Source organism: Thermobia domestica, chromosome 4 (assembly GCF_964235325.1).
Source record: "Thermobia domestica chromosome 4, izTheDome1.hap1.1, whole genome shotgun sequence".
NCBI lineage: Eukaryota > Metazoa > Arthropoda > Insecta > Zygentoma > Lepismatidae > Thermobia > Thermobia domestica.
The window spans coordinates 54,718,755-54,790,843 of NC_137457.1; the positions used below are offsets into that span (position 1 = coordinate 54,718,755).

The 72,089-nt window shown below is 36.6% G+C and overlaps 1 long non-coding RNA gene across 1 annotated transcript; it reads left to right on the plus strand.

Annotated features, from left to right (window-relative positions):
- Positions 1 to 3,070: 3,070 nt before the first annotated feature.
- On the plus strand, positions 3,071 to 32,668 carry LOC145683309 (uncharacterized). Its single transcript, XR_014131009.1, has 4 exons — positions 3,071 to 3,333; positions 31,217 to 31,280; positions 31,751 to 31,834; positions 32,593 to 32,668. It is a non-coding gene; the product is annotated as an uncharacterized LOC145683309 (long non-coding RNA).
- The last annotated feature ends 39,421 nt before the right edge of the window (positions 32,669 to 72,089 follow it).

Genomic DNA, 72,089 nt, shown 5'->3' on the forward strand with positions numbered 1-72,089 from the left:
GGCTCAGTGGTAGAGCGTACACCTCTGGTGCTAGGGGTCTCGAGTTCAAACCCTGCTCCCGCCAAGTGAACTTTGTGGTGGACAAACACCGTGTGCGTGGGATTTCTCGGGGTTCTCCCGTTTCTTCCCACTTTCTTCATTCCACCATTTCATTCATTATTCATCATCACCGTCTCCTTTAGCCTAACCGGCATAATCGTGGGACGTAAAATTAAAGATTTCATTTCATTTTCATTACTGGTGGGAGTCCGCCATGATTTTCATTGCAGTGCTACGCATCTTTTCTGCTGTCTGTCGACTGGTCGGAAAGGCAACTTTCCACCGGCGGCTCCGGCGCATTTTATGCGCCTTTCCGGTTGTTTGCCGACTGCTCGAAAGGACCTCTTTTCGATGTCAGCTTCTCAATTCTCCCACATGCGGCATCCGACCTCTTGCCGCAGTCGAAAAGTAGCCCTTTGCCGACTGGATATCAACCCTTCAGGAAGGCAAATTTTCACCACTTTTTACAGTAGCTTTGCCTAAGTTTGCCTCCGTGCTATGATTTCTCATGAAGGGCACAATTGCTAGTTCTGAAAGTATATAATACTTCCATGTCCTATTCAATTTCTTGCTTTTTTTTGGCTGAAAGTGCTGCAAAAAAGCAAAAAGGAACGAATTTTATACTGGGACACTACAAAAAAATGCAAGTATTATACTTCAAGAACTTCCAAGGGTGCTCCTTGTCGAGAAATCATAGCATGGATTAAGACTTAGGCAAGACTAATGTAAAAGCTGATGAAAATTTTGCCTTCCTGAAGCGTTGATTTCCAGTCGGCAAAGGGCCACTTTTCGACGGCGGCAAGAAATCGGATGCCGCCTGTGGGAGAATCGGGAAGCCGACGTCGAAAAGAGGTCCTTTCCAGCAGTCGGCAGACAGCCGGAAAGGCGCATAAAATGCGCCGGCGCCGCCGTCGAACAGTTGCCTTGCCAAGCAGACGGCAAACAGCCGGAAATGAGCATTAAATGCGCCGAACTTTAGTTTTTGCTGGCGCCATTACCGTCACGAATTTTTCTGCCCGCCTATATCCGCCGACCGGCACTTGCCTTGTACCAATCGTTAGCTTTGCGCTGGCGCCATTACTGTTGCATACTTTGCGTCACTGCCACTACGGTTAGCTTTAAGAATTACACGTTACACGTATGTTATTTGGAACTATGTATTGGTTTACATTGACTTAGTATTGAACTAACTGACTGTTATTATTATTATTATTATTATTGGTAACGATCCTAGCATTAAATTATATAAAAATAGTTTTCGTTGACATGGACACGTTCTGAACTCACAATCCTTGCATTACTGATCCATCATCTTACCGTTTAGCTACGGGAACATATGGTTAATATAACTGTTTCTTTGGCACTAGTGAAAAGGACCTGTAACGCTAAGTATTTGCTATGTCTGAAAATTCATTACTATCACAGATCCATCTAGCGGTAAAAGCTTGAACTACGTGGTTATTTGTTAAGTTCTAATAAACGAAATTTACTTTTAATGACCATATATGATTCGTTGTTATGAACTACGGAAAATACATTTGCATTGTTGATTGATGCCCCTTTGTTAAAAATTGAAGAGACTTTACATTTTTATTTAGAGACAGCTAAGTTGAAATTTATAAATTAACATTCTCTCATATGATTTTTGTGTATTACGTCAAGAAAATGCACATGGATAGTTATAATTATTTCTAGATTATATGACACTGGACGTACTTTTAAATTGATTACGTGATAACACTACGTATTAATGAATACTATTTGAGGTACAATACTAATATTGTGGAAGGCATATGGCATTTAGTATTGTCATGTATTGGAATGTTTTATGATAATACTAGTTAAGATTTAGATTTGGCTTTATGGACCATTATGTATAACATTTCTTGGCAAACACACTATTACGGGAAGGGAAAAAGTAAGAGGTATATAACTTAGGTACTATACAGACATTTGTTTGGCCTAAGAAAAAAATATTTAGGACATAAAAGTATTTTACATTTTGATCGAGTGCCACACCGGAATCGAATTTGGATCTTTTCGCACCGAAGGCAAGAACGTTAGCGAGTATCCTTCACAGTGATTAAATTATACCTCCCACTATAAAATATTTGAGCAGTTGTCCATTTCGAAAATTGAACATTACTTTTAAATAAATTAGATTACTTGAAACCCCACGGACTGGACTTGAGCTGTGCTTATTTGAGTTTAAACAAAGATGTTATATAAGACATAGACCTATTAACGGCTATTGGAAACTTTGAGACTAAAGATGCGTAGGCTAATGGTTAAGTTTGAATTGGTTTTGAGTTTAGCGTCCAGTTGACCACCAATTCTATATGAGACGCGGACCTACTAATTAACATAGAATATGAATTATAGGAGCTCCCGCATGGAACTGAATTCGGGTTTCCACATCAACAATTCATATGATTGTGAATTAACGCTTCTTTTAGCACCGAGGCTATTTGAGACATAAACCTACAGCTTAATGTAGGCCCGGAAGTACATGAGCCGCACCGGCAATTGAAGCAGAATCTCCTACGCCAAAGGGGTGTACGCTATTTGCTTACCAATGGAGAAGTTTGAATTGTGTTGATTGATTTTGAATTTTAACAGTGTGACTTATAGATTAAGGAGAACCATATGTGTTTTACAAGGTGTATGTTTTTTTATTGAAACAGATCAAATATATTTAAATGATTGACCCATATTAACAATATTGAAAATCGGATTATAAACTTGGGTTTTTAAAAAAGAAAATATTGTTTTATTTATTGAAAACAATGTTTCAAGATAAAAAGCACTCGATGTCTCCGTGGACAACAGATGAAATCCTATAGATTAAGAGTCACGAGTTAAACGAAAGGAAATAAAACCATGTCTATCTTATCTATGTAAACTATACTTTAGCTCCGCTCAGGCACGGAGGAAATTTTCCATTGTATATGGAAAACAAGTGCATGGCCTAAGTGCATTGCCAATTTGTCATTTAATTGTTTGGTTTTAATGAGTGAAGACCGTAGCTTACTTAGGATATGTAAGAAGATGAGAGGTCAGTAATATAATTCATTTCGGCAAGGCTTGCATATGTGACAATGAAAAAGCATGACTGCATCATCTTCTCCCCACCTCTTTGAGGGAGGGCATAATATGTATAAACTATAGTACAACGATATTCAACCCTCCTTTCTATTTAGATCGTGGAGAGTAAGCATCGGAAGATTTTAACTGGTGATTGTGTTACTCTGTGTAGTGGTTGTTAAATTGTTTATTGGCTGTTTAAGTTCTTCGGTAAGTTTAATTGAAATTTTATTTTATATTTAAAACAATTTGTGATTTTGAACGAACACTAAAAATTAAAAAAAATGACGCGCATAATATTTTTGTTTTGTTAAGTGTATTGTTGAGGGTATTGTGTTTAATAGACAGAACCAGATGTTACTATTTCATACAGAGTTGAGTTGAATTTTAGTTTAATGTACTGTTTAACATCGAGGCTCCTGATCCTTTTGCTTCATATTGAATGTGGAAATATAAAAGTTCGCGTTGGAAATGGAACTAGGGTCAGTAAAGATGACTATAATATAATTGATTGTAAATTTAGAGCTTTTTTTCCACCACCAAGGGTATTTGAGAAGTGAATCTACATATTAATGTAGGCCACGAACCACATAAATTTATACCATGGGGGAATTGACCGGGGTTTTTCACACCACAACTTAACCACGGAAGAGCTTTAACTAATAAGAAAATAAAATCTGTAATGGTAGCTTAATGGTTATGGATTTAGATTTTAGGCTTTCCTTTAACGATTCGAAGAAAGCGGCCTGAGCCTTGACATTTCTTTGTTGTAAAAACGATGAAAAGTTGGTTAAAGACATACACTTTTTCCGACCGGGAATTGAACTGTACGTGTACGTATTTTAGGCAGAGATATTTGAGTGGGGAAATATACTTACTTTTGGGCACTTTTATGAAATAGTATTACATATGTTTCTTTGAGTATTAAGAGAAGAAAGCTTATTAATTAATTAATGAGGGGCTCGCAACACGAATTGAACCACTAGTCCTAATTAAAAACGAATTTGCTTGATGACAATGAACAAATGTTTTACTGTAGATTGATTTAATACAGATAGCTTGAGAAGGCAGAATTAGAGAAAATCCGATTTTGTGATGCTACCTTATTTAAAAATGTGAATGTATTAAATTATTGTAGTACACTAGGATTTATACAGAAATTATAAGAGCTCCACACTCTGCCACACCACCACTTGATAATTTTAGGCGTCATAAAATATATACGGCGAGTCGAAACTTTAGGACGCATTTTCTAGGCAATTTCTGGTTATTGCGTTCTCCCAGTTTGTAATATTAACACTTTAAATATGCACTACTACCTCGCAAAAAATCATTTAACAAAGTCTGCTTTTTCCTTGTAAGATATAGTCATCTCAGGTAAGTAAATTGAAACAAATGCCAAAAAAGAAAAAAAATAGAGACCCTAAAATTAAATTTTGACATATTCACCACTGTTCAGGTTATGCTATATACAATTGCACTAAGCAGAGTGTGTCCGTGGGTCGTAGTGAGTCTGTAGGTTATGGTGGATCGCTGGCTTATGGTGGGTAACGGTGGGTGGTGGATTGCAGTGGGTCACATCCTGTTGACCCACAACCCACTAACCGACTTACACATCTGGACCCACATGTCTCACTTGACACAAGAACCACTTCAATTCTGGTGAGAGGTTTCCAATTCAGCATGGCAGAGACAATATAGGCTTTGTTAAATCCGAGACGAGACGAGACATGTCCTTGTCTGGACTCATCGCGTTTTAAAAGTCTCGAAAGCATTCCATAGCCCTCTCTTGTCCGATTATCAATTGTGACCTGTAAACTTCTTTACATTTCGAATTTGCATGGCTTCCAATTTTACTTCTATTGTTAAGAGGTTTACGAAAGAAAATTAGAGGAAAGGAGACGAGATAACAAATTGTCTTATTTCGGAAACACGAGATGACACTGGGTTAGCCACGAGACGAGACACAGGCTTCGTGTCGCATCGCTAAAATGAAAGAATTTAACATGAGGAGAAGAAACAGGCAATCATGTTGTGTCTAGTGCATCATAATAATTTCTTTTCTAAAGTTCTGTTTTCATTTCATTATCAAATTATTTCTCGACGTCCGACATCGGATCATGTTTCACTAACCGTCACAGTTCCGGAACTTTAGGTGATAATGCTTGCAATTATCACTTTGATGTTTTATAGATGTTTGTTGTTTGTATTCCGCATTCTCATTATGTATGCGTCTATTTGTCAACTACTTGATTTGAATGGAAGCACCTCACTCTCAGTTCCGGGAACATCTCTCACTTTCTCTCTCTCTCTCTGTCTTTCCGTTTTTCTGGCTAGATGGTCTCTGCGATAGGCACATTTCTGAAGATACATACCCCTGATTAAATATACTTGCTTCCTCGTTTTCATTGTTTTACTTCTCTAATAAATTTCACCGAAATTTTTAACTCTTTTTCACTTAAAGTATTAAACGGATAATATGTTCTCTTTCACTACCGCTCATGTCCTTTTTGCGTTATTTTAAAACCTAAAAAATATACTCCTTGGAGCAATTCGAACCGCCGTCCTTTGGATTTGTAATCTAGCGCCTTAACCACTATAGGAAGATCGTTGCTTGGTAAACGTTTAGTTGTTGGAATATATGTTAGTATTTGTATTTTATGTTCCCATTTCCACAATTTCTACTTTCTTTTTCTCCGCTTTCTCTCTACTGAATTAATTCTCATATTCTAGATGTTTAGAACGCAGGAATGTAGTGGCTAAGACGCTAGATTGAAAATACAAAGGACGTAAGTTCGAATCCAGTACAAATAGAATGATTTTTTAATAATGCATACAGCACGTGAGAGGTGGTAAAACAGAGCGTATTACCCGTTTGAGTTGTTAAGTGAAAACTTGGTAAAAATTCCACTGATATTTATTAGAGAAGTGATACAATGAAAATGAGGAAGCAAGTATATCTAATCAGGTATATGAATCACAGGACGGTTATCGATAAAACGAAATTGTTCCGAATTTCACACATATGAGTCTCTGTGCAAAGGCAAACTTTTTCAAAAACGTGCCCGTTACAGAGACCTTCATATTCCACCCATTGCACTAGCCAAAGTTAGTTTAACAATAACAAATGGTGTAGTGTATTTTCCTTAAAACGATAACTTAAATAGTGCATACTGCAGATGTACGAAGTGTTTCGAATGTCCAAGTAATTCCCTTGCCCTTTCCCAATTAACATGCGTAAATCGTCTCTATCATGATATAAGTGTTTGCGTCCACTTTCCTAAGGATTGCTCGTTTAGTATGAGAAGTCACTCTTTGATTCTTCACGATTGCTTTGAAAATGAAATAACTTGAATAGGATTTGAAGCTATACTGATTACTCACAAGTCCATCACTTCACCCCTACATTATCTTCTCATGCAACATCATAAGCTAAATATTGCTAAGTTCAGCTCTGATGTTTGGAATGAACCGGAAAGCTCGTGTAATTATATTTCCACCAAAGTGCATGCCGAAGTTAATTTAAGCGGTGATCTGGAGACAATTTAATGCCCATTACTAAACTAAATAATATACAATGGAGTAAAATTACAGCAATTTCCTGTTATACAATAATTTCGCCGTGCAACTTCAATAGTATAATAATAATAATAATAATAATAATAATAATAATAATAATAATAATAATAATAATAATAATAATAATAATAATAATAATAATAATAATAATAATAATAATTTTACATCGGTCCGGCGCGGAAAGTGAGAATTGTAATCAAAGTAAGGAGAAAAGCCTAAACTGAATAAGACATTGAAGCGGGTCACAAGCTGGGAATAAGAATAGTGCATGGTGTAAATAAAGGACGACACCGACAGAGAAATCTAGAAACAATAGGTAAACGGAGAAAAAAACAGTAGAAATTGTTGAAGTCTAAACAAAATACTAATACGAATACGGGTGAGCAGGGTCGAGCCGAAGTTCAATCCGAGTCGAGTCAAAGGTATTTTTTCTTGAGTTGAGTTCCGAGCCAAGGCGTTGTTTTCGAGGTCGAATTTCGAGTTGATTCGAGTTTGATAACGGCTCGCTCGCTCGTTCAGCTCGTTTTAACTCGTTTTGAAATAATGGCCTGATTAGACTGGGAAGCGAAAGCCATGAGAAATGTATGCAATAATGTGGAATACTTTTAGTGTTGCTCACGACAGGGGTGTATCTCGTCTCGTAATTTTAGTGCATCTCGTGGGGCAATTTTAGTGTATCTCGTCTCGTCTAGATAACGAGAGGACAAGAGTTTTTCCTATTATTACGAGACAGCCTCAAATGCCGTAACCATCAATATACTGTAGTTCTTAAAATCAAGGCTGAGACCTTCACGGTCGAATTCTTGAGCCCAAGCAGAATACCAAGCCGGGTAGTGATATCAACCGGCTCGGCTAGTATCAACTGAGCGAACAGCTCGAGCCGGCTCGGTTGGGATGAGCCGTCGGCTCAGCCCAATTAAACCGATGATCTGAGCCGGCTAGTTGGCACGATCCATAGACTCGGCTCAATTGATAGGTTGGGATAGGTCACCTACTCGGCTCACGTGAACCGCTTCTAGCGAGCTAAGTTGAAACTAGTTGATCGGCACGGTTCGACTCAGCTCAACTAAGCTCAACTCAGTGAAATCGGCTCGTTTGGGTGAGCTGTTGGCTCGGCTTACTTCTCGGTTCGGTTCGGTAGTTAATGAGCTTTAAGCCGAGCCGCTCGAGCCGTTGAGAAGCCTATACCCGGTCCCAGCTGTTTTGAACATGTTTGGCTGAAGCCTATAACTTTTAATAATTTTTGCTCGAGCCCGAATACTTGTCCCTTCGTAACTCTAACCCAGAACGTGACCTATGCCTTTGCCTCCTGAAGACTTCTCGACGACCGAGATCGACAGTCAATTAGCTTTTACTATTCAGATACAAACCGCTAATATTTTAAAGATTATACACGGCGTTGATATAATAATAATAATAATAATAATAATAATAATAATAATAATAATAATAATAATAATAACATTAAAAATTTTAAACTTGTCGTAAAATTTAGCAAAACTTTTTTAAATTAGAGATTTCGGGGAAAGGGTTCTGTACCTTGAAGACACACCTCTGCAACTACCAAAATTTTAAACTAGAGCATTCTACTGAAGTTTCATGTAGAAAGTATTCTACTGTATGTTTTAAGGAAAATTACTCTAATTAAAATAACTGAATATCACGCAACAGTAAGGCATATAATAAACTAATTTTTTGGATATGCAGAGGTAAATATAAAAGCTTTGCTACAAAATACCTATACAGAACATAAGTCAATGAGTTCTGGAATACAATGTAACGAAATAGCCTATGAGATTCAGTCTACAAAGCAATTGTTACTTAAACAATGGTCTTGCACTATTTCGAGAATCGAGACAAGACGAGAAATGTTTACGATACTTTTAGTGTCGTATCGATTCTCATCTCCAAAGAGAGACGAAAATTTTGAGTTAGCCTTGACCCGTCTCCAATGTAAAATTTTAATTTTCATGTTATTTTACTTGTTTAGAAAAGAGATGAGGCACTCCTCTTCTCGTGGGCAACATTAAACCAAACCGAAATATTCTTTCCAAATGTCACGTTTCTGCTTGTAATGGGATGTCCTGAGCAATAATTAACTCCTAGCTTTTAATCTTCTACGAGATAATAATAATTATTATTAATTTATAATTATTACTACCATTATTCCTGAAGATTTGATAGTTCAAGTATTGAAAAATACGAGTATTCAAATATCTGAATATAATACAACGTATGTCATCGCCGATCAATCGCCATCAAAAATCCTAAAGTAAAAAAAAATGGGACGTGGATCCGCACAAGCACCTTCACCACTGAAACACGATCGCTACGCGGTAAACGATTCGTCTTTAGTCTTGTTACGTTAGGTGTCTTTGTCTTTGCTTGCAAAGACAATAATTTTAAAAATTAAAAATTGAGTAGATTATGTTAGGAGTTTGTAAATGTTTTTTTTTCACGGAAGACATGAGAAAACTTATAACATAAGTAAATCACAGAGAATGTCGGAAGAAAGTTTGCAAGATTCATAAAGTAAATTGAGAATGGAATAAGATACTAAACGAACACTGTGCTTGTGAGAGCGGGATTGTAGGTTATGAACGTTGAAAAAAAACATGAGTGAGTGTGCTGTATGTTTTTGGAGCCTATAGGTATATTTGTCAAAATTAAGAGAGTAGGGACTGTTTATAGGACAGTGCTGCTAATAACAGAAAGCAATTTACTATTGTATACACAACTTCAAAAGTGCATTAATACCTGCAAATCTTATTTTCCTGCAATAGTAGGCAACCCAAAAAGCTCGGCGTTTGGGTTGGTTGCAAATTCGAAAGGCGTTGGACTAAATCTCAATTTTGTCTCGAATATATCAGTGTGGCAAACTGCAAATAAGAGAATAAAACAAATTGTTAAGAATGACAATTTTATTATTGTGACGGAGTTGGATGACATCAAAAGGTACAAAATGACTTACTTAAGCAGTTGAAAACGATGAATGGTGAGAAACAGATACAAGAAGAAAGCACCATCTCCAAAAAAGGAAACTAATAAAAAGAAAAAGTTATATAACACAAGGGTTTCATATAAAAGTCTAACAGCACAAAAACAAATAGATAAACGAAACGAAAAAGAGACAAACACAGAATAGGGGACACCAGTGGCGTAGCAGACTTGCGACCCTCCCATGCAAAATAAAGAAATAAGACCCTAGTTGTAAACCCCACTTTTATAATAATAATAATAATAATAATAATAATAATAATAATAATAATAATTATTATTATTATTATTATTATTATTATTATTATTATTATTATTATTATTATTATTATTATTATTATTATTATTATTATTATTATTATTAAAAAGTCGTTTCCTTTTCAAAATCTCTGACTCTGTCTAAGATAATGAATGTCTATAGCGATCATGTGTAGACGTTTTTTCAATGAGCGGTCCCAAAGGCCAAAATGGGTGTAAATCTAAAAGAGAGAAAAATAAGAATCTTTCTTATGGTAAATTCTAGTTCAAAGTTCGAAGCACTTGCTTTTGCACGTGATTTTTTATTTATTTTTTCAGGAAACAGAAAAGTTCTGGCGCTTAAGAAATTATACCATAGAATATTGCAAATTTGCAAGTGGATGTATTTGCAATGCAATTTGTGGTAATAAAGGTATTATGATAAAAAAACAATTTGTAAAAAGTAAGTTTAATTTCTTCATCCATCGCAAGTCTTAAGGGCCCCTTATACCTCGCCACCCCCAGAATATTGATATCGAAAATTTAGAATGATATATTCATGTCCATATATTCGCGATATCAAATGTTGATATAATATAGATATCGACGATAGCGGTATATCGACATATTACAAGCCCAGGTCCTAGAAGTGATGCTTGAAATATACTGGAATCAACAATCAAATTCTAAATAAGTTCTCCATTTACGTACTCAATGTTTAGGGGGAAGGGTGTGAACCCGAATAGAAATTTTAAGAAAAACAAATGTTAAGATAAAAGTAGGTTTTCCGTTTCCCCTTGAATATAAAAATTAGCAGAAAACTATTACTGTAATTTACCTTTTACCTGTGTTTCTGATTGTTATCACAAATCAGCGACAGTACACATACTTTACATAGTATACCAATACACTCTATAACTTTTCACAACCAAGCAAGCCGGAAGATGAATTTCCTCTGATATTAAATTTTAATATTCTACAAAATAGTCATAATAAATTGACCATATTTCTGCCAGTACTTTGGTACGGACTAAGAGCTACAAGACTAACAGAACTAGAAATGAGAGATTTCATTCCTTTTTCCTCTCAGACCAAAAGACTTCTGCATTTTCCTAAGATTTTCATTTTCTTAACAAAAGTCACCTATCCTGGACTAGTTCTGGCTACTGTGGTTTCGAGGTAATCGGTAAACGAAAGAGCAAAGTTTGTCGACTCTCAACTCTCGACAGTTTGTGGGAAGATATTTCACAGTTCGTGTTGTTATTTCTTCTTTACAAAAACACTTCTAGTTTACTCTATTCATGGTAAATTACTGAACTTATAAACATTTACAATTATTGAAAATTAATAATTAATTTTAAACATAAAAAGTCGTTACAGTTCAGTAGAATGCAGTAGTAGAATAAAGAAGTGAAATAAAATATTGTTTATTTGTTGAGATGTGCAGACTGAATGTGAATAATGTTTCCCATTCTCTTCTCCAGAGGCGGATCTACGATGGACTTCTGGTTGCACGGTGGTTGGTAATACTCATATTTAGAGCTACTTTTAAGGACTCCAAACTCTGGAATGAGTTTTATTTATATATATAAAATAAGAAATATCCCCTTTCTGGGGGAAATCGCCATGATCACCCCCTGGATCCGCACCCGCTCTTGTGTAGCAGACTTTGAAGATATTTAGCACGTCTATGCTCCTGACGATGCTGATTAGTGATTGCCACATATGGATATTTTTTATACTGAAATCGGATAGAAACTTACCCGGATTTGCAATATCCCTTTTACAGATAACTAAACGGATAACGGGTAACGGATAATAACAGGATAACGATGACGGATAATATCTGAATAACCAATGACGAATAATATCCAGATAACGGATACTATCCACATGATGGATAACGGATAATATCCGGATAACGGGTGACAGATAAGATCTCTATAACGGATGATATCCGGATGAGGGATAGTATCCGGATATCGGATAATATCCGGATAATGGATTTATCCAGATAATTTATAAAATTAAGATAACGGATAATATCTGGATAATAGAACATTCGGATAACTGATTACGTCCCGATGACGAATAAAGGATAATATCCGGATAACATATATAGTTTGAAAAATACCATATAGGAGAGGGACATATCAGTCCTTTTTGCTCATGGAATTATTAAAAGACGATCGTCGGGCAGTGGTCTTTACCATTGGACGCGGTGACATAGGGGTAGAGCGCTTCTTCTCGTGCATGAGGTCCTTACTGTTTCGATACCCGGCCTAGTAAGTTTGTCGTGGACAAGATCGTATCTGTGGGCTTTGCCAGGGTACTCCCACTTCCTCCCACATTTCATTCCATCTTTTCTCTATTATTATTGACTCGCTTCAATCATTGGGCCCAGTGGCCCAGTGTGAGAGCGCTTCCTCTGGTGGGGCCAATTAAGTTTTTGGTGGACAATGTCTCACGTGGCTTCCCTCAGTGTACTCTCGCTTCTTTCCAGTTTTCATTACACGAATTCATCTATAATAATTGAATTACTTTAATGATTGGACGTGGTGGCTCAGTGGTAGAAAGCATCATCTGGTGTGCCAAGTACGTTTGTAATGGACAAGGTCGAATTCCTGGGTTTTCTCAGGGTATTCCCGCTATCTCAAAAATTTCATTCCACCAATTCTTCTATTCTCAATGACTTGCTTTAATCATTGAGCGCAGTGGCTCAGTGGTAGACCGCTTCCTCTGGTGGGCCAAGTAAGTTTGTGGTGTACAAGATCGTATCTGTGGGTTTTCCCAAGGTACTTCTGCTTCTTCCCACTTTCCATCCACCAATTCCTCTATTATCATTGACTTACCTTAATCATTGGGCACAGTAGCGTACTGGTAGAGCACTTCTTCTGGTGCGTGGTGTCCTTAACCTTTTGGTGATTCTATGTAACAATATGTACCATACGGGTGTTTCTTGATACATTGCATTGAACTCTTGTATTTGAGCTTTCTCGTCCGGTTTTTTTTGTTTTCCAAGTCCAGAGGCATTGTAGAAGACATTACGTTTTGTTTCATACCTTCATGCGTACAGGCATGTTAGTTGATGACGTCATAAGTCTAAAATATATTTTGTTTCATTTATTAAGCCTATATTCAATATTTTTGGTGAGCTTATTTTTGCACTAGAAGATTGAAATGTTGCACAAACATTCCGTCCAACGAGTAGTATTCGCCAGCTTTTTTTCAGATTTGTGAGTTAAAACAAGGGGGAACCACATGGTCAAAGCTTTGAGGAAAGTGATATTTTTACCCCCAAAACCCATTTCTTCGGGATTGTATACATGATGGAGACACGAGAGTCATACTGCCTGAAAGGCAATTTTATTCTGAAGACAATGATGTGCAAAACATGACCCTAGGGTAATTAGGGATCTCTCATGGAAATTTTAAGACAATCCCTCTATATACGGGAATATTGTACATTGACGGTATAAATATTTTTTGGCTGGCTACTTTTGTACCTTGAAGATTGACATTGTGCACAGACATTCAGCCTACTTAGTAGTATTTATCAGATTATTTCAGATTTCTGCGTTAAAACAGGAGGGTCCAGAGGGGCCATAACTTGAAAAACGGCATATTTAAACCAAAAAGTCCCTTTCTTCGGGATTTTCCCGCCTTATATACATGATGGAGACACGCGAGTCATACCGTCTGCAAGCCAGCTTTATTCCGAAGAGAATGATGTACATAACATGACCCTATGGTAATTAGGGATCTGTGAGGATTTTTTTTAAATGTACTTCTGTATAAGAGAATATGGGGCAATGTCGGCATATATATTTTATCTCGGGCGTATTTTTGCACCTAGAAGATTGCAATTGTACACAAACATTCAGTCTACAGAGTACTATTCAACAGATTTTTTTTCAGATTTATGCGTTAAAACAGGTGGTCCAGAGGGGCTAAAATTTGAAAAAATAGGAATATTTAGACCAAAAAAATAATTTTTTTCGGTAATTTTTCGCATTAGATACATGATGGAGACATGTGAATGATACCGCCTCAAAGGCAGTTCTATTCTGAAAAGAATAATGGGCGAAACATGACCCTAGTATACTTCGTGATGTCTCAGGAAAGTTTTTCCCTGAGATCATAGTTTTGTGGTAATTTGGGTCATTGTGGGAAATCTTGATAAAACTTCTCCCGCCCTTACTATTCAATATAGAAACTTGAAATTTGGCAAACACATTTAGTATACCAAGTGATATTTACCAAATATTTTTCAGATGGCTATGATCACACAGGGCCGCTCCAGGGGGGGGGCAAGTTGCGAGAAAAAAATTCCCTCCAAATATTCATTTGACATCATTTCTCCCGCACCTGGTATACGTTTTGAGCATGCAAATGGAACCATTTGAAAGCCACTTCCATTTGGAAGAGAATGAGGTATGAACCATGATCTTAGGATAAATAGTAACGATGCAGTAGCTGCTTGACTGAAAGTCTAAAAAATATCCCAAAAAGTCGGAATCTGGAAAGGGTTAATGTTTCTATCCCCATCCTAATAAGTTTGTGGTGGACAAGATCCTATCCGAAGGTTAATTCAGGGTATTCCCGCTTCCTCATACATTTCTTTCCACCAATTCTTCTATTATCGTTGATTTGCTTGAATCATTGGGCGCAGTGGCTCTTTGGTAGAGCGCTTCCACTCGTGGGTCAAGAAAGTTTGTGGTGGACAAGATCGTACCCGCGGGTTTTCTCAGGGTTCTCCCGCTTCTTCCCACTTTTCATTCCACTAATTCCTCTTTTATCATTGACTTGATTTAATCATTGGGCACGGTGGCGCAATGATAGAACACTTCCTCTGTTGCATGGAGTCCTCACTGTTTCGGTCCCCTGCCTGATAAATTTGTGGTGGACAAGATCGTATCCGATGTTTTTCTCAGGGTATTTCCGCTTCCTCCTACATTTTTCCCACCAATTCTTCTATTATCACTGATTTAAATTAATCATTGAGCACGGTGTCTCAATGGAAGAGCACTTCCTCTAGTGGGCCAACCACGTGGGTTTTCTCAATGTACTCCCGCTTCCTCCCTCATTTTATGCCACCAATTCTTCTATTATCATTGACTTACCTTAATCATTAGGGACGGTGTCTCAAAGGAGGAGCGCTTCCTCTGGTGGGCCAACTACGTTTTGTGGTGGACAAGATCGTATCCATGGTTTTTCACAGGGTACTCCCGCTTTCTCCCACATTTCATGCCACCAATTCTTCTATTATAATTGACTATCTTCAATCATTGGGCGCAGTAGCTCAATGGGAAAGCGTTTCCTCTCGTGTGCCAAGTAAGTCTGTGGTGGACAAGATTGAATCCGTGGGTTTTGTCAGGATACTCCCGCTTCCTCCCACATTTCGTTCCACCAATTCTTCTATTATCATTGACTTGCTTCAATCATTGGGCGCAATGGCTCAGTGGTAGAGCGTTTCTTCTGGTGGACCAACGTCGTTTGTAGTGGACAGGATCGCATCCGTAGGTTTCCTTAGGGTACTCCTGCTTCTTCCGACTTTTCATTCCAGCAACTCTTCTATTATCATTGAATAAGTTTAATCATTGGGCGCGGTGACTCAGTGGTAGCGCGTTTCTTCTGCTGGGCCAAGTAAATTCTTGGTGGACAAGATCGTATCCGTGGGTTTTGTTAGGTTACTCCCTCTTCCGCCCACATTTCATTCCACCGATTCTTCTATTATCATTAACTTCCTTCAATCATTGGGCGCAGTGGCTCAGTGGTTGAGTGCTTCAATCAGTGGGCCAACTAGGTTTGTGGTGGACAAGATGGTATCCATTGGTTTTCTCACTGTACTCCCGCTTCTTCACACTTTTCATTCAACCAATCCCTCCATTATCGTAGACTTGTTTCACTCATTGTGCACGGTGGCTCAGTAGTAGAAAGGTTAATCTGGTGCGTGGGGTCCTTACTTTTTCGACCAAGGCTTAGTTAGTTTGTTTTGGACAAGATCGTATCCGTGGGTTTTGTCAGGGTACACCCGCTTCCTCCCACATTTCTTTCCACCAAGTCTTTTATTATCATTGACTGGGTTCAATCATTGGGCGCAGTGGTTCAGTGGTAGAGCGCTTCCTCTTGTGGGCCAACTATGTTTCTGGTGGACAAGATCGTATTCGTGCGTTTTTTCAGGGTACACCCGTTTCTTCCAACTTTTTATTCCACCAATTCTTCCATTATCATTGACTTGCTTTAATCATTGGGCACGGGGACTCAGATGTAGAGTGTTTCTTCTGGTGGGCCAGGTAAGTTTGTAGGGGACAAGATCGTATCCGTGTGTTTTGTCAGGGTACTCCCACATTTCATTCAATCGATTCCTTTATTATCAATCATTGGGCGCAGTGGCTCAGTGGTAGAGCGCTTCCTCTAGTGGGCAAGGTAAGTTTGTTGTGCACAAGATCGTATACGTGGGATTTTTCCGGGAACTCCCGCTTCCTCCCAAATTTCATTTCACCAATTTCTCCATTATCATTGACTTGCTTTAATCATTGGAGGCGGTGGTTCTGTGGTAGAGCGCTTTTTCTGGTTGGCCAAGTATGTTTGTGGTGGACAAGATCGTATCCGTCGGTTTTTACAGTGTTCTCCCGGTTCCTTCGATATTTCTTTTAATCGATTCTTCTATTATCGTTGATTTGCTTCAATCATTGGGCGAATTGGCTCAGTGGTACAGCGCTTCCTCTAGTGGGCAAGGTAAGTTTGTTCTGCACAAGATCGTATACGTGGGATTTTTCAGGGTTCTCTCGCTTCCTCCCACATTTCATTCAACCAATTCTTCTATCATCATTAACTTGCTTTAATCTTTGGAGCGGTCTTGGTCCCTTGAGCATCGAAGTGATGTCAGAAAACAGATTCGGTCCCAAGCATTTGGGTTCTGATGTAAACTTTTGCTGTTGTTCAATCTCAGTATTTTAACGCGAGATAAAACCATCCATACAGCTATAAATTTTGTTCTATCTTGCGCAACCAGTTATTAATATTGAGCCAGTTCGAAACCTCATTTCTGGCGTTTTGAGGCCAGGAAACGATTTCGGATATTACGCTCACCTCAAACGACTAGGATCTTTCCAATTTTACCATCCGCGTACAACAACCCCATGTTTAAAAGGGGAATAGATAGGAGTCGTGTCTAAAACTTCCGGACCGAGCCTCTTGAGGTTCAAGTCTAGGGATCGATTGCTGACATCACAATTGTGCTGAACGGATCAAAACCTTTCAAAGGCCGCCAATGCCGTCCAACCATTTCATCTTTAATAGGTGAATAGAAGGGACCCGAATCCATAACGTCAGGACCCCATTCCTTCAGCTTCGTTACCTGGGGCAGACTTTTGACATTACTACAGCACTCAGGGGACCCGGACCATGTCAGCGCTACCACTCGCGTTCAGCAACTCCATATCTAACATGGTCGTCCTGACGTAGGAGAATCGACTCCATGCTTTTTTCATAATTATTCTCCAAATGGATTTGTATACAAGCTAGTTTAGCAAGTTTAGCAGCAGGTCTAAAATAAGCCTATGGAGAGTGGCTCTTATTTGTTAAAGAATACATAACGTTCGCTTTTGGCTGTTGCAATGGTCTGTCCAAGCGGCTTTGTAAAAAAAAAGAAACAGCGTTGCATAACAACAAAAAGGTGTTTCTCTTATATGTTAAAAAAAGCACAGAAAGGAAAAGTCAAAGTTTGGTAAGGTCAGTGTCGGGGGACGCCAAAATCTACTTCGCCTCGGGCAGTGGTCTTTACCATTGGACGCGGTGACATAGGGGTAGAGCGCTTCTTCTCGTGCATGAGGTCCTTACTGTTTCGATACCCGGTCTAGTAAGTTTGTCGTGGACAAGATCGTATCTGTGGGCTTTGCCAGGGTACTCCCACTTCCTCCCACATTTCATTCCATCATTATTTCTATTATTATTGACTCGTTTCAATCATTGGGTCCAGTGGCCCAGTGTGAGAGCGCTTCCTCTGGTGGGTCAATTAACTTTTTGGTGGACAATATCTCACGTGGGTTTCCTCAGTGTACTCTCGCTTCTTTCCAGTTTTCATTACACGAATTCATCTATAATAATTGAATTACTTTAATGATTGGACGTGGTGGCTCAGTGGTAGAAAGCATCATCTGGTGTGCCAAGTACGTTTGTAATGGACAAGGTCGAATTCCTGGGTTTTCTCAGGGTATTCCCGCTATCTCAAAAATTTCATTCCACCAATTCTTCTATTCTCAATGACTTGCTTTAATCATTGAGCGCAGTGGCTCAGTGGTAGACCGTTTCCTCTGGTGGGCCAAGTAAGTTTGTGGTGGACAAGATCGTATCTGTGGGTTTTCCCAAGGTACTTCTGCTTCTTCCCACTTTCCATCCACCAATTCCTCTATTATCATTGACTTACCTTAATCATTGGGCACAGTAGCGTACTGGTAGAGCACTTCTTCTGGTGCGTGGTGTCCTTAACCTTTTGGTGATTCTATGTAACAATATGTACCATACGGGTGTTTCTTGATACATTGCATTGAACTCTTGTATTTGAGCTTTCTCGTCCGGTTTTTTTTTGTTTTCCAAGTCCAGAGGCATTGTAGAAGACATTGCGTATTGTTTCATACCTTCATGCGTACAGGCGTGTTAGTTGATGACGTCATAAGTCTAAAATATATTTTGTTTCATTTATTAAGCCTATATTCAATATTTTTGGTGGGCTTATTTTTGCACTAGAAGATTGAAATGTTGCACAAACATTCCGTCCAACGAGTAGTATTCGCCAGCTTTTTTTCAGATTTGTGAGTTAAAAACAAGTAGGAACCACATGGTCAAAGCTTTGAGGAAAGTGATATTTTTACCCCCAAAACCCATTTCTTCGGGATTGTATACATGATGGAGACACGAGAGTCATACTGCCTGAAAGGCAATTTTATTCTGAAGACAATGATGTGCAAAACATGACCCTAGGGTAATTAGGGATCTCTCATGGAAATTTTAAGATAATCCCTCTATATACGGGAATATTCTACATTGACGGTATATATATTTTTTGGCTGGCTACTTTTGTACCTTGAAGATTGACATTGTGCACAAACATTCAGCCTACTTAGTAGTATTTATCAGATTATTTCAGATTTCTGCGTTAAAACAGGAGGGTCCAGAGGGGCCATAACTTGAAAAACGGCATATTTAAACCAAAAAAGTCCCTTTCTTCGGGATTTTCCCGCCTTATATACATGATGGAGACACGCGAGTCATACCGTCTGCAAGCCAGCTTTATTCCGAAGAGAATGATGTACATAACATGACCCTATGGTAATTAGGGATCTGTGAGGATTTTTTTTAAATGTACTTCTGTATAAGAGAATATGGGGCAATGTCGGCATATATATTTTATCTCGGGCGTATTTTTGCACCTAGAAGATTGCAATTGTACACAAACATTCAGTCTACAGAGTACTATTCAACAGATTTTTTTTCAGATTTATGCGTTAAAACAGGTGGTCCAGAGGGGCTAAAATTTGAAAAAAATAGGAATATTTTGACCAAAAAATAATTTTTTCGGGAATTTTTCGCATTAGATACATGATGGAGACATGTGAATGGTACCGCCTGAAAGACAGTTCTATTCTGAAAAGAATAATGGGCGAAACATGACCCTAGTATACTTCGTGATGTCTCAGGAAAGTTTTTCCCTGAGATCATAGTTTTGTGGTAATTTGGGTCATTGTGGGAAATCTTGATAAAACTTCTCCCGCCCTTACTATTCTATATCGAAAATTGAAATTTGGCAAACACATTCAGTATACCAAGTGATATTTATCAAATATTTCTCAGATGGCTATGATCACACAGGGCCGCTCCAGGGGGGGGCAAGTTGCGAGAAAAAAATTCCCTCCAAATATTCATTTGACATCATTTCTCCCGCACCTGGTATACGTTTTGAGCATGCAAGTGGAACCATTTGAAAGCCACTTCCATTTGGAAGAGAATGAGTTATGAACTATGATCTTAGGATAAATAGTAACGATGCAGTAGCTGCTTGACTGAAAGTCTAAAAAATATCCCTAAAAGTCGGAATCTGGAAAGGGTTAATGTTTCTATCCCCATCCTAAGAAGTTTGTGGTGGACAAGATCCTATCCGAAGGTTAATTCAGAGTATTCCCGCTTCCTCATACATTTCTTTCCACCAATTCTTCTATTATCGTTGATTTGCTTGAATCATTGGGCGCAGTGGCTCTTTGGTAGAGCGCTTCCACTCGTGGGTCAAGAAAGTTTGTGGTGGACAAGATCGTACCCGCGGGTTTTCTCAGGGTTCTCCCGCTTCTTCCCACTTTTCATTCCACTAATTCCTCTTTTATCATTGACTTGATTTAATCATTGGGCACGGTGGCGCAATGATAGAACACTTCCTCTGTTGCATGGAGTCCTTACTGTTTCGATCCCCTGCCTGATAAATTTGTGGTGCACAAGATCGTATGCGATGTTTTTCTCAGGGTATTTCCGCTTCCTCCTACATTTTTCCCACCAATTCTTCTATTATCACTGACTTAAATTAATCATTGAGCACGGTGTCTCAATGGAAGAGCACTCCCTCTAGTGGGCCAACCACGTGGGTTTTCTCAATGTACTCCCGGCTCCTCCCTCATTTTATGCCACCAATTCTTCTATTATCATTGATTTACCTTAATCATTAGGGACGGTGTCTCAAAGGAGGAGCGCTTCCTCTGGTGGGCCAACTACGTTTTGTGGTGGACAAGATCGTATCCATGGTTTTTCACAGGGTACTCCCGCTTCCTCCCACATTTCATGCCACCAATTCTTCTATTATAATTGACTTGCTTCAATCATTGGGCGCAGTAGCTCAATGGGAAAGCGTTTCCTCTCGTGTGCCAAGTAAGTCTGTGGTGGACAGGATCGAATCCGTGGGTTTTGTCAGGGTACTCCCGCTTCCTCCCACATTTCGTTCCACCAATTTTTCTATTATCATTGACTTGCTTCAATCATTGGGCGCAATGGCTCAGTGGTAGAGCGTTTCCTCTGGTGGACCAACGTCGTTTGTAGTGGACAGGATCGCATCCGTAGGTTTCCTTAGGGTACTCCAGCTTCTTCCGACTTTTCATTCCAGCAACTCTTCTATTATCATTGAATAAGTTTAATCATTGGGCGCGGTGGCTCAGTGGTAGCGCGTTTCTTCTGCTGGGCCAAGTAAATTCTTGGTGGACAAGATCGTATCCGTGGGTTTTGTCAGGTTACTCCCTCTTCCGCCCACATTTCATTCCACCGATTCTTCTATTATCATTAACTTCCTTCAATCATTGGGCGCAGTGGCTCAGTGGTTGAGTGCTTCAATCAGTGGGCCAACAAGGTTTGTGGTGGACAAGATGGTATCCATTGGTTTTCTCACTGTACTCCCGCTTCTTCACACTTTTCATTCAACCAATCCCTCCATTATCGTAGACTTGTTTCACTCATTGTGCACGGTGGCTCAGTAGTAGAAAGGTTAATCTGGTGCGTGGGGTCCTTACTTTTTCGATCACGGCTTAGTAAGTTTGTTTTGGATAAGATCGTATCCGTGGGTTTTGTCAGGGTACACCCGCTTCCTCCCACATTTCATTCCACCAAGTCTTCTCAGTATCAATCTCAGTATTTTATTACGCGAGATAAAACCATCCATACAGCTATAAATTTTGTTCTATCTTGCGCAACCAGGTATTGATATTGAGCCAGTTCGAAACCTCATTTCTGGCGTTTTGAGGTCAGGAAACGATTTCGGATATTACGCTCACCTCAAACGACTAGGATCTTTCCAATTTTACCATCCGCGTACAACAACCCCATGTTTAAAAGGGGAATAGATAGGAGTCGTGTCTAAAACTTCCGGACCGAGCCTCTTGAGGTTCAAGTCTAGGGATCGATTGCTGACATCACAATTGTGCTGAACGGATCAAAACCTTTCAAAGGCCGCCAATGCCGTCCAACCATTTCATCTTTAATAGGTGAATAGAAGGGACCCGAATCCATAACGTTAGGACCCCATTCCTTCAGCTTCGTGGCCTGGGGCAGACTTTTGACATTACTACAGCACTCAGGGGACCCGGACCTTGTCAGCGCTACCACTCGCGTTCAGCAACTCCATATCTAACATGGTCGTCCTGACGTAGGAGAATCGACTCCATGCTTTTTTCATAATTATTCTCCAAATGGATTTGTATACAAGCTAGTTTAGCAAGTTTAGCAGCAGGTCTAAAATAAGCCTATGGAGAGTGGCTCTTATTTGTTAAAGAATACATAACGTTCGCTTTTGGCTGTTGCAATGGTCTGTCCAAGCGGCTTGGTAAAAAAAAAGAAACAGCGTTGCATAACAACAAAAAGGTGTTTCTCTTATATGTTAAAAAAAGCACAGAAAGGAAAAGTCAAAGTTTGGTAAGGTCAGTGTCGGGGGACGCCAAAAGCTACTTCGCCCCGGGCAACGAAATTTCAAGCTACGGCTCTGAGCTCCAATACTTATCGGTCTTTCAGAATCTCATCCCTTACCCACAACCACAAGCTGTTATACCAAAACGTTTGGAAAGAACCTGTGAGTGTGACTTATTAATAGCTATGTAATATGTTGACAGAGTGCTAGTCTTTGCAACGAAGGTGCCCTTAGGCGAAATATCAGGTTGCTCTCTACTTTTTTTCTGCCTTGTAAATCGTAACATTGTGTTTAAAGGGACACAGAAACAACGTCAGTTGTTTAGTTGTTCTTTGTAGAACAACTGATAAGGCGTTTGTGTCTTTTACACAAATACTTTTTTGCCAGATTGCTGTTTGTAGCCTTCTTTGCATTATACACTATGAAACAACATATCGAGATTGAGAGAAGTTCACAGAAATTTTAAAGAAGAGTGAAAAATATTTTTATTATTCATATCCTTTATTATTATTTTTTTTCTTGAGTACAGAGATACAAAGAACAAGAACTCCGTCACCATTAACCTGGAAGCGAAAGTGACTTCGTATTGGAAATAATACATCAAGGTTTTTAATTTGAGGGAGAGGCTATAGGGCAGGGACGAATTCAGGGAGCGCATGGGGCAATCACCTCTCCCATGGAAGAGGAAGCTTTCTTATTTTATATATAAATAAAACCCATCCCAGAATTTGGAGCTCTTAAAACTAGCCATGTAGCAGTATTACAATCCACGCCCCCCCAGAAGTCCGTTCAGGATCCGCCCCTGCTACAGGGGTACTTTAGGGTTCACTGCTTTTCCTTGTAATCCAGGCTCATTGTTGGATAAGTATAATATTTTATTACATAATTTGTCAAATTGAGCGAAATAGTTTTACCACAACGACAAACTCAACAATTAGGATTAGGAAAAACAACGCATTGGTTCAAACACAGACAGAAAGAGAGAATCCATTTGTTCGGGATGTTTTTTGAGGTTTGCGGCGTTTCCCAAGAAGAAATCTTGCTAAAACATAGGTTGGTTTTAACAAGTAACGTAAATGGGCATCCGGTATATCAGTACTTCAAATGAAAAGCAAAAAGAAAAGAGAGACAAATATGAGTGTATTTTCCTATACTGCATTTTCGGCATTGAAGAATACCATTACTGTTTTACTGATCTACTGTACGCACTTCTGCGTTTTACTAACCTAGTCCCAATCATGCTATATATACAATATATCGGCTAGGTCCAATCTGCTGCCAATGTGCCTTTTCTTCAAGGAACATTTTTTTTATTACACGCTCAGAAACAAGGATAATGACCCGAAACCTGAGAAGATCTGGAGAATCCCCCAGTATCAATAAACTGACAAAGCAAAGGAAAGACAAAAGTGGAAAACTATTGTAATCCAAATTCGGGGCATTTCTTCTTGCAATGACCGATCCTTCAAGTCGGGGGAAGTTTCTTGAAATATACTAATATATGTTTGCTCCTTATTATAGTTTACGTAGTGATTTAAGACACAAAGATATATCGCAATTTGCAATATATTTTTGAATTTGCATTGCATTTCCATGTTTGCACTCCATTGCATTCCCATTTGCACTGCAAACTGCGATGCGATACTCAATTAAAAAATGCCAGGAGATTCCTGACCAGTTGTTCTTTCAGAAAAATATGTTCCGGGTGGGGGGCACTGCTGGTACTATTCTATTTATTATTGTATTATAGACGTATTATTTTGACCTCCTCCGGGGGCACTCTCAGAGCTCCGGGGGGGGAGTGCCACCAATAATATATCTGGAAGCAATACTGTTCCTGACACCAAGATAAGACAAAAGGTAATAATCAACCTGGGTGCACAAATGCTTAATTTCGGAGTTAAAGGCTGCCAACAACATAAAGAAATGTACTTTAAAGGTCAATAGCTCCAAAACTAAGCAACCTACCGTAGTAGGGTCAAGACTTTACTTAGGAACAAGTATGTGCGTTATCCAAATATCCATGTTTCAGAATTCTGCCATACTTCTGCAACAATGTTTATACAGGTACTTGGTGAGTACTTCAAATTAGATGCATATAGCCAAAGTTCCTCTTTAAAATTGTCGCGTGTGTACTTTAGATTCTGTAACATTGTATTTTTAATAGCGCACATATTAGTTTCTAAGTGAAGTCTTAACACGACTACGATAGGTAGGGATGCACACGAGACAAGGGTTGAGGCGGTCTCGTCTCGAAAGTGTGCTGTAAAAGTGATGTCTCTACTTGAAAAATGTATTCTTTTGTATTGGAAGAGCTGTGTCTCGACTCGAAATTTGTCAGGAAAATTCTGTCTCGACTCGTCTCGTGCACAACCCTAACGATAGGTCCCATAGTTTTACAGCTATGGACCCTTAAAGCCGCGAATGCGGGATATTATCAAGGGAGCGACTGAATCAGAGTTTGCCACTTTATCCTGTGTAAAGCAGGATTAAAGCATATTTTATCCAGTGTATACCTGAGTGTCAAAAGGGCTGTAGTTCCTCTTGGTTGAGTTGAACGTCCCTTTCAGCAGCGAGGCTATAGGAGACGTGGACCTACTGATTAACTTGGAATCCGAAACACGTAACCTCCCGCCGGGAATCGAACCCGGGTCTCCCACGCCAGAAGCTCGTATGCTACCCGCTTAGCCACAGAGGAGCTCTAGCTCCTCTTGGATCCACACCTGTATTATATATATATGTATATATATAAGTATGTATATATATAAGTATGTATATATAACTGTTTCTGAGTGATTAGTTTAACCAAAATTATTTTTAAAAATATGTGAAGAGTTTTGAGACATTCGAGTCGAATCAAGATTTTTACGAGCAGTCTCGATTCGACTCGAATTTTACAAATCGTGTCTCGACTCGTGCGCACCCCTACTTCTCGGTTCGGATTGATATTGAATAAGCTGTGAGCCAAGCCGCACAAGTCGTTGACAACCGTAGACCCAGGCAGAACAGTTTTAAACATGTTTGCCTGACACGCTATAACTTTTAACAAATTTTGGCCGAAGCACGAAAACTTGCTCCTCCGGAACTCAAACCATGAACCTCGTGAAAGATGTTCTTGTGTCCTAGATTTAACGACTACCGAAATCAGCAGACAACTAGTTTTTAGTATTCAGATGCAAACCGCCTATCTTTCAAGTGTAGTTATAGAATTTAATAATAATAATAATAATAATAATAATAATAATAATAATAATAATAATAATAATAATAATAATAATAATAATAATAATAATAATAATAAGTTGTAGTGGAAGTAGCAACATTGATAATAATTATATTATTTATGTAGAGTAAGTGAAAAGGGAACTTGAAACTACACACAAGATTTGGCTCGATTTGGAAAAGGTTTTGGATCGAGTTTGGAGTCGAGTTGGAAGAAATTTTTCGAGTCGAGTTCTCGAGTTGAGCTAAAAGATGTCTGCTTCGAGTCGAGAATTTTAAAAAATTTCACTCGAACTCGCTCCTGCCCATCCCTAACCACTGCCCCTGAGTGCAGTAGTAATGTCAGAAATCAGGCCCAGACCACGAAGCTGAAGGAATGGAGTCCTGACGTTATGAGCTCGTGTCGCTTCTATTAACCTATTAAACATGAAGTTGTTGGACGACATTTGAGAGGTTTTGATCCGTTGAGCACAATTATGATAACAGAAATCGATCCCTAGCCTTGAACCTCAACAAACTGGGTCCGCAAACTTTAGACACGAGTACTTTCTATTCCCCTTTTAAACATGGGGTTGTTGTACGCGGATGGAAAAATTGGAAAGATCCTAGTCGTTTGAGGACAGCGTAATGTCCGAAATCGGTTCCTGGCATCAAAGCGCCAGAAATGAGATTCCGCATTGGCTTAATATCAATACCTGGATGCGCAAAATAGAACAACGTTTATAACTGTATGGATGGTTTATCTCGCGTAATAAAATACTGACATTGAACCACAACAAAGGTTTACATCACAACCCAAATGCTTGGGACTGAATCTGATTTCTGACATCACCGCAATGCTCAAGGGACCAAGACCTCTGCAATGATTAAAGCAACTCAATGGTGATAGAAGAATTGGTTGAAGGAAATGGAGGAACAGGGAGTACCTTGGGAAAACCCACGGATACCACCTTGCCACCACAAACTTACTAGACCGGGAATCGAAAGAATAAGGAACCCATGCACCAGAGCACTACCACTGAGCTACCGCTCCAAACGATTAAAGCAAGCCAATAATAATAGAGAAGTTGGTGGAATGAAACGTGGCAAGAAGCGGGAGCACACTGAAAAAAAACACGAATACGATCTTGTCCACAACAAACTTACTTGACCGGGGATCGAAACAATAAAGACTCCACGCACCAGAGGAAGCGCTCTACCACTGAGCCATTGCTCCCAATGATTAAAGCAAAGAAATCATAATAGAGGAATTGGTGGAATGAACAGTGGGAAGAAGCGGGAGTACCCTGAGAAAACGCACAGATACGATCTTGTCCACCACAAACTTACTTGACCCACCAAAGGAAGCGCTCTACCACTGAGCCACCGCTCCCATTGATTAAAGCAAGTAAATGATAAAAGAAGAGTTGGTGGAATGAAAAGTGGGAAGAAGCGGAAGTACCTGGAGAAAACCCACGGATACGATCTTTTCCACCACAAACTTACTTGACCCACCAGATAAAGCACCTTACCACTGAGCCACCGCTCTCAATGATTAAAGCAAGTAAATGATAATAGAGGAATTGGTGGAATGAAAAGTTCGAAGAAGCACAAGAATCCTGAGAAAACCCACAGGTACGATCTTGTCCACTACAAACTTACTTGACCCACCAAAGGAAGCGCTCTACCACTGAGCCACCGCTCCCAATGAATAAAGCAAGTAAATGATAATGGAAGAGTTGGTGGAATGAAAAGTGGGAAGAAGCGGAAGTACCTGGAGAAATCCCACGGATACGATCTTGCTTACCAGAAACTTACTTGGTCGGGGATAGAAAGAATAAGGACCCCACACACAAGAGGAAGCGCTCTACCACCGTGCCACAGTGCCCAACGATTTGAGTAAGTCAGTGATAATAGAGGGTTTGGTGGAATGAAATGTGAGAAGAAGCGTGAGTACTCTGACAAAAATCACGGATACGATCCTGTCCACCATACAACTTACTTGGCTACGGATGAAAACAATAAGGACCCCACGCACGAGACGAAGCGCTCTACCACTGTGGCACCGAGCCCAATGATTCCAGAAAGTGAATGATAATAAAGGATTCCTTCAATGAAATGTGAGAAAACGGGAGTACCCTGAGAAGACCCAAGTATTCGATCTTCTTCACCAAAAGCTTACTTTGCCCACCAGAGGAAGCGCGATTGTACCCAATGATTAAAGTAAGTCAATGATAATAGATTTATTGGTGGAATGTAATGTGGGAGGAAGCGGGAGTACCCTGAAAAAAAACATGGGTACGATCTTGTCCACTTCAACCTTACTTGGTCCCCCAGAGAAAGCTCTCTTCCACTGAACGACCGCGCCCAATGATTAAAGTAAATCAATGATAATGATTGGTAGAATGGAAAGTTGGATGAAGCGGGAGTACCCTAAAAATACCCAAGGATATGATCTTGTGCACCACAAACTTACTAGGCCCACCAGAGGAAGCGCTATACCACTGTGCCACAGCATCCAATCATGAAAGTAAGTCAATGATTATAGATGAATTGGTGGAATGAAATGTGGGAGGAAGCGGGAGTATCCTGACAAAAGCCATGGATACGATCTTGTCCAAAACAAACTTACTTGACCCACCAGAGGAAGCGCTCATCCATTCAGCCACCATGCCCAATGAGTAAAGCAAGTCAATGCGAATACAGGAGTTGCTGGAATGAAAAGTGAAAAGAAGCAGGAGTACACTGAGAAAACCCACGGATACAATCTTTTACACCACAAACTTACTTGACCCACCAGAGGAAACGCTCTACCACTGAGCTACCGCGCCCAATGATTAAGGTAGGTGAATGAAAATAGAGGACTTGGTGGAATGAAAATTGGGAAGAATCGGGAGTACCCTCACAAAACCCACGGATAGGATCTTCTCCATTACAGAATTACTTGGCACACCACACAAAGCGCTTTACCACTGAGCAACAGCATCCAATTAATAAAGTAAGTCAATGATAATAGAAGAACTGGTGGACTCATCCACCTCAATCTTAATTTGTCTACCAGATGAGGCGCTGTACTACTGAGCTGCCGCGCCGAACGATTAAAGCAAGTCAATGATAAAAGAGGAATTTTTGGAATGAAAATGGCAAGAAGCGGGAGTACCCTGAGAAAAGCTATGGATACGTTCTTGTCCACCTCAAACTTACTTGACCGGGGATTGAAACAATAAGGACCCCACGCGCCAAAGTAAGCGGTCTACCATTGAGCCACCGCGCCCAAAATGAACAAGAAAATTGGAAGTTACTAGGAAACATTTTAAGAAGCAATAGCTTTCAATGGTAAAGATCACTGCCCGATGATCGTAGATCACAGATCCGCCTCTGGACAAGAGAATGTGAAAGACTTATTATTCACATTCAGTTTGCACATCACAACAAATGAACAGTATTTTCTTTCACTTCCGCATTCTACTGAACTGTAACGACTTTTTATGTTTAAACATAGTTATTCATTTTTCAATAATTGTAAATGTTTATAAGTTCAATAATTTACCATGAATGGAGTCAACTAGAAGTGTTTTTCTAACAAAGAAATAACAAGAACTGTGAAATATCTTCTCAGAAACTGTCGAGAGTTGAGAGTCGAAAAACTTTGCTCTTCCGTTTGCCGATTATTTGGAAACCATTGTAGCCAGAATTAGCCCAGGATAAGGGACTTATATTAAGAAAATGAAAATCTCAGAAAAATGCGGAAGTATTTTAGTCTGAGAGAAAAAAGAAATGAAATATCTAATTTCTAGTTGTGTTAGTCTTGTAGCTCTCAGTCCCTACCAAAGTACTGACAGAAATATGGCCAATGAATCATGATTATCTTGTAGAACATTCCACTTTAATATCACAGGAAACTCATCTTTCGGCTTGCTTGGTTGTGGAAAGTTATAGAGTGTATTAGTATACTTTGTAAAGTATGCGAACTGTCGCTGATTTGTGATAACAATCAGAAACACAAGTGAAAGGAAAATTACAGTAATAATTTTCTGTTAATTTTTATATTCAAGGGGAGAGGGAAAACCTACTTTTGTCTTAACCGTTGTTTTTCTTAAAATTTCTATTTGGGTTGACACGCTTCCCCCTCAACATTGAATACGTAAATGGAGAACATGTTTAGAATTTGATTGTTGATTGCAGTATATTTCAAGCATCACTTCTCGGACTTGGGCCTGTGATATGTCGATAGATCGCTATCGTCGATATCTATATTATCATATATCAACATTCGATATCGCGAATATATGGATATGAATATATCATTCTAAATTTTCAATATCGATATTCGGGGGGCGGCGAGGTACAAGGGGCCCTTAAGACTTGCGACGGATGAAGAAATTAAGCTTACTTTTTACAACATTGTTTTCTAATCATAATATCTTTATTACCACAAATTGCAATGCAAATACATCCACTTGAAAATTTTCAATATTATATGGTATAATTTCTTAGGCACCAGAACTTTTCTGTTATGTATTTATTTTCGTTTGCATTTTTTATTTTTTTCTCTGCATTGCTCTTTACCTATACCATACACAAGTATTTCCTTTCTTTCTATCTACCTATTTTCATAGCTATCTTTCTTTCTGGCTATTTGTTCTGTTTTTTCCTTGCTTTGTACGTTTATTCCAATTATCTTTCCTTTTTTATATCCTAACTTTATTTGGTTCATATTTCGCCTTATATTCAATCGCTTCATATTTTCATTTTCTCCTTTCCTATGGAAAAGTAAGAGTGTGAACTATTAAATAATATGTTCGTGTTATATATAATAACACTAGTAGCTAATATTGGAAAGTCCTAAGAACAGCTGTGCTGAACCTAACCCAAGCTAATCTTACTCTGTACTTATGTCTTATGTTAGTTGGCTTCTCTTTCGTTTTGTGTTTCTTTGCTTTTCGTTGAGTTTTCTCCGGATGTAGTCCTACAATATTTGTATGCCTTTGTACTAAGACTTAATGTTCTATATCATTCCTGTTTGTTGTACATATATTATTCAGCATGGTTCCTATACTTCTACGAAACTACACATTATATTAGCCCTATAATCAAACCTTCTCCTAAGACTATTCATACTAGTCTTGGATATTTACCTATTGCTTCTACTAAGCTGAACTACTTGTCGTAACATGTCCATACTTTAGATGGCCGCCTGAAAAATTTCTGTTTTATAAATAATAGATTTAATATAGTAATTGATATAATCTTTAACACAACAATCATCTTAAAGCGTGAAAATAAATCTGTTTGAACTTAAATTCAATATTATCTAAGGGTCAATTTAAATACATACATGCTATATTCATATAAGGTAATTTATACTATATAGTGTAAGCATATAATAATCTGTACTAGATATATACATAGTGTATACATATAATAATCTATAGTAGATATATATATATATATATACATGTAAGAATCTATATTAGATACATACATACTACGTATATACACATAACAATCTATAGTACACACAATGTATGCATATAAGATATTGTAAAGTAAATATGTATACATACTGTATGCCTATAAAACAATCTATAGTATAGGAATAAGATATTCCATAGTTCTAATACAAACTATGTTATATTTTAGGTTGTCCTTTGTGGAACTTTTATTATCCCAGAAGTATCAGAGGTTCTGAGGATTACTACCGAAGGTATTTTTCTTGACCAGTTCGTAATAAATCACTCAAAAAGAGCAACCTTGTGGGAATGTAATAAATAATTCGTGGTATTTACAATAATACTCGTAGAACTGATCCGTTGTGATTAGTTTATTCGCTCGTTTGTTTCACAAACTCTGTTTTTTATATTCTGCTTTCCCTTGGAAAGTCCTAAGAACAGCAACTTTGTGAACTTTTAAATAATTCGTTTCTTATTTTTATACCCTCCTTTCTTATAGAAACTCGATCTTTTTTGTACTCTCCTAATAAATTAGTCGAAGCAACTTATTTTGATGAATCTATTTCAACGAAACCTTATAAAGAGAAACTTGTTTCGAAAATATTTTAAGAATTGCGAACTTATAAAACAAATCGTTTGCTGTGCGAACTCATTGTTAAAATTGATTGTGAATGAATGTAAATAAAAGAATGTGCGCCACTGAAAAAAGGTCTTTTTGTTTTAGGATACTCCAGCAGATAAATTGAACTTTCAAGTTCTCTCTTTGGGACTTTTGAAGAAATTGGAATTAAAAATTTGCAGATATCCAGTAAGTATGCAATTAATATTAATTCCGTTACATATCTTGTTTCATAATATAGTTTCTTGACATAATCTTTAATTGCTTTAGGAACTTATTTTTAAATTCTCCTTTCCCGTGGAAAGTCACACTCTATGAGTGTGAACTATTAAATAATACGATTCGTTAGAAGCTCCTTGTTAAAATTGATTGCGAACTTTCAAAAATTTCCTGTTATTTATTTTTAAATTAGATCATTTGCTCTTGCAACTTATATTTGACGGACCGCATCTTCTAATTCCTCACATGTATAACATGTTCGAGCAATATGTGAGTGTACTAAAGAAAAGCTCGTTGTTAAAAATTTATTGTATCGTGTTATTTATCTTAAATTGGTTCAATTGCCAAGCAAATTCAAAAGAGAAACTTTGTTTCGAATATACTAAAATAAGATCGTTGTTGAAATTGGAAACTCATTTTTTGACATTCAATGAAATCTCGTAAATTATTCATTGGATCGTATTTTTTATTGATTTGTTTGCTTTGCACTCTCTGAACATTCAGAGATTGTGAATTTTGGAAATTTTCGTGTTATTTGTAATAGCACTCATTGATAGTTATTTGTTGGATCGTTTTCATTAAAGAAAACTCAGAGGAACTATATTTCGAACTTGTAATTAAGCTCATTGTTAAACTGAAAGTTCATAAAAATGAGTACTAAATAGCATACTGCGTACCAAACTTGTAACTAATTATTTATATAGAACTAAAATTGTATATTGTTTCAGTGTTGACAACGGTATACAAGTGCGGCAGAAAATTAATACAGAGTGTCCTGTTGAACTTCTCTACATCTAACCAGCGGTGGTGAGTGTTTATATAATTGTATTTCGCAAACTTTAAAATGTTTAGTTCAAAGATTACATAAATAAAATTTTATGAACATTAAATAATTAAAAATAATTTTAACTTAATGAAACTATAATATAAAATTTTATATAATTAAAGACATACTGACAAATAATTTGAATAAACTAACATTACATGTGTTTAAATACGCAAACTTCATTTCAAGAACATGTAAAATTATGTTTTGCATTATCGTTTTCTTTATTTTGCAATCAAAGAGTTTCATGTAAACATACAAAGAATTGCATTTTACAATCTTAGGATCAAATACAAAAGTGAAAATGCAAAAGTTTCATGTAAACATATGAAAAATTGCATTTTTAATTTACACTTTCACATTTTCACTTTTGCATTTTCACTTTTGTATTTTCACTTTTACATTTTTAATTTACATTTTACATGTTTAAATTTACACTTTTACATTGAAAACATTTAATTCATTTGAAAAATAGACATTAACATATACAGTTAGGATATAAATCAATATGAAAGTAAAAATAAAATATTAACTAAACATACAATAACAATATACTCTTTTAATTGTTTTGTTAATTTAATAAGCTTTTCTAAAATTGCGTTTTTTAAATCTGTTATTTGATCTTTTAAATAATTATGTTTTTCTAACCTAACTTATTTGATTTAATTATCGTAATTTTTGCTATTCCTATTTAATATATTTCCTCTGCTGATTGATGTTTAACTATGATTTGTAAGTAACTGAACTTTCATTCTAATCATAGGTAATTTTGCTTAACTATAATTTGTAACATGTATTTGAATGTTATCTTTCGCTATTTTGAATAAAACTGTAATAATTAAGTATCTTTTAAAATCTGATATGCCTATACTATTACTTCTTAATATTTGGGTGAATTAAATATGGCTTTGCTAACGTAACATTTTCCTAATTGGATTAATTCACTATATTATTTTAATCTTTGGTATATTGTTCGTCTAATAAAGTTCTGATGCTGTGGTTCAGAAACTGTTCCAAACCCTTTTTTCTAACATTTTTTGCTTTCTTTTTTTGTTTGTTTGTTGCTATATTATTTAATCTTTGATGTTTACTATGCTATTTTTCATTAAATTTTGTTTACTACTATTTTGTTGTTCGTATTGCTAATGTTATTTTGAAAGGATTATGATTTTTTTTATTCTTTGGAATGTTTGCATCATAGGTGTTCTCTTTCAAATATGAAAATATTAATGTCCGTGAAAAATTAAACATTCGTCTAAGATCGGAAAAACTTCGAGAATGTCACATGTCAATATACTTTAAATTATACATGTTGTAAAATACTAGTATTACTTTAGAAAATATTCTCGTTAATACGTCATTTAATTCGTCTGTGTTTGAGAGTTTCTTTTGTTTAATGTCTCTGGGTATGAGATTACATTTTTTCCCCAAAAGTATAAATTCACTTAAGTAGAAGCAGTGGTAGAGTAAAGACGTTCCTAGTTGTACTCTTCAGGACATTGTCTTTTAGTTATCGGAAACTATAATTAGCCTTGCTAAAAAAAACTTACGGAGTACTCCGAACTATTGTAGAATAAATATTTGATCCTAATTCGGTAAACACATAGTGGATTATACCATAAAGTTATAATTATCTTCGGAAAACTTCGCATGGAATTCTGGGAATTTACAATATCAGCGGCTATATAAGAGCGGGAAAAGCGCGCGACGGTCAGTATAGCAGAAACAATTGTACAGGGAAAACGTCTCTCCGTGTTGTCTGAACATTGTCATTTAGTTATCGGAAATTGTTGTTAGCTGATAAAATTAATAATACGTCTTCGGGAAATTACTTAGTAAATTATAAGTTATAGTTACCTTCGGAGAAGTTGGTGTGGAATTCTGGAAATTTACATTATCTGCGTGTATATAAGAAGCTCGGAATCGTGAATCGCTTATTCTACAGGAAGCAGTTCAACCGTGCAGATGTGTCTCCGTGTTATTTTGGATACAGAATAAATAAACGAGTAAGTATATTAAAAATATAAATAGAGCCCATAGGATAATTGGAAATTATTTCGTTATAATCATTCTTGGAGGTAACCTCGTAAGAACAGCGCTCAATTGATTTTAAGTTAGAGGAACTCCAAAATTGTACAACGTTCAGTTCAAAGGACGTGTCTAGGTGTGCTCTTGGTCCTGATAGTGGTTGGACAATCTACATATTTGATCATACGTATAAACATAGTTCAGTTTGTTTTTGTACTCCAAGGTATAGACATCGTCTTTAGGAAGTTTACTGATTTACTTTGGTAATATTTAATTTAGTAACAGCCATATTTTAAGAATTTCATTTTGTGGTGAGGACAAAAAAGTAATTCGATTTCGTTATAATTGTGTGATTACAGATGGTACATATGGAATTGATTAAGGAACCAGAAAATCTGTTGGCACTTTAAGAGCAATTTGGATTTGACGCGCCTGAAGTTACATTTTATACTTGGACAAGGCTAACAGAAAATTATCATTTCAAGGGGGTGCGTGTGTGTAATGACCAATATGAGATTTTATTGAAGCGTTATTGCATCATTTTAAGGGTGTGCAGAATGTTATTTTAGCAGGGTGTAAATCCGAACCGATATCAGTGACCTTTATCGGGTAGGATTTTTCCGCGAAGATGATATAAAAAATCAGGCTTGCGAAAAGTTCAAGCAGTTGATATTGGCAGGTAAGACAGATTGCTTATTTGCTGAAGTTGCTGCTAAACTATTAGGTGATCCTGTGAACTTAGCAGAATCAAGTTCTATGAGTTCTGGGGAACCTATAAACCTGTCAGGGCCAAGTTCTGCAAGTTCTGGAAAATCTATGAACTTGGTAGGATCTGGTTCTGCCAATTCGGGGGATTTATCTAAGAATAAATGGTACGTTTGCGCCAAAATTTAAGATTGTAAGGAGTACATCTCGTAATTATGTGTACTTCGGGCTAAAGGGGACAGAAATAACCATTAAGTGTATGGGTTCAAATGGAATTGAAGACCCGGAAAAATATATACGCAATCTGTTTGATTTCGTAATGGCCCATACAAGAAAGGATGTTGACAAGAACACCTATATAGGAATAACTATCGAGAGCAGTGCCTCGAAGTTGAATAAACCTATTTATCCCTCATGGCGGAAAAAATCTGAATTGAACCCGGAGGCCCTATTTTCCATAGTGGAAAATACCCTCATTAGTAATGAGGAGTTCCTAATCGGATGTGAGGTCACGTTTAAGGTGCATAGTGTGCATCTCCGAAAAGGAAGAGGGAAAATGCGAGATCGAACCATCAAGAAATATGCACCATTGGGTGAATTTTTAGAAGATAAGGTAATTCCAATGGAAAAGGATGTGTACTGCCTCCCAAAGAGTATAATTCTAGGGATGGTAAAGGCCGACCAAAAACGTAAGCAGGTATATAAATTCAAAAATCATCCAAAGCGTTTGTTAAACCACGCTGTTTAATTATGTGAAAAATTAAACATAGAACCTGCTGCACAAAACGGATGTACTCTTGAAGACGCCAAAAAGATACAGAGCTACCTTGCATGCAAGTATCAAATCATTGTCTTTTAAAGGAAGCTTAATACTCGTGAATTTCATGTGATATATCCGGGAATAAAAGGTACCACACAGATATACATCATGTAAGAGGATAATGACTATCAGTTGATTGGAAGCATTCTAAACTTATTAGGGAAGAGAAGGTTTTGTAAATCTTGTTTGCAGGGGTACAATAAGGATGGTTTTTATCATAAGTGCGAATTAAAGTGTTCAGCTTGTGAAAAATATCGTGAATTATTTACCTCTGAGATTAAATGCGAATTTAATGATTGTCATAGATTGTTTTCGTCGGATGAATGTTTTACGAATCATAAAGATGTAATAAAACGTGGCAACAGTGTATGTCATTTAGTCAGGGTTTGTAACGAGTGTGGCGTAAAGTATAATTTACAACGACGAAAATATGAGCACAAGTGTGGTGGCATTGTCGGCGGTGTTTATGCATCCTTATATGACTACGACGTATACTGTAGATATTATCTTATAGAAACTCAGTATATTGAGGTTTTCAAACATGCTAAATACGCATATCATTGCTTTTACCTAGGCCTTATAGTTTATGTGGGATACGCCCTTTTATAACAATTTTGACCACTATGCATAAAAATCGGTATATAGGGCTTTTCGAACATCTTGATAACGAATACCATCTTTGGTTTTACCTAGGTCCTACAGTTTATGTGGGATATGCCCTTTATATGACAATTTTAACCGATTTGGATGAAACTCGGTGTATAGAGGTTTTCGAACATCTTGATTACGAATATCATATTTATTTTTACATTAGTATTATAGTTTATGTGAGAGATATGCCCATTTGATGATAAATTTAGTCAATTTGCATAAAACTCCGTATATAGGGGTCATAGTACATGCTGATTACCAAAACCACCTTTGCTTTTGCCTAGGTCTTACAATTTATGTGGGATACGCCCTTTTATAACATTTCAGCCAATTTTCATTAAGCGTGGTATATAGGGGTTTTCAAACATGCTGATTACGAATATCATATTTGATTTTACCTGCGTTTTACAGTTACACGAGATACATGCTTTTATGACAATTTTTGTTTTTATAGAATTTTATGATCACTTTTTTCATATACTAAATAACATACAATAGCTTAATGTTGTTATAGGATCTTATGTGATGTCATATGATACTTTAGGATATTTATAGGAAATTATTAGGTATTATAGTATTAGATTTCAATTTTAGGTAAAATTACAATATTTTATGTTATTTAGATTTATTTTATTCACATCATCATTTTGCTCATTTAAATCATGTCACACAAATAACAAAAACATCATGTTATGAAAATCATTTAGTTTGCTGACACTTTATCATTTCATTACGAAAAGCAAATGCTGCAACCTAGGTAGCATAATGTTAACAAGAGAATGTATACAATGAAGTTATTATGTCTGTCAAACAATCAGCGTTTTTACTTTCAAAATTGAGAACAGAATGTCTATGAAATTGTAATAATTGTGTATCTTTTTGTTTTTTAATGCAATATATCATCAAAATCTATTAACTTTATTTCGGTAATGACTGAAGGTATTTTGACTAGAAGTAAGAAAGCTATCAAGGACATTGATGTTGGCATAGAAAATATTAGCAAAATATTAACCCCACGGCGACAAGAAAATAGGAATACTAGAGTTTTGAAATTTCCTAGCATAGAATCTAACGTAGAAAATATGGCAAATCAAGGCGGTAGTACACCACCAGAACAGAAAATAGCAGTTTCAGTATTTTCGGATTACGGTAGATTACCAAGATTTGATCTCACGAATGATAGCGATATAGTGTCATTTCTGGAAGAATTTGATGATGCTTGCGACATAGCAGGTTATGACGATAATAAAAGAAAAGTATTATTACCGTCAGTATTTAAAGGAATTGGCCGTCAATGGGTCAAATTATTTTTGAAAAGAAAGAATACTGTGACCACACCTTACGCGACACTAAGAAAACAGCTTATAGACGAATTCACAGGTTCATCATTTAATGTAGACATCGAAGATCGGATTAGAGATAGACTCCAAAAGGAAGACGAACCAGTAATCAATTTTGCATATGACATTCTAACCCTAGCCGAAAGACTAGATGAGAAAATGTCCGATATAAAGAAAATAGGTCTTATAGCATCAGGTTTATTACCTTATTATATTCATAAGGTAGGAACGAAATCTTATGCAAGTTCAGATGAATTTCTAAATTATTTACAACTTTTAGAGAAAAATAAGGTGAAATAGTTAGGAGGAAAAATCGTACAAACAACGAACCTAAAGAAACTGTTCGAGAAATATTAAGTAAATTAAGAAAGCAAGAAAGTACTGACGACTCAGATTTAGAAGAATTAATGGCGAAAATTTCTAAGAAAAAAGACGAAAAGCAGATTAAACAAAAACCCGCGAGTTTAACTCAACTAGCTAGCTTAGAAAAGAAATTAGAAGAATTGCAAGTAGCCCTAGCCGAATCAAAGAATAATGGTAATCATAGCCAGGAAAATAATCAGGCGAGAAATCAAGATCAATATAATAATAGAGGAAACAACAATAACAATAGGAGACAGTCCAAAGGTGGAAATTTTAGAAATCAGGGAAATAGAAATTATAACAACACCGGAAATAACTTTGGTAATAGAAATTCTAGGCAGAGAGGTAATAGTAGAAATTTTCAAAGAGGTAGAAATTTCAGAGGCAAGAGACCCACATATAATAACTAAAAATATCAGCCATACAACAATCAAAACTATCAAACACCTTGTTGTAGTCATCATAAATATAATGCATGTCAAGGAAATTCAAACACTCAATTAAATTAAAACGCACAACCATTTGTTCCAAATAATGCAAACCAACATCAACATCAGTGTTCTTGCAATATTTCTTTAAACTAAAATCTACAGTAAATGGCACAGACACTGGTAACAAAAATAATAGAAGTAGAGAACTCTTGACCTCTATCTGTTGCGAAAACATTATGGTATTTTTACCAGTTAATATTCACGGAACATCTGTAAAATCAATCATTGATTCTGGATCGCTAATATCAATAATTTCTATCGATATTGTACCAACAACAGCCAAAATAATTAACAGAGAAACAAAAATAAAAGGAATTACACAAAATATGCTCACAATAGATAAAGTCGCGATAATAAAATTCACTATTGGTGGAAAAATTTTTCATCATTTATTTCGCAAAATCAATGGGTTTCCCAATAGATTATTAATTGGAAATGATTTCCTTTCTATACAAAAAGCTCAAATCGATTATGGTAGGAAAATGATTAGTATTCAAAGATTCGGTCGTCCACCTTTACCATTAATTAAGGCAAATGGATCAGTCAAAAATTCGGCACAAGTTGAAAATAACATCAAACCCATGAACGTTTCAAATGAAACGGCAAATATTTTAAAAGCATGTTTAGTTCCTGTATTTATTACACCCCGAAAATGCTTCATTTGGAAAAAATCAACTATTACCATCCCAGTAAAACTTAGAAATTCTTGGTCCGGATGTGAAATGATGTTAGAGCCTAACTTAGAACTTCAATCGAAAAAGGGAATTATTTTTCCTCGCGTTCTTTTTGGAAAAAATGATGACGTCATAGAAGTGACAAATTTCACTTGTGAGAAAGTTGTATTGAAACAAGGTACCGTTCTAGGGAGAACAGAAACGTGCATCTCAAAGAAATCTCTACAAGAACAGGGCTTAAGAAAAGAAGAAATTGACGAAATAGTTAACGCAAGAAAAGAATTCGATAAATCCCGTTTGCTGATTGGAGATAAGGCCGATCCCGCAACCAAAAAACAATTAGAAGATCTTTGTTTTTAATTCGCAGATGTCTTTGCTTGGAATAAAAATACAATTGGGAAAGTTAAAAACTATGAACACCACATTGAGTTGAAAATGAAAATTCCGTTTCACCGCCCACAATACCAAGTTCGCGCCGCTCTTCGTCCTCTGGTGCGAGAACAAATCAATATTTTACTAGACCAACAAATCATTGAACGATCTGAAAGTCCTTTCAATAAACCAATGCTGTTTATTCAAAAACCAGATGGTTCATTACGTTGCTGTTTGGACTCTAGAGTTTTGAACAAATACGCAGAGTTCCACACAATTTCTCTACCTACAATTCATCAAACTTTGACAAGTATGAGTGGGCATAATTGGCTTTCGGTCTTGGATATAAAAAGGCATATTTCACCATCCCAATTACACCTGAATCGAGACCATGTACACTTGTGTCCAAAATTGTTGTCGCATGTCTTTAGAAATTACATAAATAGAAATAACTCTCTTTCTTGTGATAGAAAATGTCACATTTGTTCTTCGAAATAAGCAGAAAAACAAAACACATATTTCCAAAAAATATTTCAATAAAAAATTAAGAAATAAGCAAGTTATACTTAAAAAAAGAAATCTCCGAAACTTTCATCGAAAAATTCTAAGTTCCATTTTTGTAAACGTGGCAAACGCGCAGCGAAATTTACAAACAGGGAGGGAATTTTATGCTTTGTTAGAAATACAACGTAAATCTGTCACAAGGTTAGTTACTACACATGTGGCACAGCTCTAACAATCATTGCTATTAAGCATTTTACATTTAAACAAAGGACTAAATAGAAATAAGCTACAAAATGTGCGAAGCGATCAGGCATTTTGTATTAGTGGTTTCGTTACATGCGTCTGTCAAGATACAGTCTTTTCCGTGCCTTTGTAGAGTAGTCGGTTAAAGCTTCTTCTTTACATACTTTATTTTTCCACGATCATCACTTCGAATCCCATACCCTATAGTTACTTTTTTTTTTAGAAAAGCTTGATTCGGTGAATTTCTTAAGGAAAAGTGATTTTTTCTTATTCTCTTCATTCTAGTTTATTTGAATATTTCCAAATAATTTAGAATTATCTTTAAAAACATTAAAACTGTCAAGAATTTTATAAAGAGCGGAAGCTTCATTCATAATCATTTATAACCGAAATGAGAAACATGCAAATACTGGAATTTTAATTAACATATGACTAGACTTTCATAGAACAGTAATTAAATAAAATATTTACTCCGCATAGTTTCTGCAAGTAATAGCTATGTAGGAAATAGACAGAAATAATGAACGTAAACTATTAGATGTCATTTAAAAATTAGTAGGGATAGTTCTAAAGCCAAGTAGAAAATTCTTTCTACTTCATGAAAATAATAAACATTTTACAAATACATCTTCGTAGCACACGAACGGACACGAAGTTGATGCGCAACAAGGGAAAGGGTGTAGAAAGAAGTAATGGCACTCAGGGCCGGATAGGTATTGCCTGTCACATAAGAAAATGCATGTTCTCCGCAGGATAGTATTTGTTGCTTCTTGACGCGATGGAAAATACGAGAAAATCGGTTCAGTTAATGTAATTGACCATTAAAACTTTCAAAAGGTGTTTATGCTGGTAAATTAACAAAATATATTACGTTTGCAGATGCAATTTACACAACAAATAACACGAATAGTGTGAGAAGCAGGGAAAGCAGAGAAACTGTTATATGGCAAGACTATAGAAACAAAAATCACAAACTAAATGTTTAAAGTGTATAGCAAAAAAAAACAAAAAAAAAAATGCGCCTGAGTATGTGGCGTAGTAGATAACGTTCTAATCTACCAATCAGTTGATCCATGTTCGAGTCTTCGTCAAGTATATTTTGTTTTATCTCGCCGAAGGAACAGCCATTACTTGTAGTAGTAGAGTTTTACACAGGGTGTTAATGAACTATACCAACAAACTCTAAGAGGTGATTCCTTACATCAAAATAAGGGAAAAAAGTTCATATGGACCTGTGGGGAAAAGTGCATAGTTTCAGAGCTAGGGCTGTCCAAAATCGCGAAAAAGCAAAACTTCAATATGTCCTATTTCGAATTCCAGAAATTGTGGATGGTGGTCCTTATCAGGTAAAGGAAGTCACGCATACGCAATCCAGAAATGCATATTTCATTAATTTTCAGTGGGTGTACAAAGTATTCCATACAGGGTAAAATTACCAGACATACAATCAACCGAATTTTGAGATTTGATTGGTCCAACGTAGGCAAACGATAAGCCTTGATAGCAGTGAACACAGAATCCTTTAGCTCGATGTCGAAAGGGTTAAGGATCGCCAGCAGCACGGTTTCTCGTATCGGGAAAACGCATGCTGCAATGTTTTTTTTTTCACGCTTATAAGTGAAGAGAACGTGAAATATAGAGTGAGGAAATACATCGTATCACACATTATTGCGAACACAAAACACATGGAGCTGCCGGTTCCTAACACTTCCGACTTCCCTCCGAAGCAGTGGATGTCCATTATTGTTAAGGCTTACCTTCTGCCTACTTTGGACCCTCCTTTAAATCAGCGTATATCTGAAAACTCTATTGAGAGCATATCTGAGAATTACACCCTGTAGGGAATACCTTGTATACCTATTAAAAATTGACGAAATATGCACTTTTGTATTGTGTAAGTGTGGCTTTCATTACGCTGATAAGGACAACCATCCACAGTTTCTGGAATTCGAGATAGGGCCTGTTGAAATTTGGCTTTTCCCCGATTTTGGTCAGCCCTAGCTCTGAAACTATGCACTTTTCGCCATAGGTCCATATGAACTTTTTCTCCTATTTTGATGTGAGGAATCACCTCTTACAGTTTGTCGGTATAGTTCATTAATATCCTGTATATGGTTTCATTCTCTTAGATTTTTTCTTGTTCTTGTCTAAGGTAATAATATAAGGCAGAAAGTATGATTATACCTAGGTAGATCAACTGAAGTAACGGTGTTGTAGATTTCTTTCCATTAATAAAATATCAAAATAAGCTTACATCCAAAACTAAATATACAAGTAATTGAAATGAAAGTAGAAAGTTTGATGAGTTACCACTGAGCAGAAGAGCAAAATAAATAACATGAGGCGCTTTAAAGTGCCTCTCTTATCTATGTGTTAACTGTGAATGAACACTTTTTTTTAAAAAAAAAATAATGTTATCAATGAAATACTTCTCTGTGTGGATACATAAAGAGAAGAAAAAGAAACAATATTAGTATATTTGTTTATTATTATGTTTCAGTATGTTAAAAAAAAGGAAATCATGTTCACTATTTAAGGAGAATATGGTTAATAAACTAGTGTTCATACTAGAGACCTGCACGGGCCGGGCTTGGGCGTGCCGGGCTTGGGCGGGCCGATACTGATTTCTCTTCAGATCGGGCCGGGCTGGGGCCGATTAATTGCAATTCTTTAATAATTATTGACATTCGTTAAACGATAATTAGAATAAAGGCTAACGTTGAAGAAGTGTGCCCGTGAAAAATGTTACAAAATAAAACTTCGAAAATTTATCGGGCCCGGGCCGGGCTTGGGCCAAGAATTTTAAAAAGCCTATCGGGACGGGCCGGGCTTGGGCCAAAAATCTCCAAAATTTTCGGGCCCGGGCTGGGCCGGGCCTCCGTACATTCGGGATGGATTGGGCTCGGGCCGCAAAATTCGGCCCGTGCAGGTCTTTAGTTCATACCGAGTGGAAAGACAATATGTATTCTGGAAGGTCATTTTCTATTTTGGAATACACACGTGAGAATGAAAAGAATGCAACATTTATGGAATCAACCCTATCAAGAGATTGATCCTGATGGGAGTTCATTTAGTTTAGGATCCCAAGTTAAGTTGTAGAACCATGTCTCATATAGTCTCGGTGCTGAAAGGGATGTTACACTCCCAGTGAACCAACTGATCAGTCTTATAACTATCAGTTTGAGGGAAGATGATTGGTTTGTGCACTGTGATAGGTCTATATTAATCTCAAGCCATGCACGGTGGAATTTCCACGTAACCCGAAATAGATTAAAGTCACAAATCTGTGTATAGAAGTTGATCACTCGCTGAACTATTGTGACACATAATTAAACTTGACTTTTAGCTTCCTAAAATTGTGCTTCTAGGTTTCTAATACGGGTTCAAAAGATCAGTAAATCTATATTAGAAAATTGAAACTCACTATGTGACTCTTAATCTCTTGAACCACCAGACCGATCCCGATCAAATTTTCAACATAGATGAGGTTTGGAACTGGGAAGTTTTTTTTTAATCATTTTGCTTTGACGGTAGATTTTAGGAAAGGGGGAGAGCAGGAGGGGAAATATATGGAAATGAATAAAACTTAGTAACTCTTGAACTACGCGAGAGATCTCGATCAAACTCTCAACATAGATTAGGTTCGGGCCTGGGAAGTTATTGCCATTTCACTTTTACGATGCAATGTAAGGGATGAATAGGGGTAGATATATGTTAAAAAATGAAAATAAAAGTGACTGTCTTTTTGACTTCATCATGCTTAAACACCCTACCGATCTTAATCAAATTTTCAACATAGATGAGGTTCAGACCTGGTGTAGTTTTATCTTATCAATTTGACGGTAGAACAAAGAGTTAGGGGGAGGGGAGGGGAGAAATGTATGAAAATGAATAAAACTTAATAACTCTTGAACCACCCAACTGATCTCTATCAAATTTTCAAGATAGATGACGTTCGCGCCTTGGATAATTTTTATAATCTAATTTTGACGGTGCAAGGTAGGGGAGGGGGAGATATGTAAAAAAGAAATAAAAATAAAACTGGCTGTCTTTGTGACTTTATTACTCTTGAACCACCCAACCAATATCGATCAAATTTTCAACATAGATGCGATTTGCGCCTGGGATGGTATTTACCGGTATCTATTTACTTTGACGATAAAAATTAGGGGAGGGGAAGGAAGGAGTTAAAAAGTAAGTAAAACTTAACTCTTGAACCAAACGACCAATCTCGGTCGAATTTTAAACATACATGAAGTTAGGGTCAGAGATTTTTTTTATCATTTCACTTTGACAATAGAACTTAAGGGAAGGGAGGGATACCTAAAGTAAATAAAACTTAATAACACTTGAACCACCGGACCGATCTCGATCAAGTTTCCAACCTACATTAAGTTCTAACCTGAGATGGTTTTTGTCATATCACTTTGACGGTGTAACTTTAGGGAGGAGGAGGGGAGACATTTAAAATGATCGAAAATGACCGATATTAGTCATCTATAGCTTTTGAGCTAGTTGAGATTAACAGTGACACTACCGATGCTGTTTAAATCCAAATTCAGCCCCACAGTTTGAGAGAGGGAGGAGGGGGAGATATATAAATACGATAGAAAATGATCGATATTAGTGGCGAATCTACAGATTTCCAGGTTGGTGAGATGAACAATGTGACTTCCGATCCCGTGCCCCGCAACATGGGCTAAGAAGGGGGATATATAAAAACCATCGAAAATGACCAATATAAAAGGGGATACGGACAAAATCTCGCGGTCGAAACCTCGCCGCCCAAAATCTTGCATTCCAAAACCTCGCGTGGCCAAAACCTCGCCTGGCCAAAACCTCGCGGCCAAAATCTCGCCAGGCCAAAACCTCGCCGCCCAAAATCTCGCGTGGCCAAAATCTTGACGTCCAAAAACCTCTCGAACCAAAATCTCGCTTGGCCAAAACTTTGCAGAATGAAACCTTTCCTTGAAATTTACCTAATGAGTTTCTTAATATGCAATTCCATATTACAAATAATAATAATAATAATAATAATAATAATAATAATAATAATAAAAAGAAGAAGAAGAAGATTAAAAAATATCATGAGCGTGGTCTTTCTCGGGGTATTTCCATTTCCTCTCACTTTCTTCATTCCATCATTTCCTTAATCCTGATCATCTATGTCTCCTCTAACCTACAAGACATAATCGACGAACGTAAAAACTCAGATGTTATTTCATACTTTCATAAATATTATTCGATTTTGTTAGAATTTCCTGAGATCACCGTCAAAGTGAAATAAAAGCAATCCAAAGCTCAAACCCCATATATGTTGGAAATTTGATCGAGACCAGTCGAGTGGTTCAAGAGTTATTAAGTCAGAAACGCAGCCACTTTCATTTTTATGTATTTCTATATGTCTCCCCCTTCCTGTCAAAGTGAAATGATAAAAACCATGACAGGCTCTAACATGATCTGTGTGGGAAATTAGATCGAAATTGGTCTCGTGGGTTAAGAGTTATAAAGTTTCATTTATTTTTAAATATCTTCCCTCCCCAGCGAAGCAGATAATTGATGCTAGTATATTCTAAAGCTCAAAAATAGAATTCACAATTCGTTTAAAAATATAGGCTGGAACAATCTTTAAAGGTCAGGTACGAACTAGTGAAATAGCCATTTTCCGAACGAAAAGAATATGTTTATGGAAATATTATTTGCGTAATATTCAAACCTGCTCCCCAATAGAATAACATATCAATCGAAGTGAAATGAAAAAGATTCAAGTGAATCAAACTGCTAACTATCTTCTAGATTTAATTTAAACAGGTAAAATGCTTACTCACTTTGGCCAGTTTATGAACACAAAATGGGAAATTAAGATATTGTAGCAGTTGCCTTACTTTCTTTCCTAGAGTTGAAATTTCCAAAAACGATGGATCACGTGGTCACAAATTTGTATGCAGATTTTTAGATGCCGAGTTTCATCTCCCTATGATGAGGCATTCATCAGAAAGTCTTTTTTGGAATATATTTTTAATATTTCCTCTCCTCGCTTAGAACATGTATTGTATGAAAGTAACATGAGAAAAGCCCGGCCAGAGTTAACTAACATGGTTAAAGCAGAGTTTGGTAAATGAACTTCAGGGCCATCCTTCGCGAGGCAGTAGTGCACATTTAAAATGTAAATATAGCAAACTGGAGGAGCGTAATAGCCAGAAATAGTGGGGAAGAGGCGTCCTAAAGATTCTAACTCAGCGCATGTATGACACGACGTATAAAGTTCTCAAGTGACGTCGTGGCAGAGTTAGGAAGATCCACGGCTCCCGTGCAAAGAGTCCTGGGTTCGATTCCTACTCGAGTGAATTTTTTGTTTTTTGCTTTAACCAATAAAGTAGCCATTTTAACTACAAGTAAAATATTAATTCATCATATGTTTATGATACATAAAACAATAGAATTCTTCAAATCAGTTAAAAAATCTTTGAATATTCCATGTTAACTAGCAATAGAATGTAACCTATTCCGCGTAGTATATTGATGCCACGGGTTATATTATGAAAAAACATGAATTTTTTTTAGTTTTACGTCCCACGTTTATGCCGGCTAGGCTAAAGGAGACGGTGAAGATGAGAAATTAATGGAATGGTGGAATGAAGAAAGTGGTAGGAAACGGGAGAACTCCGGCGAAACCCACGCACACGGTGTTTGTCCAGCACAAAGTTCACTTGGCGGGAGCAGGGTTTGAACACGAAACTCCATGCACTAGAGGTGAACGCTCTACGATTGAGCCACCGTGGCGCGGAGTTATATTATGGTTAGCAGATTCGTTGTGTAAAAAATGTTCTTGACGCTTCGTGTCTATATCTGTGAACAGTGTGCGAATTGACCGGACATTTGCAAGGGAGGATGGATTGTACTTCAGACGACAATAGCATGACAAAGTATGACAGTTGTAGCCAGGGGCGTCATTTAGGGAGAGCAGGAGGGGCAATTACCCCTCAAGAGTCGGAGGAATAAATATCCTTTAATCGATTGTCTACTAATATACTAGAACTAAACGTGAAAGTCTTATGTCGTTGGTGCTCTTGCCCCCTCAATTGAAGTCTAAAATGACGTCGCAGATTACAGCATACATCCAGTATTACCAAGAAGAATTTCTCCCTCATCCCCCTTGTAATTCGCACAATGTTCACAAATATAGACACGAAGCGACAAGAACGTTTTTTGCACAACGACTGTGCTAACCATAATATAACGCGTGATATCAATATACAACGCGGAATAGGGTACAGTTAATTGCTAGTTAACACAGAACATTGAAAGATTTTACAACTGATTTGAATATTTCTATTGTTTTATGCATTATAAGCATATGGTGAATTAATATTTTATGGCTACTTTATTGGTTAAAGCAAAAAAAAAGGTTGAATCGAGCAAAAATCCAACCCGGAACCATTTGCACGGGGTCGTAGATGCTCCTAACTCTGATACGTCGTCACTTGATAACTTTACGCGTGGCATCATATATGCGAGAGTCGGGATCTTTAAGACGCGTTTTCTCCACTATTTCTGGCTATTGTGCTCTCCCAGTTTGTAATATATACACTTAATATATGCACTACTACCTCGCGAAGGATGAACCCGAAGTTAATTTACCAAAGTCTGCTTTCCCCTTATTAGTCTTGTGAGATACTGCTTTTTAAGCATAAATTTTTCCACCCTCTTGCTCTATGGACTTTAGACGAAAGTAACATAATAAAGCCTTCGTTCCAAAACGGTGATAATTATGTTTAAAAACTAATTTGAAACGGTTTGAATGTTTTTTGTGATGATGCAATAGATAACAAAATAATATGAGTAAAACAATTGAAGAAATCCCCTCTACTACATCTTAAAGGTGGAATTTCCGAAAATGTTAGGATACATGTCTATTTATTTATAATAAGACATTTGTATCGAGTTTCACGGCCGTAACTTGAGAGGCTCTGAGGTATTTTATTATTGGCATATTTTTTTAATCCTTTATCACCTTTAATATACGCGCGTTAATTAAAGTAAAAAAGTACAGAACATTGTTAAAAATTACCTATCTTAATATTTTTGTTTTATTTGATCGAAAGATTCAATATATTTCAGGCAAAATTTTCTTGTACGCCTTATACCTGGAGAACTACATATAGTGTAGCCAAACTCATACTATCATTTAACTCAGTCATCATTTGCTTATCATTTGCTTATTTCGCAAAAAAAAAAACAAAAAAAAAACGAAAACTTGATTTACAAATGTTGTGACCCCTGAAAAAAGAAATCTAATATATTTCATTCAATCAAAATTTTTCTTCTACACCTTATATCTGGAGTTCTACATATAGTGTAGCCAAACCAAAACTATCACATAACACAGTGTAATGTGCTTATTCCGTCGAAAATACAAACACTTGATTTATGGACCATTCAAGAATTTTGTGCCCTTGATTAAGAAACTAATTATTGGCCAAGATCGTAATTTTTTAATCATTAATAAAATTCTTGGCCAAGATCGCAATCTCTTGATTCATTTTTGGATCATTCCTAAAATTCTTCTTTTATTTTTTTTCGTTTCGACGATATAGTCAAGATTGATTTCATTTACGCAATATACTAGTTGAAATGCCGGTTCTTGTCACGGGAAGATTAGATGTATGGAACATATTTGAAAGGTATTTTTGGGGACTCTTCCCCCTTTAGGATGCCCCTATGAATTAAAGTGAGATGATAAAAACTCAGGTAGACGCACAAATTCATTTTAAACGATGTAACCATTTTCACATTTTGGTTATTTTATGAATAGACTATGGGAAACTAGAATAATATGAAAATCCTCATACCCATAAATCAAAATGTTCGAAAGCTCTGGAACTCATACCAGCTTAGATTTAATAAGGAACTTATATACTGAGTTTCATCTGTTAAACTTGAGTGATTTCCAAGATATATTTTAGGCATACATTTTCAATATCTCTAATCTTTTAGCAAACATATTTTAATGAAGGTAACATGATAATAGCTAGGCATAGTTAGCACTGTTTTCCACTTCAAAGTTTTATCCATTTATTTATTTATTTTACTTTAATAGGGATGGACACATATACTAAGGAGGGAAACATGATTCAAAGTATACATAAAAATAGAGTATCTTATGAGATATTTAAGTTAAGAATATGAAAGTCACCGTATATATTCCTAATTTAAAATATATAGGCACTCGTTCTAGTATTTTGAACAATTCCGTTTTCACGTAAGGAAGGAGCAATTTCTACCATGACTTTTTTCGCATTCGAATACAATACAGGCTCATCATGATACGAAAATTTCTTAACTGTTTAAATTGAAGTTATGAACAGTTAACTCGACATTGCTTTTGTCATGTCAATTTCATTAAAATGCTCTAGGGGGATAGTCGGTTTAAAAATTATGCAAAAAAAAAAATATATATATATAGTATATCACGAACCCCAAATGATTGGAATATGGAATCTGGTATATAAACTCCTTGTTAAAACTCGATGGACACAAGATCCAAAGTTTCCGAAAATTTTGCTTTTAGGAGGAAGCGCAACTATTCCTCTATGTTTTCTTAATAAACAGTATAAAATTGCATCGATATTTTCTGTTTCACCACGAAAAACGACTCAACCATTTGAAATGAATTTGTGCACATAGTAAGCACTTGAGTCGAGCCTAGTTTTCATCAGTTCACTTCAATTCAAATATGCATTCTGAGAGGAGGAAGAAGGTCCAAACAACCTTCAAAATATTTTTCAAATAAAACTACTCTTCCCATACAATGAACAGACATCTTTGCAATTAAAGAAATAAATGTAGAAATTTTACGTTTTTCTCTGAAGCAATCAGATGCAGGTTAAAACATAAGCATGAAATGCACCCTTGATGTACAGATTACAGCCTACTATTTCCTAGCGATGGCCAAAATTTTTCGCGATCCGGAATCCAGAAAATTTATTTTCCGGAATCGGTAAGTTTACTTTCCGGATTTCGGAAAAATTTCGATGTCGGGACAATTCCGGAATTTAGAAATATTCCGTACTTCGGAAAAAATACGAAATTTTTTCGACATCGGAATTTTACTGAAATCCGGAATTTTTCCGAATTCCGATTTTTTTCCAAAATAGGAATTTTCCGAAATCTAGAATGTTTCCGATTTTACTTTCCGGATTCCGGGAAGTAAAAATTCTGGAATTGGCCATCGCTATTTCCTATTTCAGTTGTACTTATTTTACCGGTAAATTGTAAACATACACTAAATAGGACTTATTGCTACGAAGAAAATTAAAAAATGAATCAAATATGGTCTACATGTGATTTAAAGTGGTTCAGGTATATATAATTTAAAGGAATGTTGCGTTCACTTGCGGCTAAGGGGTATCCTTGTGAAAGGAATGGGGCACTTTGGATTCGATTCAGGTCTGTAGCCAGCCCAAAAATGTAAGGGCTGAAGTTAATGGAGGCCCGATCCAACCATATTATAGTTCATCACCATATTATAGTTCATTTGCAAGCCTACCGTGAAACTTTTAGGGGGCAGCTAAAATTTAGGGGGGCCGGCCCCCTAGACCCCCTGGATACGGGCCTGATTCGATTATTGGTGAATGTACAGTACATTTGCTCAAATTAAACGCTAGTCTGTACGTCTACGTCTTATATAACCTCGGTGTGTAAGAAGTATTCTAGATGTCATTGAATGAATCTGAGGTATATACATATATACTGTTAGTAGTTCCGAAGTTAAGTGTGTTTGGTTATTGAAACGCCTGGAGAATACAAGTTACATTATGCACATTCAAAGGTAAAGCTGAAAGAAAACGCCTCTGGCTGTGTTTCGTGTGATACTGTAGGGCTATTAGGTAAGGACTCAATTCACACTACCAAATATCTGATATGACAACCAATCAAAATTCGATAAAAGAGAGTTCGTGTCTAGTAAATGCCACGTAATACATGGGATTTTCTTTAGATAGACATTCACTTACATTTGAGTGGTAGGCGTCATGGAGGAAGCAAGAATTCGTTTCATAACGCTTCTTGACGAAGGTTACAGCGCTAATCAAGCCGCGGAACATGTAGGCTTTCACCCTAGAACAGGTCAGCGGTGGGCACACAGATATCGTGTTACCGGGGAAACAATTCGTCGTCGTGGTAATGGGAGACGGCGAGTTACCACAAACGAGCAAGACCGTCGTCTGGTTGAACAAGCCAAGGAAACTCCCCATTCAAATTCACGTCAACTGCGAAAAGCCGCTGACTTTCCTGGATCACGTCAAACAGCTCTTAGGCGACTCAGGGAGGCTAATCTCTTCGCTCGGCGTGCAGCCATTAAGGAATTTCAGACGACTACGTCAATTTGCAGAGGAAAATATGCATCGGAACTGGACAAGTGTCATTTTCAGCGATGAATGTATATTTTCTTCTGCAAATGATGGACCAGTCTGTGTCTTTCGTAAGAGAGGTTCCAGGTTCGATCCTCGATACATATGGCACAAGCGTTCCAGCGGACGCATATCAATGGCTGTCTGGGGCTGGATCTCTGCAGATGGATTTGGGTATCTTTACAGGATTGATGGGCGTCTTACAGGTGCGCAGTATAAGTTCATCTTGGAGAATATTATGCTGCCATCTGTTCGCGAACGTTATCCTGTGGGAGCAATCCACTTTCAACACGATCGGTCACCTGTCCGTATGTCACGAGTTGTCCAAGAGTGGCTGGTAGAGCAAAGTAATGTAGAGGTAATCAATTGGTCTCCACGCGGAGCAGATCTTAACCCTATAGAAAATGTCTGGGCAGAGGTAAAGAGGTGTTTGAGGGAGAAATGGGCTAATAAAGTTCCTAGAACTTCCAATGAGCTCTGGGATTCGGTCGTTAATGCTTGGGAAGATCTTGCTACGAATGGCACGGGCTATGTCCGTCGAATGATAGAAAGAATGCCTCGTCGAATAGCGGTTGTTGAAGCAGGTGGTCACTGGACATCATATTAAGAACGTGTTTAGTTTCAAACAGCCCTTTAAAGGGCTACATTTCATCCATAAAATGTTATGTGAATATGTGATTAAGCATGCAGAAAAAAATGTGATGCAATCATCGAAATATATTTTAAAAAAATAAAATGTGCTTTGAGTGGGATTCGATCTCGCAACCTTCACTATATAAAGCCGAAATGCTACCTCTACTCTAGCCTCTCACTAGCGGTTATGCCTCCCAATTCCTTGCACAATTGCTGCCAAGCCGCCAAACTTTCATACGTAACATTCCTTCGTAATAAAAAATTATATACAAGAGAGATACCTAATTACTACCATTGTTTGGCATTATTAAGAAGACGTCTCTTGCATTGAAAACGTAGGACTTCATTATTGACTGATGAAAAGAAAAATGCAATAGTCGAAAGTTGTATTTTCTTTGCAAGTGATTTAAAGCAAATTCGTATTCATAACCAAACTTAAAATGAAGTTGGGTTGAGTTGACTGAGTTTAACGTCCCGTTCAGCAGCGAGGCTATACTAGACATGGACCTACTAACTCACGTGGAATCCGAAACACATGAACTCCCACTGGGAATCGAACGAGTCCTCTACGCCATTAAAATAAAGTGGATTCGTATCTCTAAATTATGATAAATTTCTTAAAGTACTTTTGAAATTCTTAAATAGATTTTCAAGTGTTTCCAAAGCAAATTTGATAAACCTTACTGAATTTTGATTATTATCTTTTTTATACTTCTGAACCATACCTATTATTTGGTATCAAATATACAGAATGTTTCAAAACAACACCGATAACGTTTGGGAGGTGATTCCTGAACCAAGACAAGACAAAAAATATGGACCAACCTGAATTCACAAATATTTCCTTTCGGAGTTATAGGCTGCCTTAAACATTAAAAAAAATGAATTTTAAAGGTCCATAGGTCCAAACTATGGGACCTACCGTAGTCGGGTCAAGACTTTGCTTAGAAACTAATATGTGCGTTATCCAAAAATGCATGTTTCAGAATCTTAAGGTACTCACGCAACAATTTCTATAGAGAGAGTTTGGCTAAAGGCATATGATTTGAAGTACTCACCAACTACCTCTATAAAAATTGTTGCGGAAGTACCGCAGGTTTGTTAAAGTTGGATATTTGGAGAGAGCACCTATAGTTCCTAAGTGAAGTCCTGACCCCACCACGGTGGGTGCCATAAGTTTGGACCTATGGACCTTTGAAGTTCATTTTTCATATTTTTGGCATGCTATAACTCCGAAAGGAAGCATTTGTGCACCCAGACTGGTCTATACTTTTGTCCTATCTTGGTGTCATTAATAACATCCCAAATATTTTGTCGGTGTCGTTTTGAAACACCCTGTATAAAACCACTAACTAGAAGGATTGCACATGTTAGTATTCACTCTTACCTGAATAACTGAATCTCTGAAATTAGGGAAATTATTTGATTATCAGTATACATACGATATGGTATTCACATTTATTTTAAACGTTCATTTAGAATAAATAATTTATATTTACTGTCTTCATTGAGCTGTATAATGTTTTGCAAGAGTATGTTTTGACTTCACTCTTGTATTCAATGTGGGATCAAATTATGGTGATTGCGTTATGTGTTTTATTTATTTAAAAGATTTTAGATAAAGTTTATAGCCCAAAAGATCCAGGTGCACTGAAACATTAACAAAAAATGAACAGAATATTTATTAATTCAGCCATGGCCTATATATTAAAAATATGTATCCCTACCTCCGCGTAATGGGATAGAGAATCTATAGCCAAGAAGGCATATATGTAATTGAAATACGGAGACTCCTGATTTTGAAGCACCAGTGCTAACTGCACACCTACATTCATTAGTTATCATTCATGTAATAAAATTTTTGAAACAATCGTTTTTGTAAAATATTTATTATTTTCTTCGAGAGTTAATTTAATAATGTTCCCTCTTCAAAATAGTGTTAAATAATAAATAATAATTTAACAATAGAACAATGCTTAATCCCACACCCCTTAGCAGTTAATACACTCTAGAGCAGCCTAATCATCAGATAGCTAAGGGCTCTCTTCCTATAACTTTTACAGTATAAACTCTCAAGCTGATATAACATCTATAACAAGAGTTATATATCATATTAAATTAGAAATAAGTGCGGTTATAATAATTGCTTGTTACGTCAGAAAGAAGTTTCTTTGATTAATACCATAAATATTAATCTATGTATTTTCGTGTACAGAAAAGAAATAAAGAATTACGCTACGAAGTCAATTAACTCGTTAGACAAGAAACTCTGGTATTTTCGTCACTTAAAATATAGACATCCTCAGATTTCTGAATTAAGAATTGCAATTAGGAATCCATCAAAGTATTTTGAATTTGTTTAAAATTGTCTCAATGTTCAACGAATTATTTTTCAATTGAAAGTTTTGAATAAAAATCTAAAGATGACACTGCTTTTTTACTTTCATGTGCACTAAATTATGACTACCACCTCAGCAGATATGTCTACAAGATTAGAAACAAAAATCAGTATTCGGTGAAAGCACTGTTTCTAACAGAATTTATGTTCCGGGGGGGCACACTCACAAGGAGAAGGCAGACTTTGGTAAGTGAACTTCGGGGCCACCTTTTGCGAGTTGTTAGTGCACATTTAAGAATTAATATTGCAAACTTGGAGAGCGCAATGGTCAAAAATAACGGAGAAAAACCGTCTTAAAGTTTTCTACTCGCTGCATAAATTGTACGACACACACATTTATCAAGTGTAGGCGTCGCAAAGAGAGGAAAATCTTTGACTCATGCGTAAAGGGTTCCGAATTCAATTGTTGTTCGAGTCAAAGGCCTACATTTTTTTTTGCTTATCCAATAAAGTAGCCATTTGTAACTATAAGTAAAATATTAATTCATTATATATGTTTATAATGAATAAAACAATAGAAATTTTCAAATCACTTGTAAAATCTTTCAATGTTCCATTCTAACTACGGTAGAAACAAAATTTTATCTATTCCGTAAATATTATTGTTACCGCAGTCGTTGTGTAAAAAAAATGTTCTTGACACTTCGTGTTTACATCTGTAGACAGTGTGCGAATTACAAGGGGAATGAGGAGGAAATCTCCATTGGTTATAGCAACATCCAGTATTAGCAAAGGGGATTTCCCCTCAACTCCTTTGTAATTCATACATTGTCAACAGATGTAGACACGAAGCGTCAAGAACATTTATTACACAACGACTGTCGTAACCAGTGGCGTATTTATTGGAGGCGCTTCCGGGCTTAAGCCCCCCCGAAATATTATTTTCTATATTAAAGTAAATGAAATATCTTCGAGAATTTTCACATTTCCAGGACTAAAGTTGTGCAAAGCCCCCCCCCCCGAAATAAAATCGCAAATACGCCACTGATCATAACCATAATATAACTCGTGATATCAGTATATTTACCTAATAGATTAAATTTTGTTTGCCAGTTAACATGGAACATTGAAAGATTTGACAAGTGATTTGAAAATTTCTATTGTTTTATTCATTATAAACATACGATGAATTAATATTTTACTTATAGTTACAAATGCCTACTTTATTGGTTGAAGAAAAAATATGAGATGTATGACTTGAGCAGGAATCGAACCCGGGACACTTTACACACGAGTTACAGATTTTACTCACTCTACCACTCTACCACGTCCTACGATATATGCGGCGCGTAGAAAACTTTAAGACGGTTTTTCTCCGTTATTTTTGGTCAATGCGCTCTCCCAGTTTGTAATATTAACTCATTAAATGTGCACTACCACCTCTAAAAAAATGGCTACGAAGTTCACTTACCAAACTTTGCCTTCTCCTTGTCAATATTATGGCGGAGGGGGTCGGGGGGTCTGTCAGAGCTTGTCCGGAAGAAGCACTGGGTGAAATATAACGTGTTAAGTATGAAGCGTTTAAGATCAATCCTTCAAACACTACTGAAGGAAGATTTCTAACTTAATTTAATACATATACCTTAAAATAAAAGATTTCGACTAAAATTGCCACTTTAAAAAATTCATTTCAGAGAATGACTATGAGAAACAATAAGGTCACTGTAAAATACATTATAAAACACACACACTCAAGACTATCTATCTCCAAAATGACATTTCCAAAGGTTCAGACGCAACTAAATAGGTTTTTCAGACCTGAAAAAGTTAACCATTCTGAAGTTCATGCAAATATTTAATCTTTCTTCCGAAATAAACTCTTTCAAGTCACCTCCGATTGAGATTTCTCCTTGAAGTGAAAACTGTTCCTTCGTGATTATAAGGTTCACGTACGCCTTTTCGACGCAAAAGATCCAGTTCGGATTCCCGGTGAGAGCGTATGTGTTTCGGAACCCACATTAAGCTATAGATCCACGTCTCATATAGCCTCAGTGCTCAAAGAGACGACAAATTCAAGATCGGCCATCAAACCGAAAACATATTTACGTCGCCTTTTCACCCTCTTCAAAGAGTATTAAGCGCTTTTTTTTTAAATATTACATTTACAATCAAACAAATTAACTTGGAGTGCTGTCTTTAAAAATATTTAATTTTAATTTCACATATATATTAGAAAACTTCGCATAAAATGATACTTGTAGATCTTCATATTGACCAACACTTTTTTTAATCGCCAATTGATATATATTTTTATATTATATTAATTATTTCAAATACATTTACGTATAACTTGCAGTGCATATGTAGAGTAAACAAAAAAAAGCAATCCTATTATGGTCATTTTTATGCAACAAAACATTGAAAGATGATTTTAAAATATTCTGCATTGAATTAGAAGAAATTTTCGATAAAATAATTTTGATACTTTCATACTTGCTTATGTAGTAATGTAACGATTTATCACAGCATTGTGTACAAAAGGAATTAACAAATGTAGTTACTTTTTCTAGAATATTTAAATTAATATGTATTGCAAAATTATACAACAAATATAGTTAGCACTACATGATGCATAATAAATAGGAAAGTAATGTTTTCTTAAAGTTGCAGGTATGTTGACTAAACTTTTATTAAAGTTTCATTTTCAGGTTGTGACAATCAAGTTCCTTTTTTTTATTGAAATCTTGCTAATTGTAATATTTGATAAATATAAAAGTTTGAATTATACTTTATGCACATATTCAAATTGAATAGCATTAAATTAGTAATATTGAGAAATATTTTTTGGATTAAAAGGGATTGTTGAGTTGAGTTTAACGTCCCGTTCAGCAGCCTGACCATATAAGACGTGGACCTACTGATTAACGTGAAATCCGAACCACATGAGTAGTGATGAGCAAATGCAAGACCAAGACCAAGACCCGGGTGGTCTTGGTCTTGGTCTTGGTCTTGCACATGCGGTCTTGGTCTTGGTCTTGCACTGGAACCCTCGGTCTTGGACTTGGTCTTGGTCTTGCACACCTAGTCTTGGTCTTGGTCTTGTCCTTGCTCACCCAGTGTTGGTCTTGCTTGCAAGAGTCTTTCAAGTTTTGCGTTTAAGAAATCTATGATTTTCATAAGTAAATTTTACTCTGGATATAAGGGATAATAAACCCTACATTGCGTCAATGGTGAGGGAAATACAGTGTATGTTTCTAAATGTAATATATTTTACCTTCGTGTAAGTGTGATGATACTGTACAACATAGGCGATGGCCTTTACTTTTTTTTTCAATGGGTGATCACGCTTCACTACTTATAAGATAAATCACAACATTTCGTAATATTTTTATATGTTTTAACAGATCTAATACTCCACTAGTTCACAAATTGGGGAGGCTACCTTTGACAGTGAGACGCATGAAAGAAAGCCAAGACAGCACAGATTACTGAAATACCATAAATTGCAAAATTATTTTTACACTCTAAAGGCGTCAGATTTTTTTTCTTTCCAACCACGATTAGCTCATCTTTGTATTGCAAAAACTCCCAATTAAATATTGAAATTTCGTTTTAAGGATTCTAATATGTACTGTATGAGGCAGAAACAAGGACATTACGCAAAAACGATTAAACAATTAGACTTTTGAAATGTGGGCATGGAGAAAAAAGGAGAGAATTAGCTGGGTTGAACGGAAAACGAATGCAAAGGTTTTAGAAATAGTAGCAGTAGGGGAGAAAAGAAGAATTTTAGATGTAATTAAGAGGAGGACATTGGCTGAGGAGGAACTGTGTTATGAGGGACGTGCTAGAGGGAGAGGACGAAGGAGATTGTAGTTGAAGAAAGACATTAAGACAGAAAATTGCTACGTTAATACGAAGAGACTAGCTAAGGACCACAGTCATCGAAGCTTCTCAGCTGCAGCAAGTGACCTGCCAATAATGGCAAAATAGCTATTACTATGTCGATGATGATATGTTTTGCAATATTGACCAAAAAAGAGAGAAAAAATTAAAATAATAATAATTAAACCTTTTAATATTTTAGAATATGAAATGAAATTAAATTTGTGAGTTTTACGTCCCACGATTATGCAGGCTAAACTAAAGGAGACAGTGATGATGAAAAATAAATGAAAATGGTGGAAAGAAGAAGGTGGGAGGAAACGGGAGAACCACGAGGAAACCCACGCACACGTTGTTTGTCCACCACAAAGTTTACTTGACGGGGGCTGGGATCGAACGCGGGACCCCAAACACCAGAGCTGAATGCTCTACCACTGAATATTTATTGTACTTTGTCACTAATATTACATAGCAAAATTACATGGAGACAATATAGGCGTAATCTAGGACCGACCACTGGGAAGAGAGTCCAAGATGTGGTTCTGAGCAAACTTACTCCGCTGTACGATGATAATGGTTATGCATAACAAGGAAAGAGTCCACAAGCACAATTCATGGCCTCCCGGTCTTTCCCGACAGGTGGGACAGAGCTGCTTGCAAAAAACCACTGAAAGAATGTCTTTCGAGATCGACTGAAAAATATTTGCGGCGTTCCCGGTGTAGAATGTCGAAATATAAGCATTCATCATTCCACGGCATGGAATGATGAACATATAACAATGTGGTACCAACTAACCAGAGGACCGTATTATGTTTGGTTTTTGGGTAATACTGAAATGCAGGAAATAATAGGAGATTGACTGTAAATAAAGAAACAGGTGTACGGCAGATCAAGCTCAACATACGAAGGAGGAGGTTCCAAATAATATCGGCACCTGAACATGACATGTAGCGATGGGGTAGTGTGTCGGAGTGGCCACAATATTTGCAGGTGAGGGTTGTGGTACGTCCAATGCGCAGAAGTCGTTCTTGTGTGGCAGGCAGTTGATGAACTATGGTCGTCCATACCGCTTGTGTGTGCAAAGGGAGGACATTGGTTCTTAGATTTTGCCAAATATGGCGCCATTGTTTATTGAGGAACATATTCTGTACCCGGACTCTCACATTTACAAGTGACGCTCTCCACAATTGCCGGTATAAGGTTTGGGGAGTATATGTAGTAGGGGAAGCAAGCTCACCAGAATATGTCCATGCTTGAACAAGATTGGTGACATAGGTAGGACATAATTTGCCAAATCTGCAGAAAGGCGGATTCCTTGGTTGGGAGTATTCAATCCACACCCGTGTATAGTCCATGTGGGGCTCAACGTCTTGATACGCATCTAGCATGTATAAAACTTGACTTTTAAGACGAATGTTTACGAGTCCAAGGCCCCCTTCGCTGCGATGAAGATAAATAGTGTTGTGGCGGAGGCGGAAGTAGTAGCCCCGCCAAAGAAACCACATAAATACAGATTCAATTTGGCGAGCGTAAACAGAAGGGAGGGGAAAGGTGCGCGCGTAGTACCAAAGTTTAGCAGCAACATACTGGTTAAGATGTCTGGCATGGACCTTATGTATGATATGCAGACCTCGGAACCGTTGTAAGTATAGCATCTGCTTAATCTGATGAACTATAGGACGCCAGACAGCATCCATTTGTTTGCGTACATCGCTATGAAAAGTTATGCCGAGTACTGTTAAAACATCAACCGTGGGAATGTGAGAGCGTGAATCAGGTAAAGAGGGTAAGGAGAATCCGCGAAATGACAGGAGTTTGGTCTTGTGTTTATTGTATGCCAAGCCGGAGCACTGGGTGAACTCGTCAGTTATGCGGATGGCGGTGAGCATATCTTTGGGCGTAGTTCCTATTAAGGTTACGTCATCCGCAAATCCGAAGACGTATAATTGATGGTATTCCGGTATACCGGGAGAGGTAATGTTAGCCAGAGCCCGGAGATAGGTATCTAGAACTATCACAAAGAGGCTCGTCGAGATGCTATCACCTTGCCGTAATCCGCGTTGCAGAGCAAATATGTCAGAAAGATGACCGTTGATCTGTACTCGACATTGGGCCGATTGGTATAGTTGTCTTATGACTTGTTGAAATGCAGGAGGAAATCCCCAAGCGTCTAAAGTTTGAAGAAGAAACCCGTACCACTGAGCCACCGCGGCCCCAATATTTTAGAATAATTTGAGTGAAAACTGAAAACGACTCAATTGTCTATGTCTTTTGTGTAAATTCAATTTATATAAATACTTTTGACCTACATTAGAAATACATAATAACGACATCAAACTTCGTTATGTGAAATAAGTACGAAATCACTCTCAGTTGTGAATATAGATTATTTATTGTTGTATAATGTTATATCGTTGAATCCTAGATATGCCGTATACCTTAGAGGGCTATAAGTTATATTGATAAACAATTATTCAACGTATAAGCATCCACCTATGAAATCAAACTTGCGGTCACATGCGCTAAGTTTCTGTCAATGTCATGAAAATGTTATTTCAATATTAATGTTATAAGTACGCATTAAAAATTTCCAACGGATGATTGAACCTCAGAGCCAAGGCCATACCCATGTAGTCGGCACCTATGGTGTACGGAATTGCCGATGTTCAATACTACATTTCTTTAGTTTTGGAAGAACACCACTAATATGTTTTGAAATGAAATGAAATATCTAGTTTAACGTCCCACGATTATTACACTGAGGCTAAGGGAAACAGTGATGATGAGAAATGGTGGAATGAAGAAAGTACGAGGAAACGGGAAAACTAACCCACAGGGTGTTTGTTCACCAAAGAAGCTCACATAGCGCAAGCTGCGATCGAACCAGGGCTCCATGTACCAGAGGTGAACGCTCTACCACTGAGCCACCGTGGCCATAACATTTTCTAGTTTATTTTTGCTTATCCACTTCTTATGGACACACCTATTATTCGTATGATTTCCCAAAATCAATCATGGGCCGTCGTGAATGATCAAATGATGACCAAAGTAAATCAGGCACTGAAGTTATTATATCTTGTAACAATTCATAGAATTATGCTTTCGGTCGTCTCGTGAACAACCGATTCAGAAAACGACATACTGTAACTATATGTTACAGGAGCAGATCGACTCACATGGATTGCATAAACTTCTGGGAACACATTGACTCCGGCGGTATTTTTACTGGAGCCAAGAAGTTCACGTGAAAGATGTAATGATTTCCTCCCTTCCTTTTTACATTCTATAAAAAATTAAGTAGTGCCATACTTGTGCAAGACTCTTGCGCAAGAGTCTTGGTCTTGGTCTTGGTCTTGCAGGTATGGTCTTGGTCTTGGTCTTGGTCTTGCACCCCTTGGTCTTGGTCTTGGTCTTCCATCGGGATACCTGGTCTTGGTCTTGGTCTTGGTCTTGGTCTTGGTCTTGCATGCAAGACTCTTGCAAAAACTGCAAGACCAAGACTCTTGCGCTCATTACTACATATGAGCTCTCAAAGGGAATCGAGCCCGGGCCTCCCACAATGGATTAAAACAGAATTGTTTAACAAAATATCACTAAAAAATGTGAACATAATAATAAATAAAAAACAAATTAGTATGCCGGATTTGAACTGCTGATCATCACCAAACGTGAACATTTAGTGAGTGCACACTAATTGATTGCTCCACGATTGCTAGTTTATTAAATACATCTCGATAAAACATATAAACAAATTATACGAAAAGGGGTGGTTGCTTCATTTTTTAGTTTAGTTAAATGGTTTTCTGAACATAATTAGCACTGTCGTCTTGTCGATGTTTTGTTAAAATTTGCATTCTAAGGGGGAAATGGAATTTTAAAATTTAACCTATAAATAAAGTATCTCAAAAGTCCCTCATGTTATATAGATGAAGTTTGATATATAAACTCCTCACTAAAATAAATGGTTCGGTGTAATTGAGTTTTCGAATATTCAGCATCTACAGGAAAAGGTATAAAGGTAATTTATATAATACTTTCTCAACATATAAATATGAATCGAAGTTTTCTGTCTCCTCATCACAAGTAAACGCTGAACTATGTAAAACGAATTTTTGAAAATCAGAATCACTTGGCTAGAGTTGAGTTGATTTTGAGTTTAAAGTCGCTTTCAACAGCGAGGCTATATGAGACGCGACCTACTGATTAATGTGGAATACGAACCACATGAGCTCCCTCCGGGAATCGAACCCAGGTCTCCCACGCCAAATCATTTGGCTAGAGTCGTGATTTCACCACCAAAATATATATCCTAAAGCGGAAGGAGATTCAAAATACATAATAAAATAGTGTATCCTGCAAGTCCGTCATTAGGAATTTGAATCTACTTATATAAATTCGTCAATGAAGTAAGTGAAGACTTATTCCAGCGTTTAGGATAGCTTGGCTTCTAAAAGGAGAAAGGGCAATTTGTAAAAACTAAGTTGATGTTGATTGCCTCATCACCACGTACTGATGATTTCAGGGGGTAGCACAGGGACAAATTTTCTCCTGGAACCAATGAAATTCTTACCACTCCTGTCCAAACTTCCAAAGAAACCAGTGCTTTTGCACTGCTACTTTAACCCTGTGTATTGAAATTCTCCCCCGGGAGAAATAGTTTGTTACTCATCACTTGAATCACGGATAATGACTGAGTCGTTTGAAATTAAACTTCGAAGATAGTCGAATCAGTTTTCTTTTTTATCATATTGCTTTCATTAGAATCGCTATCCTAAGGGAGAAATCGGCTGCAAATTTGTGATAAAAATATAGTATCTTCCGAAACTCTTAAAATAGGCAGATTAAATTTTGTTTATAAACTCCTTTTGAAAAGTAAGATGACACTTGTCCCAATAAAGGGGTATGACCCACATGCGAAATTCTTGTCCATCCTTTGTATAGCCATGGTTTAGCCCCTTCGTGATAAAAACTAAAGTATTGTTTTATTAAAATTAATGATATGTTTATTAAGTTTTATTAAAGTTTCATTCTCGCGTTATGACAATGAAGCTGCTACATTTTTATAAAACTCTTGATAATTTTAACACCTTTAAAGGCTAAAATTTGAATTGATTGCCCACATTTAAATTACTAACATAAAAAGAATAATATCAAATACCTTTTATTAATAGAAGAGAGCTGTATAACAAAATCTCGCCAACAAAATTTTTAAAATACTGTAGGTACGGAGCTGGAACTAATGATCATCGAAAAAAAGGGGGGCACTAAATCATGATTTAACAAATCACCCTACTACTTGGAAAACACTATAACGAATAGAGAGAACAAGCGTTTCTTTAAAAAAAAAGAAAAAAAGACTGTAGGGTATGTGATTTGTACTGATGGTTATGGAAAAATAAAGTATAAAGAGCAAGTGCTAAGTAACTACCCTACAAACGTAAGTTAACAGCGACCTACTTGCAGACGCATATAAGGAAACCACTAACGCAAAATGCATGATCGTTTAACATATTTTGTAGCTTATTTCTTTTTTTATTCCTTTGTTTACGTGTAAAATGCTTAATATCATTATTAGAGCTATTCCATATGTATAGTAACTAACATTATGACAGATATACTTTACATTTTTAACAATTTTTGAACATGAATCTTTGAACCTTATGCGCTCTGAAAGGAGATTCAAGTAGAGATCTTAAAGATAAAACATGTCTAAAATATCAAAAGTGAACTTGACTCCCTCGTGCACTGAATGTGCCAGTTTTCAGTTAAAGATCAATTTACACATAGTGTATCATGCCCTGTCATTCCCCTGCCATGATCCGTCCGTGTCACTGCCGTGACCATTCACACATATCATGCCGTTGTGTGGCGTGCCACTATTTCTTTCTACACCCTTTCCCTTGGTTCGGATCAACTTGTGTCCCTTCGTGTGCTACGAAGAAAACCGAAGGATCGCGGCCGACAAAGTTTCTCTTTAATCTATCGAGTAAGAATGATTGAATTATATAATAATATTTTATTTATTTATTTACTAAACAAATTTCCGATATAGCAAAAATACCATTATTTTTGTAAAATGTTCATTATTTTAATGAAGCAGAGAGAATTTTCTACTTGGCTTTAGAACTATCCCTACTAATTTTTAATCGACATCTAATAGTTTACGTTCATTATTTCTGTCTATTTCCTACATAGCTATTACTTGCAGAAACTATGCGGAGTAAATATTTTATTTAATTACTGTTCTATGAAAGTCTAGTGATATGTTAATTAAAATTCCACTATTTGCATGTTTCTCATTTCGGTTATGAAAATGATTATAAATGAAGCTTCCGCTTTTTATAAAATTCTTGACAGTTTTAATGTTTTTAAAGATAATTCTAAATTATTTGGAAATATTCAAATAAACTAGAATGAAGAGAATAAGAACAAAACATTGCTCCTTAAAAATTCACAGAATCAAGCTTTTCTTAAAAAAAAAGTAACTATAGGGTATGGGATTCGAAGTGATGATCGTGGAAAAATAAAGTATGTAAAGAAGAAGCTTTAACCGACTACTCTACAAAGGCACGGTAAAGGCTGCATCTTGACAGACGCTTGTAACGAAACCACTAATACAAAATGCCTGATCGCTTCGCACATTTTGTAGCTTATTTCTATTTAGTCCTTTGTTTAAATGTAAAATGCTTAATAGCAATGATTGTTAGAGCTGTGCCACATGTATAGTAACTAACCTTATGACAGATTTACGTTGTATGTCTAACAAAGCATAAAATTCCCTCCCTCTTTGTAAATTTCGCTGCGCGTTTGCCACGTTTACGAAAATGGAACTTAGAATTTTTCGATGAAAGTTTCGGAGATTTCTTTTTTTAATTATAACTTGCTTATTTCTTAATTTTTTATTGAAATATTTTTTGGAAATATGTGTTTTGTTTTTCTGCTTATTTCGAAGAAGAAATGTGACATTTTCTATCATAAGAAAGAGAGTTATTTCTATTTATGTAATTTCTAAAGACATGCGACAACAATTTTGGACACAAGTGTACAGCATTCAATATTCCTGGTTTGGGTAGTTTTCAGATCCAGCAACTTCCTCAAGGTTTCGTTTCTGCAGGAGCAATATATTCTAGAATTATGGCAATGACTTTAGCGAATGTTCACCCAGTGAATATCAATTGTTATATGGATGACGTTTTCCTATGGTCAAATTCGCAAGAGCTTATGATAGATATATTAAAGGCAATCTTTGTTCGTTTGCGTACCGCAGGACTTAAACTACGTGGAAAAATGTAAATTTATATAAGAAAAAGTTTTGGCTTTAGGACACATTGTATCGAACAGCGGATACCAGATAATTGAAAAAAACTATTAAAGCAATAAAATCATTTCAACCACCTAAATCTCAAAAAGAATTAACATCTTTCTTAGGCCTCACGAACTATGTGCGCCGATTTTGTAAAGAATACGCAGAATTATAGCCCCATTACAGCGCATGACAAGAAAAAATACTAAATTCATTTGGGATGAAGAAAAACAAAAAGTATTTGAAAAACTAAAACAAGCCCCTTCAGGCGCACCACTTTTAGCACCCTATGTTCCAGGAAAGCCTCTACGCTTATGCAAAGATGCTTGCAACAAATCCATTGGAGCGGTCCTCCTACAACAACAATCAGATGGCTCTTGGTCACCTTTAGGCTATTACAACAGATTAGTAAGTCCGGAGGAAAACGACGCCATATTGTAGAAATAGAACTTTTAGCCATTTTGTCTCCATTCAATTTCTTTTTGGCATGAAACGAATTTGAAATCTTAACAGACAGTAAGAGTTTTACATATTTAAAAACATCACCGAAATTATTACCAAAACTCCTTCGTTCAGCACTTGAACTTGAAAGTTACCGTTACATTCCTATACATATAGCTGGTAAAAATAATCCCGCCGATATTTTAAGCAGAAATACGGACATCGAGAAAACGAAAGAAGATTTCGATTCTGAACAACTAGACGTATTTTTAACATTCCAAGAAGGCTTAGATGTTGCAAGATTGCAGAAAGAAGATAATTTTTTTGGAGAGATCTATGAAGCGATTCCAGATCCCGAAAATTGTTCCACCACTTTAGAAAGAGCGAAGAAAATGTATGAAATTAAAGATGACCGTTTATACAGGATTCATCGTTTCGCTAATCTAAAGAAACTTCTTTTGTGTATACCATACAGCATGAGGGATGCAGTTTTTAACCAAGCTCATTCTGACTCCATGGGCGGAGGTCAATTTGGATACAGTAAGATGTCCAATGCGTTATATAAGAAAATCTATATTCCCAACTTGAAAGGTTTTCTACATGTGAAATGTGACACCTGCATAACGTGCCAAAGAAACAAACGTAAACAGGGAAAAATAAGGTTACACCTACAAACATACCCTCAATATGGACCGATGGAGTCGATCTTCTCGACGAAATATGACCCCTTCCTTTATCTGGAACCCATAGACACAAATACATTCTTGTAAAGACTGACATGGCCACACGTTACATCATCGCCAAGTCAATTTCTAATGTATGCGCAGAAGAAATCTCACAGATTATATATGAGGAACTATAACTAAAGTTTGGAATCCCAAGGCAGATCTTGTTAGACCGTCTCTCTTCTCATAAAGGGAAATTAATGGAAGAAATGACAGAAAGAAGAAGACATATCTCTAAATTTTGCCGATACCGGAGCTCATTTCTCAATAGGTCAAGTAGAGAGAATAAACGCAATTTTGCAGGATACTTTAAAACACTACGTAGATAAAAAGATAAATTCTTGGAACATCGTTCTTCCAAGCATAGTATTTACTTTGAACACCCATGTACATGAAGGGACAAAATTTTCTCCTTTTTATCTTTTTCGTGGTTATGATGCGAGAATGAAAATAGATCGTTTTTGACTTAGCTTATAATCATCAAGAAAATGAACGATTCACAGCGCTAAAAGAAGCTCACCATTTAGCTTACAAAAATTTGCAAAAGCAATATAAACAACAGAGACGATACATGGAAAAGAAATATAAACAAGAGAATTTCATTCTAAATCAACGAGTCTTAATCAAAGAACTAGGACAGAAACCCGGAATTGCAGCTTGTTTTCCAATAAATACAAATTAATAGGTGAAATACTAAAAAAAGTGAATGAAAATTCATATAAAATAAAATACGTAAACGAAAAGAATCAAACCAAAATTGATACTTTCGATATCCGAAGATTAAAATTATACAATGAGGGATGTGAGAACTAAATTTTAGAAAAAAGAATCTTGATTATCCTATGCCAGTATTATTGTTCTTCTTCTACCGGGCGAGTCGGTGCGCACGGCTGAGACACCTTCTCAGAAACATAACACCCTTTTCTGACATTCAGGAAATGGGATGTCTTTTGAAGACAATATAGTGCCATTGATAATCTAATACAAAAAAACGTTGGCTTAGAAAATGATTGACTTCAGCTATTTAAAAAAAAACTATCAACTTGAAATTTTACATTTGTTTCTATCTGTTATTTGAGGCTGTTGACTCGGTCTTCGCTAACCGAAAAGTAGGCTGCTTATAGCAAAAGACTAGAAATAAATGCTGGCGAGCATACTCACATACGTAAAATTTTGACGAGATACCACAGAATTAATGATTGAAATTTAGCTTTTAGCATTTAAAAAAGGCTTTTAAAGTTGCATATATAAACATCGTAGCAACAATGTAAATAGTACAATAAAGAATAAATTGATATGTTAAAATAAATTATGGTACTCACCTAAGTAAGATTCCATGTACTTTAATTGTAAGCGCGTATCCATCCATCATTATTCTAGCGCGTAAGTTCCATACACACTAACTCTTAAGGTTCTATCACTTCTTTGGTTTCCATAAAGCTCAAATATTTAATAATAATATATTTATACTAAGCTTCATGTCTGTAACGAACTTTATCGTTCATAAGTAGGTCAAATTTAAGATCATAGATTTAAGATTCATTTTCATCTTCTATTTAATAACATAATATTAAAAAACACAAAAAGACAAAAATAAGAATTTGTAGCTATAAATATTTGATATGTTGAAAATTAAAACATTTAATTACTTAAAAGCTATTGACAGATTAATAAGTTATTAATTATTGATTATTTATGTTATTAAGCTATTAACCACCTAGCTACGATAAATATTAATTTATGGCTTCAATATATGCTAAGCATATTTATGTTTCCATTTTTAAAAAAAAGTATAATAATAAATACAGTTTAAAAAATCGATCAAATACTCGATTTTAGATGCTGTACTACGGTATAATTTAGAATATATAATGGTTAAATATTCATACTATCTATGAATTAAGATACCATTTAGTATTACCTATTTTGGTTATATTTAACTTCTCACGAGCTACATGGAACCAACAAATTAACATCAATATTTTAGAACCTACATCCTAGTGTTTCAACCACGATTAAATTATTTTTCGCATCGTAGTTAATACTTTCCAACTATACTTAATTTATGAGTTTCTCTACAACGCATACAGATTATGGTAATTCTTCAACCACGATATTAGTATTAGGAGTTCTTATTCCCCTAATTTCGTTTTTGACTTTGGAAGAGAAAAGCTAAAAAGAATAACGAACCATTATATTAACTATTATATGTTAACACCACTAACTCTTCAACATAGTTTCCTTCAAGCGCATTCTTGCACGACACACACTGACCTACATTCTTATACACAAGGCCAAGGCTCATCACGGTCAAGCACTCATATAATAAACACCATCTATTTAAATGAATCTTCTTTCACCATCACACAACAAATTTTAACACCCTTCCTTAGATTTATTTTATCCGAATCCCTATCCCTAACACCTAAGATAACAAGATAATTTTTACAATTAGGTTATTATCTCTGTCAAACAATCAGCGTTTTTACTTTTAAAACTGAGAACAGAATGTCTATGAAATTGTAAGAATTGTGTATATTTTTGTTTTTTTAAAAATTCTTAAATTAACAAAACTTAAATCATCCGAGATATTGTGTCTGGAGATTCTAAGGATTTTTGGTCAGCAGAATGTCCTGTCCCAATTGAATGTCCTGTCCCAGCAGAATGTCCTGTCCTGTCCTGTCAACGTCTTTTTACTTAGCTTATCCGGCCTATTCATGGGGCGTAAAACTTAAAAAATTAATTTCGGCTCACACATGCACACACACACACACAGGCACATTTTTCCCGAGACCTTGGTATTGGATGCGCTTTTCCTATTAGGAGAAGTCACATACATGCGCAGACAAATTGTAGATCCAACTTCCACTTCAGGTTCCAGGTGAACAGAGTATCAGCAGCCGATATGCCAACATGCAGAAACCTATGGCATATTTCGCAACTCTAGAGAGGATTACCACGAACATATATTCCATCACAATATTAATATACAAACAGATTCTCTAGGTGATATGTGACCTTGATCTGACAGAGACCTCTGACCTTGACTCTTGATTGACGCACATTTTGTCGGCTTGCGACGCACAATCATACCATAGTGGTTTTCCTTTGTTGTCACTTCGATTTACGTTTTTTTCAGGCTCTTTCAGAATTTATCATTGCAGTCCCATAAGTAAAAAAATCGAAATTTGACCTTTGACCCTATATCTCTTCCATCTTTAGTACAAGTGACATGCTTCTATGGCGAAACAAAACTTGTGTTTTCCGTCTAAAGTTACACCAAATTGCACGGCTTTATCTAATACCACTTTTGCACCGGGAACAAATGAAATTGACACACGAGTTAATCAACCCTCAGTATGTAGGGAGTATCAGACCACCAGTCTTAGGAATTTTTCTCAGTTTGTATTGCACGTAGACACTGGAAACAAAAAAAAATGGATGACCAAATAGTAAATGAAGAATCAAACGGTAATAGTTCCATATCCAGTGGCGTAGCAGGAATACACCAATCGGGGACAGTCAACTCAAAAATGTTTAATGGAAACTGATATCAATTTCGACTTCTTTGTAAGTATTAAAGATAAAGAAACAACTTTTACGGGAAACACTTTTCGTCATATTCGACGGTTTGGATCTACTAATGTTATTTGTTTTCGAAATTGCCACTATCAGACCACACATCTCAGGCATTTCTTTCTGTTCGTAGTGCACGCAGACACTTCAAAAAAAGTGAATAATCAAATTGTATGTTGTGTGATAAATAATTTGTCGCGAAAAATAAATATGTCAGAGGGAGACGGAACAGTAAGAATAGATATGGATAACATAGAAGATCGTGTATATACCTCAGATCAAACGGGATTCGTATCTGGAAATAGTTTTGCTTGTATTCCTGTGAGTTTGACGAGCTAGCAAGCAAGAACGGTTAGAATCGTTTGCACTCTGGCCTTTGTCCGTAAGCCATAGACCAGAAGGAATGTGTACTGCTGTTTTGTATTCTCGCAAGAACGTTGGCATGACTTTTTTCTACTGTGGATTAGAACTCCACAAATGGATCCCAGAGGACTTCTCTGGGTCGAGCATACACGATCCGTGTCCTCCTGTGTCTACCTGATACTTTAGAAAGGTCAAGTGTTTATTAACTATATTCGTTAGCAATCCCAACAAACAACTTCATCTACCCTCCCACCGGTAGCCCGATAATCAGAATACAATGTTCTAGACAACGAAAGTATTCCTGAGGCAAACTATACAACAGCATCTTCCATGGCAACACTCATAACGAATCATCGAAGCTCCGCGGTTTGTAAAATTTTGTTTGTACAAGAAGTGCGAACTGTGCTCAGTCTCTGTGATAATGCAGCGACATTCTCCAGCTGTGAGTTAGCCATGACATATCTTTTGCATCTAGCCACCCGACTCAATCAATCATTAGGATTTATATCCCGTAAATGTGATCGCATATTGC